General features: G+C 37.9%; 1 protein-coding gene across 1 annotated transcript; it reads left to right on the top strand.

The window, feature by feature from the left end:
* The first annotated feature begins 13,705 nt into the window (after positions 1-13,705).
* LOC145998475 (uncharacterized) lies at positions 13,706-42,039 on the top strand. Its single transcript, XM_083134887.1, has 6 exons — positions 13,706-13,935; positions 25,090-25,266; positions 26,673-26,810; positions 29,526-29,650; positions 39,016-39,300; positions 41,288-42,039. Exons 1-6 carry the CDS (start codon positions 13,810-13,812, stop codon positions 41,511-41,513), a joined length of 1,077 nt encoding a protein of 358 aa, XP_082991013.1. The 5' UTR covers positions 13,706-13,809; the 3' UTR covers positions 41,514-42,039.
* The last annotated feature ends 22,488 nt before the right edge of the window (positions 42,040-64,527 follow it).

Here is a 64,527-nt window from a genome sequence, read left to right as displayed (position 1 = left end):
TACCAAAAGTTGACCCCCCGCTCTATGTGAACTATATATACGCCCATGCATCGAAGGATGGATTTCCTGCGCAAGCTGTCATAAGTGGGCCCACAACTCATGCGCAGGAATTGATAGTGAGGATGAAACAATCTTAGTTTGTGAAATTTGCTCACAATAAAAACTTACTTTGGACATGAGAAGGTTACGTAATTATCATGCAATATCATATCTAGATAAATGTTCAGCAATTATATAACATTTCAAGTACTGAGAAAAGAGGGTTCATTGTGCCCCAGTGGCAGGGCAGAATGGGCCGATTTACAATTTATTGCTCAGTCAGTTTATCTTTGTGTGTGTAACGTCTCCTTCTGTGCAAGTTATATTTTTATGTCTGCCAATGTTCAAAGGATATGCACCGTAATTTGTAGCAATTTTTGTCCAATATATGTTTTTTTACAGCCTTCTCAATATTAAGTGCTCCTTTCTTTCCCAGGTTCCCCTATATTTTTTCAATGTTCAAAATATGACAATGAAACAAAATATAACATGCACCAAATCTGGTAAGGGAATGAACATTTTACTTGATTCTCAAAATATACATTTTTCATGTGACCGACCTTCCAAAAGACACAGTGGCGGATCATGGCCTTATTTTAAAGGGTTATTTTTTTCTGGTTCACCATAGGCCCGTAGCTAGAATTGATGGAGGGGGGGGACGTCACGGGTTATCAGCGAGGGCTTTGTAGAGTCCATTTTTCAAAAGTTTAATAATATTAAATGAAGGTAAATTATGTGTGGATGTTGGAGGGGGGGGGGTGCATTAAGCTAATATAAAATATAAAATAGAAATATCATATATAGCTAAATACTACAGTTTTTTCTATTGAAAACATCTCTTGAAGTGTTAATTGACTGCTGCTGACATCATCCTTTATATTTATATTATACAAGACAAAATGAACAATATATTCAATCATAGTGCCTACCGTACAGTGGCGTGCCCAGGATTTTCGAAAGGGAGGGTTTATGTACACTTTTTCTGGTAGTCAGTCCTCATTTTGCCATATTTTCCTACCTTTGATTTTTTTTTTAAGAATACTGGTCCAAAGGGGCGGGGGTTATAACCCTCACCCCCTTGGAAACGCCACTGCTACCATACATTCCACCCCTGGCCGAAGCAATAAAACTCCCCTTCGTTCACAAAACTTTGACGCAGATGTGCAAGGAATGTGGATGATGACGTCAAAGTCACAGATTTCTGTCAAAACGGTAGATCGCAACAGGGATGAACGTAATAGATGTTGTTCATGTTCTGTGAATTTATTCTTCACCAAGTTGTGAGCAAAATAATATCTGCCGTCTCAGTGGCGGCAATTGGGTTCCAAATCTAGGGAGGCAAGGTGCAAAAAGTGGGTGGGGCAAGGACCAGGGCTGTATTAAGGTGGATGCTATTGATGCTGCAGCATTAGGCCTATTCCTGAAATAGGCCCAGATGAAGACGAGAATTTTCCGAAAACTGAACAGTTTTCTTTTGCTATATTAACCTGAAAATACATCTTAGAATGAAATTTGGAGCCCCAATTTCGGACGCCTAGACACAGCGTTACTTATTATATAAGTACTATTATTCTTTGGGCTGTGACGTAATTATAACGTCGTTGTGTCTATTGTTCACCGAAGATTTCAAGCATCACGCCCAATTTCGTCTTCATCCGGCCCTGGCAAGGACAGTTTACTTTCCCTTGGTGCATAAGGTTTAGCATAGTGAAGGGGCAAAAGCAGGGTTGTTAAAGGTCCAGGAATTGTAAATAAGTTCAATTCCGGTCCAGGGGAGAAAATCAGCAAGTGAAAATGGGTTCTGGACCGTAAAGAACCTTTTTATCTGTAAGGTATTTCAATTCGGTCCAGGAACCTTTTTTCCGGATCAATTTAAATACGGTCCAGGAACATTTTTTTCCTAATCAGTTTAAATAGGGTCCAAGTTCCGTATTGAAATGAAACAATACGCAACTTGGATCGAATACGGACCTGACGATAAACAATTATCCACTTGTGAGCATGAAAGACTAATCCAGGTGCTGGCTGTCTCGAGAATGTAAGGTACAGCGTCTCTCAAAACTTTTAGGACAACGACATTGTAAACTAGGGAACCCAAATTACATAAGACGCTGGAGGGTTGCGTGTAGAGTTAGGCTCAATTTAAGGGTTGCCATATACACAATAGATATTTATGAAATACGCGAAAGGAATAGAACCAAGTATTATTGTATAGAACTCTAAAAGATATATCAGTTTACATTTGTCGCAAATAAGAAATACTTTCTGAAAGAAAGAAAATCGATTTTCTAGTATTTCATTGCTGATGAGTCTTCATAAAGGAAAAGAGGAGAGAGGAAACGAAAAGGGACAAAAATGAGAGGAGAAAAGAGAGCACAAAAGGGGAAGAGGAAAAGTAAAGAAGGAAAGAAAATATAGGACAGATGAGGATAGGAGAAGTAATGAGGAGAAAGGGAAAAGATGCGAGGAGATATGACGAAAATGGAGCAAAGCGGAGAAGAGAGGAGGGAAAGAGATGAGAGGAGAGGAGAAGAGAAGGTTTGAGAGGAGAGGAGGGGACGAGAAGAGGGGAGTTGAGAGTAGAGTAAAAGAGAGAACATGAGAAGAACGAAAAAAAGAGGAGAAGAATGCAGTGGAGTCCGAAATCTAAGACAGTAGAGGACATAGGAGGAGTGGAGAAGAATCGGATGGAGACAAAAGGCGAGAACAGGAGGGAAGGCGATATGACATATAAGCAGAGGAGAAGAAGGGGAAGGAGAGTAGAAGGATTGATGCATTGATCAAAATATCGACATGAAACATCCAATAATATTTTAAAATGAATTAGAGAATGTATTAGATCGGTGCGAAATGTCTTTTGGCTGAGTACAGAGCGAGATAAAATCTGCCACGTAAGATCTTGAATCTACCTGCGATTATACCACTAAAAACATGAATGTAATTTTAATATTTATAAGAATTATCCAATGTTTCTCCACTTCTCGGTTCGTTGAAATGGAGGTTTTGTTATTTAACATTTCTCCTTCCCCATCGTTAATTCCAAACAGAATCATTCCGTTTCACACTGCGTGGACAATGAACACAATGGGATATGTCTAAAACTTACGAAAATTTTCTGCCATCGGAGAGGTTTGACCACCAGGTTGACAATCTACAACGGTAACCACTACCCTACAAACTTTCGTTCTTGAGAATAGCTAGGAGGAGCTGACCAATGTGAAATGTAGATGCAACTCTCCTCCTACATGTAATGTGTAAAGAATACTTGTTTGTAACAAAGAAAACGAAGATAGTACGAATCGGTGCAAAAATTTAATGGAGAATTGCACATGATGAAAACTTTTCATTCGATATTTGCGGAGGTATCCTTTCATTGAACTGGAGTGGGTAAATGGGTAAAATTAGTATGTCCTGAATTACCACAAATATAAATAGTTATTTCATTAATATTTGCCAATGTCTTTCAAGCAGTACACAATTATCGTTATTAAAATATATCTTTGCACATGTGTCAATTAATTTATTTGTTTAATTTTTTTAGTAAATTCCAGATGCAGAACAATGTAGTCACTCTACACTGTTATTAAAAATAATGTTACAATGCTCTTGTTTAATAAAAGAAAAATTAAAAGAAGAAAGAACACTTTGTAAGGAGACTCGAACCCGAGACAGCCAGATATCTAGTCATGAACTCTAAGCACTACACCATGCCTTTACTTCCCGTTCAAATAACAATTTTTATATATTCAGTCACTCCAGTGACGTGCACTGAGGAGTAGCTAGTCTAGCAGAGATAGATCAATCAATCTCACATCTCGAATTATATTCAAATCACAATATTTATTGTCTTGTTAAAGCCACCACAGCTCATATGCAACACCTTCTTTTCCACGCGCTTCTCGTCCATCGGTGTTCTCCGCGGGCAAAGCCGGCTGGATACCCTAGCTCGCTCTTCTTCAGCCAGGCCAGTTTTCAGGTAGAAACGGCCGGCCCAAGGAAAAGGAAGATTTCTCTCTACCCCCCTTGTCCCCTCGCTCCCCGCTGCAACGGTTGAAAGCCCGTGCTTTCAGGTCCCCCAGTCTATCTCCTATAGGACAGATAGGGGATTGGTTTCTCATAATTTTTTTGTAAATCCTCTAAAGAACACAGGGTAAAATTTTCTGCAGTACTTATGTTCTCTGTATTTACACAACCTTTTACACATTGTACAATTTGTGCGTATGTATAATATGGGATGTAGTTTTATTATTTATGAAATGGGAACGTGTTACGTGCAGACAATAATGTTATGCTTTCTTTCTTTTTTTCTTTTTCAAATATGGAATATATAATGATTACATTACAAATATGTGCTCAGGCTCTCTCTCACTCTCGTTTTAGTAGTGTTTTATTTAAATATACTACTCTTGGTCTCTAACAGTCATAAATACGGATGTATTTATTTGGGCAAGAGAACGCGTTTTCATATTGTTGTTGGTTTGGTTTATTTTACTTCGCTTTTCTGCCACATTTGGTTATCGCGAAAATGAGGATTGAGTGATAATATGATGAAATTGGTTAAGGGACCTCATATGAACAATCCAGGCCAGGATTCGAACCCGTGATGAGTGCGCATTATTGTCCTATGTGTTGCAGTGAATAATGAAATAATTTGGAATGAAAAATGTATCTCAGAACTCAAAAAGTCAAATGAATATCATTGAAGAAACTACAAAAAAGTATGTTGTGTTTTGTTACCTGTCACCAAATCAACCAAGCGTGGGGGAGTGGTTATCACAGCGCGCTACGACACCAGGATTTCCGGGTTCGAACCCCGACCCAGGCATGGGCGTTCCCTGTGCTCGTCCCTTCATCAATTTCATCGTATCTTCGCAATTAACCAAATGTGACAAAAAAGCGACGCTAAGTAACAAAAATGAAATCAAATCATTGATTGATTGCTCAATTTGGTTTATTTTACATCGCTTTTCCGCCACTTTTGGTACGACAAAATTGATGAAGGGACACACACAAAGAACACAAATGGCCAATCCGAGATTCGAACCCAGGATCTCTGGCTTAGTCAAATCAAATAGTTTTTTATTTTCGAATGTGGGTGGGGTTACGTGTACTTTTTTCTAGTACTCATTCATAATTTTTCAATCTTTTCCTGTTATTGACATTCTTCTTTTTTGTAGGAATACTGGCACTAAAGGGAGGAGGGGTGTGACCCAGTGGCGTACGCAAGGGAGGTTACCGGGTTTAACCCCCCCCCCCCTTGAGCTTTTGAAAAATTATGGAAAAATGCTGTAGAAAAAAAATGACTTATTTATCACAGTTAAACATCTCCGACAGTAATAATAATAATACCAATAATAATAATTTGAATTATTATTCCCATGCAGCATGAAAAAAACAACATTCCAAACACAATCTATGCGGCCGCAAAGTTCAATTTTTCAATTTTTTTTTTGCACAAAGTCACACAGTGACTCCCGCGAGAATTGTGAAAATTCCTTCCTTCGTCGTAGTATGCCGACCTTAGCGCGAACGTTCTTCCCGGTACTGATTTCACATCCCGTTCTGAACTCTCAAGTGATGCTAAGTCTACATCCACATCATTAAATAATGTTGAAGAAGTGCTTTGTGAATCACCTAGAAGTGATAAATGTGTTGGAATGTCTATAAAGTTACCAATCCATAAACCAATCCATATCGGTTCAGTCATGGAGAGTATAAAACCCATATCTAACCTATGTTAATTTCTATCGCCATTCCTTTAAATGTAACCTCTTGCATTTATCACTTTTAGGCCAAGCGAGTGGTAACCATCCGAGAGATGAATGAGAAATAACTACATCACCCCATTCAATCTAGAGGTTCTTGGTTCGATCCCAAACGCAGCATGGGAGTTGCGTTACGTTATGAACGAAAACATAGACTCAGTGGAATTTAGCAACATGTATTCTCGAGCTTCATCATCATCCTCCTGGGTGAGTTCCGTAGGTAAAGGTAATATAAATTCCCCCGTGCATATAGCACCGTGCCATGAAGGCACACGTAGTGGTGTGGTGGACTCCACACATTCTCGGTCTCGAACATTTTGCAGGTGATGTGATCAGCACCATGCTCCGGCAGCCTTTATCCCCCAGGGTTGCTCTCAGGTACCACCCATTGATATGAGGCTGGGTGCGGAGACAAGGCTGGACAAATTCTAAATATTCCGGGAATCGAACCCGGATCTTCCACGAGGTTGTCAGACTAGACCACCGCGGCACCATGAATGAGTTTCATATTTTGATTATTTCAATAAATTTAATATATTTGCTTGTTTTTATGGATTTTCTTCACACTTAAATGTCTCACCTATCATATACAAATAACCATTGACTAGACAATTATTTCGTAACAAAGAAACAAAAAAAATGTAATTTTGTTCTATTGCTTTCATAAATATATTTATGTACATCTTTACTACTTAATAGTAGTAGTGATATAAGTAGTAACAGCAGCTGCATTAGTAGTATTACTAGTAGTAATTAAACTAATTAATTAATTAATTATAAGTATTATTAATTAATTATGATGGTTATTAATTAATTAAAGTATAATAAAACAATGGTAATGTGAATTTGTAGAGAGTTTTCGAAATAACACCCCCCTTGATGAAATCCTGCGTACGCTACTGGGTGACCCACACCAACCCCCCCCCCCCTTGAGCACGCCACTGACTGCTACCCCAAGTGTCGACGTCACCGCACGTCACTGAGTCACTCCAATATTGTAAATGTCGTTGGATATTCATGTAGTTGAACTTTACTTTAATTATGAATTGCTTTTCTTGTATTAGCAGCTATTTTCGACAAAAAAATCGAAGTGATGAAGAAAAACGAGAATATTGGTAGCTGTTGTGAAAATGCGAGTTATTTCTTCTAACTTATTATTGTGATTAGACATTATTAATGGAAAATACTAGAGGTACATTGCAAGCCGCATTAAGTACGCTTTATGCATAGTAAGGTTAATCGGCTCTCGACCTACAGTTTAAAGTGGCCACATTGTGTCTCCACCAGGTATCGAATCCGGGGACTCCTTGATCACAAGGCGGCGACGTTACAGCTACGCCATCGGTGAGGCTACGAAGTATTTGAATGTTTGTAAATAATGTAAACTTTATTTCAACCTGCGAATCCTCAAACTACGTGCACAGCATGTGTGGAAGTGCCTGCTTTTCTCGTTTTCGTGAAATTCAAAATCAATTGGCATATGTATGTTTTTTGATTAATTGGAATGATAATTATGAAGAATGATAAATAGCCAAACAGAAATTAGAACATACAGGTTTATGGAGAAATTGTTCTGTGGTTTTATTAATGAGAAATGAAATGAGCACTTTATAACTATTATGTAGAATATCTTTGTTTTGCGTTTCCTTACGCAACAGCAAATACATTTCATAATACTCTTCTGAACACGAGACTTTCGTCAGTGCACAAGGCATTTCGTCTGTTTCAGTATCACAGGAAGAGAACATCGTCCTGCAAACGCGAACAGTGTATAACCTTTTCATATTTAAATCATTTCAATTCGATCCAGGAACATTTTTCTGTATCAATTTAAATACGGTCCGGGAACCTTTTTTCCAGATAAATTTAAATTCGGTCCAGGAATATTTTTTCCGGAATGAATTTAAATTCGGTCCAGGAACCTTTTTTACGGAAGAATTTCAATTCGGTCCAAGAACCTTTTTTCCCCGCATCAATTTAAATACGGTCCAGGAACCTTTTTTCAGGAACAATTAAAATACGGTCCAGGAATTATTTTTCAATGTAACAATACGCAACTTGGACCGAATTTAAATTGTGCGAGAAAAAAAGGTTCCGGTCCTGCAGTTGAACCCAATAGAACCCATTAGAATTTATGTGTTCCTGGACCTTCAACAACCCTGGGCAAAAGTGGCAAAAAGTAAGGGGGCAGCTGCCCTCCCTCACCCCATAATCGCCGCTACTGTGCCGTCTACATTCTCACTCTTCACTGCAAACAAATTGGGGACTAAAAGTGGTAAACGTTGTAAGTGCAAAAAGCGAAAGTGTTGGGAAATCGCATCGTTCAGCACATCAGCCCGTAAGAACGTGCACACTAGTGACCTCTTTACACGCTCTTTGAACTACTTAGAGGGCTACCAGCCACATTTCACGTTTACCACATTATAAAGCATGGCACATTTCACAGTTTAACGTGGAAAACGGGGTTTGAATTATTGTGGCACGTACAGCGTTTACCAATTTTAGTCTTCAATTATACAAAATAGTTTTATCTAATATCAAGGGAGCTGACAGGAGTGAGAGCCCCCCTGCCCCCTGCCCTGTTTCACGCCCCACCCACGAAACTTCTGAAATAGATATTGAATTAATGGAAGTCAGAAACAAATTCGATAACTCATTTACGAAAATATTTTCGAAGCATCATAAAAATACAGCAGGCAGACAGTGCTGAAAAGATCGAGCTAGAATTTTTGAGTGATTGATTTGGTCAAGTTTTCATCGCTTTTCTGTCACTTTTGGCTAATCATGAAGATGAGGGATGAGTTAAAATATGATGAAATTGATGAATGGACACTCACAAACACCAATGCCCAGGACGCGATTCAAACCCGGGACCCCTGGCGTCGTAGTGCGATGTGCTAACCACTCCGACACGGAGGCCAGCTAGCTAGAATTTTCAAACATTTCTAATTCCTGAAACTTTAGCGAACCAGGTTTTATTCTTGGAATCGCACCCCATTCATGACTCCTTCATTTTCACTTCTGTCCTCTTTTCAGTGTTGTTCCTGGTTCCGACTGAAAAAAATCTTTTATGACTGTCCCAAAATTCCTCTTTGGACTTTTTAATTCACTGTTGGATAATGATTTAATCCCCCCTGTCAGTTCAAGCCAGGGTTGTTAAAGTTCCAGGAATTTTAAATAAATTCAATTCCGGTCCAGGAGAGAAAATCAGCAAGTGCAAATAGGTTTCTGGACCGTAAAGAACCATTTTATCTGTAAAGTATTTCAATTCGGTCCAAGAACATTTTTTCCCGATCAATTTAAATACGGTCCAGGAAATTTTTCTGAATGAATTTAAGTTTGGTCCAGGAACCTTTTCTCAGGATGAATTTAAATACGATCCGGGAACCTTTTTTCCGAACCTATTTAAAATTCGGTCCAGAAACCTTTATTCCAGGATCAATTTAAATAAGGTCCAGGAACCTTTTTCCCGAATCAGTTTAAATAGGGTCCAAGTTCCTTATTGAAATGAAACAATACGCAACTTGGATCGAATATGGACCTGACGATAAACAATTATCCACTTGTGAGCATGAAAGACTAATCCAGGTGCTGGCTGTCTCGAGAATTTAAGGTACAAGGTAGAAATGGGTGAAACGCAAACGTTGCAGTCACGTTACCACTCTCCATATAGCCCCATTCTCTCGCGTGCGTTCCTTCACTGCCCGTCCCTGTTGTGATATCTGCTGGGAACAAACAGCCTCACCTTATCTCATCGACGGCTCCTATTGGCTGCGGTTCCTGGATCGGATGCCGGAGCAACACGTGACGGGTTTGAACTCAATGTGACGCCACACTGATATAGTCCATTGCGGTATGTACAGTAACTCTTCGACAAGGGAGTTTTTGAACCTGACCCACGAGAGAACAACAACGTTTTGATTTATTCCCTGCGCTACGTTTTCTACAACCGCAGTGTGACATTCCAATAGTAGCGTACGCAGGAATTCATCAAGGGGGGGGGGTTCGAAAACTTTCTACAAATTCACATTGCCATTGTTTTATTATACTTTAATTAATTAATAATAATCATAATTAATTAATTAATAATACTTACAATTAATTAATTAGTTTAATTACTACTAATAATACTACTAATGCAGCTGCTGTTACTACTTATACCGGGTGGTCCATTTATAATGATAGTATGGAATAATGCATGCAGAATGCATCCAATCGAAAAATTGCACAGAAAAAAAGTTTGATACTATTCAGGGGGTAAGTCAATGCCGCAAAAATTTCGTCGCCGCCACCCACCCCTTAGGGGGGTGGGGGGTAAATGTGAAATTTCAAATGGAACACCCCCATTCGTTTTACATATTTGGATTCTGTGTTGAAAAAGAAGTATATTTTGTTCGAAAAATTTTGTAAAAAAATTGCAACCTTCGAACATTTATAAACATTTGGTAGTTTCAGTTTAATTTTGTTCCCTTTATGTAATAACAGTTTTGGTTTCCGTTGAGAACATTGCAAAAACGAATTTTATTCAAAAAATGTGTGCAAAGAATTCGGCAAAAGAAAATTGTTTGCAATTTATGTTTTTGTGTAACAATAAATAATATTAATTTGTTCCAACTCTTTGGTTCCAAGGAACAATTTCATATGAACAACAAAATTAAGTATGTTACTACAAATTAGTTATCATTTGAGGTACACAAATAAATGTCAGGAGTGGTAGAGGCACAAGCATCAATAATTCGTTAAGAGAAGAGGTAAAACAAAAGAAGACAATGACTGAAGTAGTAGATGAACGCCAGCTGAAGTGGTATGGACATGTAAATAGAATGAATGAAGAGAGGAAAGTCAAGCAAGTGATGGAGATGAGGGTTGAGGGTAGAGTAGGAAGAGGCAGGCCAAGAAATACATGGGAAGATAGAATAGAAAAGATAGGATTAAAATATGGAAAAACTAAGAACGAAATTAGAAGAATGAGTCGAGACCGGACGGAGTGGATGAGATGGACAGAACGAGGTATCCGGAAGAAAGATCTACATAAATATATTTATGAAAGCAATGGAACAAAATTATATATTTTTTTTGTTTCTTTGTTACGAAATAATTGTCTAGTCAACGGTTATTTGCATATGATATGTGAGACATTTTAAGTGTCAAGAAAATCCATAAAAACAAGCAAATATATTAAATTTATTGAAATAATCAAAATATGAAACTCATTCACGGAGCCGCGGTGGTCTAGCCTGACAACCTCGTGGGAGATCCGGGTTCGATTCCCGGAATTGGTTGGAATTTATCCAGCCTTGTCTCCGCACCCAGCCTCTTATCAATGGGTACCCGAGAGCAATCCTGGGGGATAAAGGCTGCCGGAGCATGGTGCTGATCACATCACCTGCAAAATGACCGAGTTCGAGAATGTGTCGGGCCCACCACACTACTACGTGTACCTTCATATATGCACGGGGAAATTTACATTACCTTTACCTATGGACAGGGGCGGCGCCAGGGGGAGGGGTTGGCGCGAGAGGGTGCTTGTGCACACCTTAATTTTCTTCCGCACCCCCTTCAGCACCCCCTACGTTCAACTGAAAACACTAACCCTTAGAGTGTCATATTATGTCACGTCGTCATATTGACCGCCGAATGTTGGATACTGAAGTAAGACCGTTATTATCGTATGCAACAGACAAGCACTTTTAAGAGAGTGCATATAATTATATATGCTTTTCTGTACTGGCAGCAGCCTCTATGAAGATCAGCGGCAGTTTTTTTTCCTCTCGTCAGCTTGTTGTTAGGAATATTCTCTTCTTTTTGTTTCTTCAAGTGGTATGTTTGTGGGTTTCGATAATTGCCTATAACTTAATGTGAGTTATGTTTTTGTTCCTTATTCTTTATTGCATTGTTGATAAACGGTTTATTTTCAGCCTACTTGTTCTTCCTCACACTGGAGCAAAACTTTCAGCTGATTTCAATTTAATTTCAATCAGTAATTGATGTTAATCAGTGGCGGTGATTAGGGTTGCAGTACCGCTCCGCTTTTTGCTACTTTAGTCCCGCACTATACTAAACTTTATCCACCAAAGGAATGTAAACTGTCCTCGCCCCCACCCTCCAGTTTCGAAATGTTACATGCGTGTCTAATGTTTTTCTTATTTTCAACATCGCACCCCCTAAATTTCTTTCCGCACTCCCTCAGCTCCCCTAGATGATTAATCCTGGCGCCGCCACTGCCTATGAAACTAACCCAGGATGATGATGAACCGCGAGAATACATGTTGCTAAATTACACTGAGTCTATGCTTTCGTTCAAAAGTAAGTTTATAGATATTCCAACACATTTATCACTTCTAGGTTATTCACAAAGCACTTCTTCAACACTATTTAATGATGTGGATGTAGACTCAGCATCACTTGAGAGTTCACAAGGGGATGTGAAATCAGTACCGGGAAGAACGTTTGCAATAAGGTCGGCACACTGCGACGAAGCAAGGAATTTTCACAATTCTCGCGAGAGTCACTGCGCGACTTTTTGCAAAAAAATTGTAAAATTGAACTTTGCGGCCGCTTAGATTGTATTTGGAATGTTGTGTTTTTCTCCATGCTGCGTGGGTATAATAATTCAAATTATTATTATTAGTAGACTATTATTATTATTATTACTGTCGCTGATCTTTGACTATGATAAATTAGCCATTTTCTACAGCATTTTCCATAATATTTCAAAAGCTCAAGTGGGGGGGGGGGGTTAAAATCGGTAACCCCCTTGCGTACGCCACTGCATTCCAATGTAAAACGTACTCGCGGACATTTTTAGAGATCAACTTTTAGTCGGTCAACCCTGGTCCAGGAATTGTAAATAAATTCAATCCCGGGCTGGGAGAGAAAATCAGCAAACGTAAATGAGTTCTAGACAGTGTATAGATAACCTTTTCATATTTCAATAATTTCAATTCAGATGAATTTAAATACGGTCCAGGAACCTTTTTTTCGAGAATGAATTTCAATTCGGTCCAGGAACCTTTTTTACGGAAGAATTTCAATTCGGTCCACGAACCTTTTTTCAGGAACAATTACAATACGGTCGAGGGACCTTTTCTTAATGTAACAATACGTACCTTGGACCGAATTTAAATTGTGCGAGAGAAAAGGTTCCGGTCCTGCAGCGGAACCCATTAGAATTTATGGTTTCCTGGACCTTAAACAACCCTGGTTCAAGCCTAGGACGTCCAGCTTCGTAGCGCGTTACGTTCACATCACTAACCACACATCGAGTAGAAAAGCCTCTCCAAGGGCATAATAACAGCAATGATGATGATAATAATAATAATAATAATAATAATAATAATAATAATAATGTGCATCTATTTCTCGATAAACGAGTTGATTTCTTTCCAAATATACTTTTCCTGTGTACACCTAAATCCAGCACCAAATTACATCCCCCAAAACAAAACATTTAATTCACACACTACTCATGCACACTATATCTCTCCGCTACAAAGAAGAAAAAATATAGTTCGACAAGTTTCGATTATTGTTTTGGAAATTACATGAGCTTAGTCACTTTATTTTCACTCATAATTGTTAGCAATTACTCGTACTTGCAAAATAAATGTTAATGAAGAATCACTGTTTAATTTTATGTGAATGTGATTATGTATATATGATCCTATGATCAGACGATACAGTTCTAAAAAACTTGAAAATCTCGACACCAATGCCACTTTTACTTATTAATACATTGAAGTTACATACTTTTCTTAATTTAAGCTCAATATAATAACATTCGTTGGACGTTTAAAATTGAAAATAGTAAACTGTTAACATTTAATACCGTTACAAAATATCAGATTCTACGAAGTCAAATAATATTTAAACCCTGCAACCTTGTACGAGTGTTCGCTTAATGGTAAAGAGAAGACGATCCTTGCCAATTGATTAACAAGGGGATTTTGTGATATTTTGTATACGGATCGTACTCTTTACCTTCTTAGAAGAATATTTGTGTACTATGACCACTTTGTCATCTATTGAGTACAGAAAGGACATTATGCATCCATCAAATATACCTGTAAGACCTCGAAGTCTGTATACAGCACATTCCTACCATGGACAATCGGAAGACACCAGTTTTCAGGTGAGACGAATGGTATAACTGATGCTTTTTTCTTCTTCACATGAACGTCTCAATGTCTTTATTAAATTTGAATCCCAAATTAAATTAAGCACTCTACAATGCTCATAGTCGTAATGTGTTCCAAATATATAAACCGGGAAGATTTGGAAGTTGTACTGCTACATGCATTATATTCTGCCACAGATCTCGGTTTATACTACTCTTAAAGTGATTATTAAATTGCCTTACGGAATTAAACCACATTAAACTTCATATAAAGCTGGCCGAGAAAATGCTTGGCTTTTTATAACCCGCAAAATTCACCTACAGGATTATTTATGGATGAAATTTGGCTAAGTGTCTCTGCTGAGGAAATTAGGTTTTCTACTTTAGAGATGATTAGCTAATTGAAGGATAGAGGGAATATAATAAACAACCTAACCACCTCTATGTATGCTTAAATTGCACTGTTTTGCAAGCTAACGGAAGAACAATTACAATACTTTTGAAGAACACCAAATTATTACATACATAATTGATGTTCCTTGAATGAGTCCATAATAACCATTTACATTTTGTGTAAGCTATTTTCATCCTTGCACTAGGTAAGTATCAATTTTTTCTAGCTGTGTAGAAAAATACGAAAGTAAGTAATTATTAAAGATACTAGTAACAATTCCTTTCAGGTATCTTTAGATACATTCGTACAAAACTAGAATACATAGACGCAAACAAATAATTGAAATGTGGAATTATGTTATATGTGTTCAACATCGTATTTAACAATCGTACATTTATAACCTACAACTTCTTGAAATGCAAATTTATAGAAATACAAGTCTTATCAAGGTTCTATCAGGGTATCAGAAAAAAGGTTGTTTCTTTATGTTCATAAACAGATAATACGATTTGATTGAATTGTTGTTTTAAGTTCACTTTATTCACAGAAAGGCTAATCGGGACAGATAATACGTTTATCCAAGGAAAACATTCTCTTGAAGCAGGAAAAGTATTCGAGATTTTTTCATATCAGACAAGATTTCAAGGAACCTTGTACATTGTAGATGCTTTTGTATGTAATATCAATATTGCGTGTTCATGTTGTCAAGTTAATAACAATGAATATATTGAAAATTGCTCGTAGTAAATGAAAGTAAGCATAATCTGTTATTTCATAAATATTAGTTTACGTATATCAGGTGATACAAAATTAGTGACTAAGAAATATAATTGTTTTCTACTTTGATAGGTTTTTCAAGAGAAAAAATAGTATGTTGATTATATTAATACGAGAACAATATTCCTAGGTCCTAAGCAATCTAGGGATACACTTTATGAAGTAAGATATTAAACCACTATTATAACTTATATATTACCATACATATATTTCTATTGTTTATATTGTATGCAAGGTTAGAATTGGGTTATGGAAGAAATGTTCAATGCTCTCATGCACAATGGTTTAGTAGATATATATATATACGTATATTAATTTTACAATATAAACCTACTTATTGGTGATCAAATGTAAATTGTTCAATCATGAGAGTGTGGTAACTTGTGCTTGGCTCTTATTCGTTAAAATTGAATCACACATAAAGATTTACAAGATTTCATTCAACTCATGATAGTGAGTTTGCATGTATAACAATACAATTTCTAGGAGAGCGTTGGCTTCTGACAGCTTATATACCTAGGCAGATGAACCTAACGAACAGAACGAAAGTATTGTTAATATCAACACTTCAGGGCGATTAACACAACAACTAGAAATAATTGTGTAATTAATCTATCTCAAGACTTCAAGTTAGCCTTGCACAACGGAACACAAGTCTAGAATACAAATTAAGTGCAAGGGGAATGAACTAAACATATTTTACTTGCATGAAAAATGTCATTAAGACCATATTTATGAAAGTTTTTCATCGTCAAAGCCTTTGTGTTAAAATTGAGGAGAGGACAGATGAATGTGTAAATTATTTTTATAGTCGAACTCTCCGGCAACAATGATCATAAATCTTTGTTCACAAACATACATCAGTGTATATTTATTGATAATTTGGTTTCGAAGCTTCTCTGATATTTCGAGTAAATGTCCAAATAAAGCTCATTCAGTTTTCTTTCTGGTTCTACGAAATGAGGGTTGACAGCTAGCATAAATAAGACAATATTCTTGTGTATTTTATGTCCATGTACCTTCAATCTGTCTACATGTTGACTCTGCTCCTTGTACCGAATGTATCAGGTCTTGTGTTTAAAAACAACGTGAAATGGATACCGAAGTTTACGTAAGTTTTTCCAAAATATAAAACATTACAGCATTACTGGGCGATGGATTTCTTACAGCAGAAGTACTGCACTAGCTCTAATAATTTGATATTATCCTTGCACTTAACGTACTGTACTTAGCTGCTACAAAATGTTAGAAATGTGGATAGCACTACGGCATTTGTTTGAATTGCATTCACAACGAGCCTTGAAATGAGTCTATGTCTGTTTGAACTCAATGAAACATTCATTTGACAGCAGCTCATCGTGTGTGAGATGGCTGTGTTTAGAATACACCAGATCCAATTCAAAGTTTTTTAAAAATGAATTTTCTGCTATGACTGGAGTTATTTTGGCCAATGAAGATGTATTCGTGATAATACATAAGATCGTATATTTCTATTTTTGTTATTTTACACCTCTTTTCTGTCTCTTGGATTAATCGCGACAAAGGGGATGAACTGATAAAATGGAACACAACGACATATCCAGGATTCAAATCTGGTACCTCTGATATTATAGTACAGAAACTGATTCGACGCGAAAAGCATCCAATTTTGTTCACTTGGTTTCTAAGGAAAGTTACCTTTTGAAATCGAGGACAATCAATTAATTCGCCACTTTTCTTTTCCAAAAATACTTTTCGAAGCCACGGCTATTAGGTTCAAATTATGGGCATTGTTGATGGATGCTTTGTTGACTTGTTGACTTGTTGACTTGTCCGATCCTCTATTCCAGTGTTTCTCAAACTGTGGTACGCGTACCTCCAGGGGTACATGAACTACTTGAAGGGGGTACGCGATCATGTAGGAGAGTGGTTTGTCATCCATAGTGTACCTAAAAATAAAAAAATAAAAATAGAAAAAAGAAAGTAAATCTGGAGCCAAATCTCCACTTGAAAGTTTCAAGTGCACAACCAGACATCAAGTAACTGTTCATCCTTCTCACTTGATACTCTGAGGATTTACAATAAAAATATCAAAATTGTGTTTGACAGTTTGTTTACAAACTTATTTCTGTTCTTTACTTTTTGCAATAACTATGGAAAAATATATGAAAATTAACTTTTTTTGTATACTTCAAAGCACACATGTGTTCCACATTTTTATTTTTGTAATTAATCATATAAGATTATAAACGTAGGAACACCCAATAAAATAATAAACGTGCGTGTCTAATGTTTATTTGCTTGCCATCATTCCACACACAGCCCGAATACCATTTTTCTCTACTGCAGATCCATGCCTTCAACATATCAAGAATGCCTCAAAACCCACTATTCGGAGAGAGCCTATTGTGGAAGTACATTGGAATTGTAGTTGCGACTAAAGGGTACAATGAGGAAAACGTTTGAGAACCACTGGTCTGTTCCATCAATTTAACATCCATTCCCATCTTCGCAATGAAATACAGGGGACAAATGTGAATTTCATAAAAGTCAATACTGGATTTTTCTCACGAGTGCAACGAAACTAACTTAAAGTTTAAGATAAGTTAATGACGAGAGAAAAAGAGTGATAACACTAGTCAACAAATTTAAACTTTTTTTCTGCAACACGGGAAAAAAAGGGTCAGTTTAACTAAATCGAACCTCCTGAACACGAAAATGATAGTAAAAATGTCGTAACACGTAACGTTTTTGTGTTACACTGGTAAAGAGGATTGTAGTGAGGGCGACGAAAATATATTACGTGAATTGTGTTTTTAACTAGGTTACGAATGCAGTTATTACACTTGTATGAGTAAATATCATCAATAAGATGTAAAAAAGATCAAGGTACAAACACGCACACATGTGTGTGTGTATATATGTAATATACACAATATACAGCTATCACAATGGATGCAATTACCCTTATTTCCTCCTCTCGTAATGTTTATCACTATCTCTAACTAGGAACAAGCAGTAATCGCCCATCATGTGAGGATCCCATCTACCCTGATATCTCTGCTCCATTGTGCGAATGTCTTGATGGAATCGTTCTCCTTGTTCATCACTGAAGGCTCCTTAGTTCTTTGGGAAAAAATCCAGGTGGGAGTGGAGAAAGTGGATTTTGAGCGACATTCGACATCCAAGCTTTGCATAAGAATCAAGGAGTTCCAGAACTAATTGAGTATAGTTTGGTGCTTTAGTATTGCCCAGAAATCCATTCACCACTGCACTAAAACCCTTCCAGGCAGCTAATTCTTTGACACTTAACTTCCTATCAAAGTTGTGATCTCTCAACAGTTTCCGAATTTGGGGGCCAACGAATATTCCCTCTTTCACTTTAGCATCACTTAGTTTTGGGAAGAAGCTCCTCAGGTATGCAAAACCATCTCCATCTTTGTCCATGGCCTTTACAAAATTCTTCATGAGGCCTAATTTGATATGCAAAGGAGGAAGCAATATGTTGTTAGAATGAACTAATGGAGCATACTTCACATTTTGTTGCCCTGGTATATAGGTTTCTCTCGGAGGCCAGTTTTTCACAGTGTAGTGCGATTCTGTAGCCCTACTGTCCCACAAGCAAAGGAAACAACAATACTTTGTAAACCCACCTTGGAGTCCCATTAATATGGCAATGACCTTTAAATCGCCACAAATCTGCCAGCAGTACTTATTATATTGAATCATATTTAACAAGACAGACATACTGTCATATGTTTCCTTCATTTCAACAGAATGTGCGACTGGTATGGATGGTTTTTGGTTGCCATTGTGTAACAACACTGCTTTCAGGCTACTTTTGGACGAGTCTATAAACAGTCTCCATTCCTCAGGAATGTGCTCCAACCCAATCTTATCCATTAAACCGCCTATATTTGTACATACACAGAAGGAATTTTTCATTTCAAAGTAGCCTGAAAACTGTTCATGTCTCTTTCTGAAATGGGTAATTCTAGTTCCGGAAGCCAGCAGATTCCACTGTTGGAGTCGAGATCCAAGCACCTCAGCCTGCTGCTTAGTTAGATACATATCTCTAACCAAGTCATTCAGTCTGGACTGTTCGACAAGGAGTGGTTCCCTCTCTGGTTGTGGAAAATAGCTTGGATCATTGGGAGTGGACGGGATGGGTGGCTCTTCTTCTTCTGCAAAAGATTCCTCTAAATGTGAGGGTGGGCTAGGGATTGGGAGTTCAGGTTCATGTGGTATGGGTCTCATAACGGAAGGAATATTGGGGTGCACAATACTGGATTTTGTTCGTTGAATGTCCCGCTATGCTTGTTAGGCAGAAGTAACAGTCCTCAGCATGGCTACTCGGTTCACGCCAAACCATTGTCACCGCAAATGCCATAGCACGGGTTTTGTCTCCACGAAACCACCTCACAAGAGTTGAATAACAAGTCACACAGCACACATGGGGAGCCCACACTTTGTCTTGATCACCAACATTGCACCCGAAGTAGCTATAATACGCTTGTTACAACGTTTCTGTCAACATTCGGCGTTGACTTTTTAAAGTGTACTGCCCGCACACATAGCAGAAATTGTTTGGTAAATTTACACAACCACGTCGGTTTTTCTTCATTGCAGTATCACCCAAGTAACTTCAAAACAACTTCTCTACCTCAAAGCACGTAATACTGAACTCATTAAATCACAATCCCTCTGTAGACCATTCTGCCTTATCTTAACTTATCAGTAACTCATTCTGTGGGAGGGAGAAGCAGCCTTTTTGAATGTTCAACAATGGAAACATAGCCAGAAAAAGAAACAAATCTTTTTATAAGTGTATTTGTTTATACATTGTTGCAAAATTTATTTTTATTGTTGCCCAAAATCATATAAATTGGAATCCAAATGTAAATATCCACGTTATGCCGGATATGACGTCGTCACGTGTATCTCTGAAATGTTACGTGATACAAAAATTTCAGTTGCAGATCTGAAATCAGCACATCCGAATTAGTTAAGAACACATGTTACCTTTGATGTTGCAAAATGGTTGTTGACTAGTGTAATTAGCCAAATTAAAACACACAAATTGACTCCAGGAGGAAATATGAGAAATTGCCATACTGTACACCACTGTTGCCATCTGCAGCAGACGTAAATGTAGATACCGATGTACGGAATTCGATATTTGGCCAGAAGTAATGAACATAAAAGTTTTAATGGTCGTTTGCGGGTACAGCAACTGGTGTTGGGATATTAAAAGGACTTATTTTGTTCTATAGCTAACGAGCTGTAAAACGTTCAGGAACCACGCAGATGAAATGTTATCGTCTCAATGGTGAGAAAGAATTGAAGGAAAAAACGGGGGGGGGGGGGTGTTCAACTGCGGCACAGTTGCCAGTTCTTCCAATGTCTTTCACCTGATTTTTCCGGTCGCCTTGCTGTCGTCGAACCATCAGGAAGTGCAAGCAAGCTTGGGAAACTCTAGCAATATTGTGGTCACGTATTTATCAAAACTGGAACTGTACCATCTGCTACTTAATTTTATGACTTCCAAATTTCTCTCCTTTTTGACCAACCAAACTTTCTGCCTTATGTAATACACGTTGTTACAAAATGCACAATACATTTTTCTGAACAATTTGCGGACGTGTCCTCAATGTGTGTGTGTACGCAAAACCGAATATTTGATCTATATACATATTTTGTTTCTGGACAGTAAAGACAACTTTAGAATAATGGATTCTCATTTGGGAGACGGGAGTTTAAAATCTCACTGCTATATGCCATGTTTTTATCCACAGTTATTTCAGGCGATTGAGGTAACTTCATATGTTGAAGTTTTCATTTAGCATATCTAGCTTCCTTGTCATATCAAATCTAACCCTCTTTCAGTGCAAAAGATTGATTGATTTAGTATATTTTACTTCGCTTTTCTGCCACTTTTAATCGCGAAGGTGAGGATGAGTAATGATATGATGAAATGGATGAAAGGACAGTCACAAAGAACATCCACGCCAAGGCCAGGATACTAACCCGGGACCCCTGAAATTCAAAGCTCAAAGTTACAGAGAATTTTGACGCTAGTGTGAAACATTAGAGCATTTCCCAAAAAAGGGCTCAAAATAATACAAATTCTTTAAGAAGAAAATCATGGTTGAATTTTTTAACCTTAGCCACACTATAATTTGTCAATAGAATTTAACATTTAATGTAAAATGAACAAGCAATAGCCAGAGTGAAGACTATTTTAATAGTTGGTCTAAACATTTCTAAATATTGCATACTATGCGTTGTTTATATCAAGACAATAAAATTAACTGTAACGAGAATAAATCACATGGAGAATGGATGATTTTGAATTAAATCTATATTCAAATGGGGGTATTTTCTCTCGATAATTATTTTTGTAGAAGGGATGCTATATTATTGTAATTAGGTTAATCAACATAACAATTAATGATGCTCTATCGACGGTGCTCAATCTTCATTATGCAAATTTGTTCACACTGAATTAGTTATCTGGATTTTAAAACAGAACATGAATGTGCAGAAATACTGAACAGGGTATAAACACAGTCATGTTTAGTTCATGAGCAGAAATCCACAACAACAAGAGTTTACAATGGTGGTAACGTTTTTGGAAGTTTGGAGCAGCAGCCCTTAACCCAGTAATTTACCCTTTGATTTGACATTTGTTGTTGGAGATTTAGATCAATATTAAAAATTCTAAATGCATCAAATTTTGCTCAAAGCTATTCATCAAGCGCTACAACACTCACACTTCATAATAATAACTATAATACTGAGCAGTGATTGGTGTTTTACTATTACTTTAGTGAGGAGAATGTACTGGATTTCATTCACAGTGTCCTCATATGCATTCTGTTAGGTTGTTTATTTGTTATCTCTACTAGTGATAGCCAAACGGATCCGGATCCGGATCCAAATGTTCCGGATCCGGATATAGATGTGTTATATAATTACAAAGTGTAAGACTAACAAGGGAGGTTATCTAAGTGTCCCCCTCCGATTTCCATGAAATGTCTTTTGTTTCGGCTAAAAAACTGTTCTAGGAGGCACCCCCGCTCAAATGTTAAGATGAAGACAAATTGAAGTGGGATCTGACCCCTGTGCCCCCCTCCGATTTCCATGAAACTTGGCAGGTGTATAGAGGGGCCCCAAAGGAAGAAATACGTGTTTTTTTTTGTTTCGGCTAAAAAAAACTGTTCTAGGGGCCAACCCCCCCTCAAATGTTAAGATGAGGACAAATTGAAGTGGGCATTTGACCCCTCTGTCCCCATCCGATTTTCATGAAACTTAGCAGGTGTGTAGAGGGGCCCAAAGGAAGAAATACGTGTTTTTTTTGTTTCAGCTAAAAAAAACTGTTCTAGGGGGCAACCCCCCCTCAAATGTTAAGATGAGGACAAATTGAAGTGGGCATTTGACCCCTCTGTCCCCATCCGATTTTCATGAAACTTAGCAGGTGTGTAGAGGGGCCCAAAGGAAGAAATACGTGTTTTTTTTGCTTCGGCTAAGAACGGTTTAGGGGCAAAACCCGCCTCAAATGACAAGATGAGGAGGACAAATTGACGTGGGGATCTGACCCCTGTGCCCCCCTCCGATTTTCATGAAATTTGGCAGGTGTATAGAGGAACCAAATGCCTCCTGTTTCTTCCTATGCTATATTTACGTGGTTTCGGGGTCAGATCCCCACTTCAATTTCTCCTCATCTTGACATTTGAGCGGGGGAGGGGGGTTGCCTCCTAAAACAGTTTTTTTTAGCTGAAACACAAAAACATGTACTTCTTCCTTTGGGCCCCTCTATACACCTGCCAAGTTTCATTCATGGAAATCGGAGAGGGACACTTAGATAACCTCCCCTGTAAGTGTATTAATTACAAATCGCGCACGCGCACTATATATATATATATATATATATATATATATATATATATGTCCTCCTCCGTAGACGAGCGGGTTAAGGCGTTCACTCGTCTTGAGATCGTTCGCTGCGGGACGGAGTAGGTACGAATCCGGCTCTGGTCGGAATTTATTCGGCCTACGTATAGGGCCGGTGGCAACCCACCATCGTGAGGAAATTGGGGAGCTCCGAATGAGTGAGCGGTAATCCGGTCGAGAAGACTTACAACGGCTGGGGGTTCGTCGGGCTGACCACCCGTCACCCCAATACTGGTCTAAGATCTCCACGCTATAACAGGTGACGGAGGAACAGTGTGGGAGGGAGACCAGCAGTCGGTAGGTAAGTCAAGGCCCTCAAGGGCTGTCGCGCTGTGGGTTATTATTATTATTATTATTATATATTATATATTATATTATTATATATGTCTATTAGCAGGTAACAATATGTTATAAACACATTCTTACTTTCCAAAGAAGCGCTCATGTTGGATGACGGATCCGGATCCGTCAAACGGATCCGGATCCGAAAAATTTTTGGATCCGGATCCCAGGATCCGGAACCAACCGCATCCGGATCTGGCCATCCCTAATCTCTACTGGCTTTGTGTTTGCATCGAAAGCTGTGACAAACGAAGATTGACTACGCTTGGCTTATTGTCAATTTGGATATGTGGATTTTATACTAAATAAGTTTTGTATTGTTAACGAGGCAACAGGTGCTGCCGCCAAGTCTGCTGAAGCATACGGCGAGTCCATCTTTCGCCAGACAGGGACATAAAGAATGTGTTTCCTTGTTTCCTTCTTGACAATTGGCTGGAAGGGTAGGCTGAGGTAACGGGAACAAGCTTCGCGCTATCGAACACACCACTGGCGATCCTCGTACCGTCCATCCCGTCGAGAAGAGGTTATTTAAACTCGGCTTCGTATTGGGCACAGTCATCTCACCCATGCTCACTTGCACCTTCTAGTGTGTCGTGTCATTATAAGTAGGGGGCGGATTTTTGCATATTTGCATGTTTTTTTCCATTAAATTCATATGCTCTCAACGGATTTATCCATTTCACTTGATGTGGATTAATCTGGTAAAGTTTTATAGTGCATATAAATGCATATTTGGGACGTTAGTGCATATTTTAGCTTAACGTGCATATCATTTGCATATATTGGTAATTTGGGAGCAATTTTCATGTAATTGTTCGTTTCAAGTTTGTCTGCTTCATTTTTCCCGTTCTTTGTGTCAGCATTAAAAAATAGACCACTTCGTCTGGTCTTGGGCACTAGTTGGATCAAGGACATTCCGAAACTCATCTCATAGCGTTGTAGGTGGTATGGTTCCCAAGATAGAAAAAAAATCTTCATCTTTGGCCTTTTTAGTGCATATTTGCATGTATAATTTGGCTATTTTTAGTGCATATGAATCCGACCCTTAATTATAAGTGTTCCTGTGCCGATTTCATTTTCCTCAGACAAACTTTTAATCTTCCCAACTGCTTATCATGTTGAGAAATGATGGCAGTGTTTTAACAAATGTTTGTAGCTTTGTAAGAAGAGCGGGTTTCTGAGGAATTTTTAAACCAACCTTACCTTTTTTAATGTGTTGTGTTTGTCATGTGCAGGCCCCTTTACAATTTTGCACTCTTAACCGTTCTCAAGAGGCTCTTTACATATCTCTAACTTTAAGGTAGGCAAAGGTTTTAGATAATATAATTTTTCCTCGTACGCTTTGAAGGGTGCAAGATGGCCACAAGTGTCGACGAACCCAAAAGTTTCAACTCATTCATTCAGTAATATCATTAAAAAGAACGGAAAATATTGACACCATTTTGGCTCTAGCAAACTCTGAAGCTTACTTAATTTGTTAATATATTTAGTTTCATCCAAATTTCGCGATACGCGTAAACGTTCGTAACATTTACCAAAGCCCTCGAGGACCTTCAGCGAGAACACGGCCACCCACTGGTGATCCGTGGACCTCAGGTCAAAAACCAGTGGTGTAGGACATTCTAGGGAATTAAGCACCATTTTCCAGATTCACGGAAGGGAGAATTACGACACCCTTACAAAGATCACGATCTTCTACATCAATTTTTTCTCCCACTCTGCAGAGATTCGGCGATTTCGCTAAGTTGTTTGAAGCACCGCCAGCCGACCAATGGCCTGGAATGATGCCACCCCAATCGGGCGTACCCTTCACCACTCCCCTCTGGAGGCAGCCACGACCAACAAAACCTATGCAAGCAGCATTCTATGGCCCTGATGACGGCGCAACCGCTTATCCGACAGTAAGTATATTTAAAGGCCATTTCAGTTAAGTGTGGTATAATTTATGGAATTGAAACTTTTCCCCCACAAAGCATTGAAAGAAATTAGCCTTCTCTAAATTTTCAAATTAAATTTAAAAGATTATGTTACTCTGAGCATTCTAGAGACTGCCAGGTTTGAAGCAGTTTTATTTATATTTTACTTCTTTGTATGTGATTCATGAAACCTATAATGGAAATACAGGGTGACAATTAATGAACTATATGAAATAAAACGGAAATTAGTGACAAACCACGTAGTACACATACTGTATTGCACATGTAAACGGCACTACAGGCATTCGGATTTAGGATATGTCTGCTATCTCTGGCGATGATGTGGGGCAGACGAACAGCAAAATTGTGCATGACCCGCTGAAGTGTTGATGCTGTCGATGACCTCCTGAATGGCAGTTTTCAGCTCGGCAATGGTTTTGGGGTTATTTCTGTACACCTTGTCCTTAACATAGCTCCCTTCCAGTGGCCTATGGGTACCCCAGAGTCAGAATGCGGTCCCCAAAATACTCCTCCAGGACATTTTCACTTGGAAATGGCCGACATCAACACGTTGCGTGCGCATACGCATACGAATTCCCATCATGCCCTGTGGCCAGCCACGCAGTTTGGACGTCATCACGCGAACCGTTCAGAAATTATGACGGTTTTATTTCATATAGTTCATTAATTGTCACCCTGTATATAACCTATGGAATTTTGTAGTAGTCTTTCTTCTTGTACAGCAAAATTTCTTCAAATTTCTTCTTCCAGCACTACATAAAAATAAATTTAACAGTAATAGACTGACACAATTGGAAACCTATGAATCTGGATTTTCTGAATCAAAGTTAGTGGAATAGTACTTGATGACGTAATTTTTTACAGACAAATTTAATTTAGAGTTTAGAAAACATGCATTGTATATATTCACAATCTAAAGATGTTCTCCTTTAAAACAATGCAGAACACATTGCTCTTCACAGATGTAATTTTCACCAAGAGTCTTGGATTCGAATCCCGTTCTGGGCATGTGTGTTCTTGGTGGGTGTCGCTTCATCAATTTCATCATAACATCACTCATCCTCATCTTTGCCATTAGCCAAAAGTGGCAGAAAAGCGAAGTAAAATAAGTCAATAAAAGACAATATTCCAAATTTGTATTCAACGATTTCATCTGCATGCTACATAAATCTGAATCCTAACAATGAGCATACATTTCTAACAAAATGCATTGGGATATTTTGAAAGTAGACATGGTGCATAATAAAGTGTACTGCATGGGTTTCAAATGATTACTGAATAAACTATTGTGTAAATACATAGTATGGCATTAAAAAATAACGGTGATATAACAACTTTTGCCATTTGTTCTCATATGGTTTATTTTGCAGGACAACTGGCGGGATATTGAGGATAGTACTGGATTTGGAGTCGTGGCGACGCCGTTCGGAACAATCTCTCTCCGCTTGCACGAAAGGGTTAAGATTGATATGACACTTGATCGTTCGCTCAGGATCATCAATATGAAGGTACTGAAAAAGTCTTAAGTTTGGGCATATGTGTAAAAGTATGTACCTTATGAATCTAAGTTTTCTGTTTTTTGTTACGTTTTTACAAGCTGAAAAAAAATCTTGGTTAGAATGTAGGAGACCTTATTCTCCGTTCTTCACACCTTCATTTTTTCAAATGCTTGCAATAACGTAATGAAACAGAAAAGTTATTTTCTTGTAGTTTACGGTTATAACAAGCATAAGAAAACAGTTTTTCTTTGTGACGTTTCAGGAGAACACACGCTCCTTTCATCAGACATTTATTTTCATTTTGACTAAAGATACAGTTATAACAATGGTTAGTAATTTTTAAACAAAAAGAATCAGTTATATAATGGACGTTGTCAATGTTACATTGTTGTAATATAGCAACTTAACTGTGAAAAAAAGCAGTCTGTTGTATTTTTATTTGAGATTTTTTAAATTATGAATCCCAAATATCATCAGGTAATTCAAATTCATCATTGTTTTCACACAGTCTCTTGATGTTTTCTGTTACAATAAATTTCAAAGATGGTGGCTTACTCCATTTGTGAAAAAGAAAACTCCATACTGGATCTACATTACCATTTTCATTATTTAATTTATTCCAGTGTTCTTCTGCAATGAACGAAGCTTCCCAGACATTCAACTCTGTGTTTCCCGTTAATCTTTTTAAAACCCTTCTCTTTTTAATCAAATGTTTCTCTTCGATGATATGAGTTGACAAACCTGTTCTTGGGTTTAGAATTATAATGTCCAAATCGTGTTCGTGCCATCTTATTGCCATTTTCCTTGCTGTTTGTCCCACATAATCCTTTGAACATGAACAACTTATATTATATATTCCTGTGGTTTCCGCATCTGGTAGAGAGTTTCTCATTTTGAATTCATTAAATGTACATTCCAAACTTCTTGGTGATTTAAAAACAATTTTGAAATCAAAACTTCTGAAAATTTTTGCAATTTTATGTGAGAATCCCTTGTGGAATGGAATGCACACAAATTTCTTTTCAACAGATTTTTCATCTTTGTCTGTATTTCTCTTTTCCTTTAGTTTTCTTGCTACTTGTTTTTTGATTTGGTTTATTCTGTTAGTGTGAAGAAGTTTGGAATGTACATTTAATGAATTCAAAATGAGAAACTCTCTACCAGATGCGGAAACCACAGGAATATATAATATAAGTTGTTCATGTTCAAAGGATTATGTGGGACAAACAGCAAGGAAAATGGCAATAAGATGGCACGAACACGATTTGGACATTATAAATCTAAACCCAAGAACAGGTTTGTCAACTCATATCATCGAAGAGAAACATTTGATTAAAAAGAGAAGGGTTTTAAAAAGATTAACGGGAAACACAGAGTTGAATGTCTGGGAAGCTTCGTTCATTGCAGAAGAACACTGGAATAAATTAAATAATGAAAATGGTAATGTAGATCCAGTATGGAGTTTTCTTTTTCACAAATGGAGTAAGCCACCATCTTTGAAATTTAATGTAACAGAAAACATCAAGAGACTGTGTGAAAACAATGATGAATTTGAATTACCTGATGATATTTGGGATTCATAATTTAAAAAATCTCAAATAAAAATACAACAGACTGCTTTTTTTCACAGTTAAGTTGCTATATTACAACAATGTAACATTGACAACGTCCATTATATAACTGATTCTTTTTGTTTAAAAATTACTAACCATTGTTATAACTGTATCTTTAGTCAAAATGAAAATAAATGTCTGATGAAAGGAGCGTGTGTTCTCCTGAAACGTCACAAAGAAAAACTGTTTTCTTATGCTTGTTATAACCGTAAACTACAAGAAAATAATTCTATAATGCAAGCAATGCGTACATACAAGAAAAACAACAGAAAAGTTGTACAGTATAATGCAAGCAAAACACATAGCCTTAGCTATTGACTAACTCTCTAGTATTACTAAATAATTAGGTGAATTGATGCTGCAACTTCCATCTGTCCCCATCCAGGGCAAGATCATTTCACTCCTGACCATCCTTAACAATTGCTTTCTTTTTTAATATTGTCATTCCATTTTCTTCTTCGCCTTCCTACAGGTCACTTACCACCAGGCTTCCCGACAAGGATCCTATACATTTTTCTATCATCTCACATCAAGGGCACCCGCAGAGGGGTCAGTGGGGGCGCTTGTTCAGCTGAGATATCAGCAAAAATTAATATAACAATTTGATTGGCGGAATTGTAACTTGTAAACATGATGAAAGGAAGAAGTGCCATGAAAAGAAAGACAGCACATTAAGTGGTCTGTGTTTGATATCTGTGCATCATGAAAAAAGTATACCAAAAGACAAAAACTGTTTGCTAACAAAGTGACAGATGTTTATGGAAAGGAAGCAAGACGAATCCAGTTTCTATTTAAGTACTGGACTCAAGTCTGAAGTTGACAACAACGTTGAAGTCAATCAAATTTTGATTTTATGATTTTGAAAAAGTAATAATAATAAAAAAGGTAAAATGTGAGTTTTTGCCCAATTTTGGGGAAAGGTGGGGTGAAGCTTGTGTGGATCAACATGGAGAAAATGCGGTGGATGTGGATGCCTCTGCAAATTATTCTAGTGGGGGATGCATGATGAGAAATTTGAATCAAGTGTAAAATATTCATAATTGACTGTATTAATTGAATATAAGGAATGCAGTCGAAACAAGTGATAACTTGGGACTACTTTCTTCCGCAGAACAACATCGTGATGGCGCTTGGTGCAACGGGGTCTGCAGCAGCCCTTCTTCATCCAAACGGACGGATCTACCAGTATGGAAGCCGAGTAGAGATACTAGCACACGACTCTCAAGGAAACCACAAGTGAGTTCAGAAACAACAACAGTGGCTTATTCTGAAAATTTGATCTGGTTTACCGCAGCAATTCATATGTATTGTACAGTGTCTCTCAAACGTTTTAGGACAACGACATTTTAAACTAGGCAACCCAATTTACACAAGGCGTTGGTGGGTTGCGTGTAGAGTTAGGCTCAATTTCAGTGTTGCCACATGCACAATAGATATTTATAAAATACGCGAAAGAAATAAAAACAAAGAGGTGAGAGAAAACGAAGGGTGACAAAGGAGGAGGAAAAAGAGAAAGCGAAAGGAGAAGAGGAAAAGTAGAGGAGAGAAGAAAGAGAGGATAGACGAGGAGAGGAGAAGAGGAGAGTGGAGAGTAAAGTAAAGGAGAGAAAAAGAGAAGAACGAAAAGAAGAGGAGAAGAGTGCGGTGGAGTCGGAAATCTAAGACAGGAGAGGAGATACGAGGTGGAGATGAGTGGGATGGAGATAAGATGCGAGAAAAGTAGGGAAGGCGATATGAGATAAAAGCAGAGCGAGAAGAAGGAGGGGAGAGGAGAAGGAGAAGAGAAGAACAGAAGGGACTGAAGAGAAGAGGTAGTTGCAGAAAATATCGTCTCAGCGTAAAAAAATTGATGTATTGGTCAAATTATCGACATGAAACATTCAATAACATTTTGAAATGTATTGGAGAATGTATTAGATCAGTTCGAAATGCCTTTTGGCTTAGTTCAGAGCAAGATAAAATTTTCCATGTAAGATCTTTGATTTTACCTGCGATTATATCACTAAAAACATGAATGTAATTTGTATATTTATAAGAATTATCCAGTTTTTCTCCACTTCTCGGTTCGTTGAAATGGAGATTTTGCAATTTAATATCCCCCCCCCCATCGTTAATTCCAAACTGAATCAATCCGTTTCACACGGCGTGGACAATGAACACAATGGGATAGGTCTACTAAATCTTACGAAAATTTTCTGCCACCGGAAGGGTTTGAACCTACGACCATCAGATTGACAGTCCTGAACGGTAAACACTACCCTACAAGCTATCGCTCCTGAAAGTAAGTAGAAGGAGCTGACCAATGTGAAATGTAGATGCAACTCTCCTCCTACATATAATGTGCAAAGAATACTTGTTTGTAACAAAGAAAACGAAGGTAGAACGAATCGGCGCAAACATTTAATGGAGAATTGCACATGATGAAAACTTTTCATTAGATATTTGCGGAGGTACGAGTATCCTTGCATTGAACTCGAGTGGGAAAAGGGGTAAAATTAGTATGTCCTGAATTGCCACAAATATAAATAGTTATTTCATTAATATTTGTCAATGTCTTTGAAGCAGTACACAATTATCGTTAGAACATCATAATTCACGATCTTATACATGAAAATATCCCTTTGAATGTGTGTCAATTCATTTATTTGTTTATTTTATTTTTTATAAATTCCATATGCAGAACAATGTAGCCACTATACACTGCTATTACAAATAATGTTACCATGCTCTTGTTTATAATAAAAGGAGAATTAAAAAAAGAACATCTAGTGTGGATGATCGAACCTGGGACCGCAATCAATGCTTTCAAGAACTCTAACCAATACACTACGCCCTTTGTTTCCCTTGGAGTTCTTAATTATTCTGTTGCGTGAATATTGTAAACGTTATCCTGCAAAAAGAAGTTCAATACTCTGATATAGCTCTGTGCTTCTAGAATTTCTCTATACACATGCATTTGAAATTTAACTCTGAATTTATTTCTTCGTTGTTAGTATATCTAAGCTTGTGAATATACTTTATTTGTAATTTTATAATTGTTACATGAACATCTACGAAATAGTTCCTTATAATAACCTCCGGTTGACAAATTGGCCAATATAAACAAATGGAATACAGATTGTCTTCGAGCTTACTTTGTTAAAAAGGAGCGGATACACGTATTACTATCCCAATACTTATTCAATAAGATTTCTTGTTTGTCAGAAATTATGACTTAAACTATTGCATGTTGAGCTAGCCGCCTCTGATGAAATCTATCATTCTTCAGACTCTCTTTCAAATTCGACTCTGGTCACTTGTAACTTGCTGGGTGCAGACACTGTGCATCGACGCACACTGTTTTGCGATAAGAAGCGGCCTTGAATAGCGTGAGTGAGTCACTTTGAACGCGAGAAAGCTACGTTACCAAGCTTGTCTGCCTTTGAAAACCAACATACTAATTTTACCCCTTTCCCACACGAGTTCAAGGCAAGGATATTATATTAAATTGCAAAATCTCCATTTCAACGAACCGAGAAGTGGAGAAAAACTGGATAATTCTTATAAATATACAAATTACATTCATGTTTTTAGTGATATAATCGCAGGTAATATCAAATATCTTACATGGAAGATTTTATCTTGCTCTGAACTAAGCCAAAAGGCATTTCGAACCGATCTAATACATTCTCCAATACATTTCAAAATGTTATTGAATGTTTCATGTCGATAATTTGACCAAAACATCAATTTATTTATTTATTTATTTACTGCCCTCAACAGAGGTAAACCTCCAATTACAGACGGCAGGAAAAAAATACAAAGAAAACAATACAATTAGCAAATATATAAACATACATCCACCGATAATACAATTAATCAATAACATAATCAATAATTAAATTAAACAATCTGACGCTTTCTCTTGTCTTTCACCATACAAGAACAAAGACTTGTGCAATAATTACATACATAAAATACCTTTAGATATATAATTGTAGAATACAATGGAAAATAATGGGAGAATAGTGATACCGGAATGATTACAGTGTATTTTTGTCATAATTCTGATTCAATCATTTTTTTATATAGTGTGAATGGCAATGATAAATCTAAGGCCTGGTTATTCATTGAAAGCGTATTATACAACTCACACATTCTACTTAATGGGCTGCTTTTATATTTCTCAGTTTTGGGAATTTTCGGAATCAGTAAGTTTCGCCCACGTAATTTACTTTCTTTTTCTGGTATTGAATTGTAGTTGACTGAGGAAATAACTATTGTCTAACATACCGTTTACAGTTTTATGTAAGTATAAGTGATACAGAATATTCCGCCTATTACAAAGGCTTTTAAAATTAAATTCATGCAGCAAATTTTGATATGGCACATTATATTGTACTGGCTTTTTATATTTTATATAATATAAATACCTCAAAAATTTATTCTGTGTTCTCTCCACGGTATTTTCATGTGATTTGTAGATTGGTGACCAGATAATAGAAGCATATTCCAGTCTACTTTTTACAATACTGTTGTATATGGTTGTTATACAGTTTATACTTCTGAAATTCTTAGTATTTCTAATAACAAAGCCTAGTATTTTGTATGCGTTATTATTCTTGACGCTGAGACGATATTTTCTGCAACTACCTCTTCTCTTCAGTCCCTTCTGTTCTTTTCTTCTCCTTCTCCTCTCCCCTCCTTCTTCTCGCTCTGCTTTTATCTCATATCGCCTTCCCTACTTTTCTCGCATCTTATCTCCATCCCACTCATCTCCACCTCGTATCTCCTCTCCTGTCTTAGATTTCCGACTCCACCGCACTCTTCTCCTCTTCTTTTCGTTCTTCTCTTTTTCTCTCCTTTACTTTACTCTCCACTCTCCTCTTCTCGTCTCCTCACTACATCTCCTCTCCTCGTCTATCCTCTCTTTCTTCTCTCCTCTACTTTTCCTCTTCTCCTTTCGCTTTCTCTTTTTCCTCTCCTTTGTCACCCTTCGTTTTCTCTCACCTCTTTGTTTTTATTTCTTTCGCGTATTTTATAAATATCTATTGTGCCTGTGGCAACACTGAAATTGAGCCTAACTCTACACGCAACCCACCAACGCCTTGTGTAAATTGGGTTGCCTTGTTTAAAATGTCGTTGTCCTAAAACTTTTGAGAGACACTGTACATATTTACTATACATGCCTAAAACACCAATGTAGGCTTCAATTTTCGGGCAATTTCGATATTTCTCATAAAATTTCCCTTTTTGCCGAAAATTGGAGCTGGAAAATTTCCCTTTATGTAACAACACTGCCTGTGCCAAGCGCGGCACAGAAACGGTGTTTCCAGTGGTGGTACTCGCCACTCAGGCCATGTGTTCTTAAATAGTCACTGGCCCACTTCTTATTCGGCTCCCTCGCCCCCTCCCCACGTGCAGTTGAGGAGGAGACCCGGCCGTCAGAAGGGTGCCATGGAGAACGATCAGTGGCATACGTAAAACAGTCTAAGTTCTTTAAATAATTCACTTAAATTCTGGTTTAGAAACTTGTTTTAATAGTTTGCATAATATGCAATGAGCAATTGCCTATATATTAATGTTAAAAGTAAAAAAAGAAAAAAATATGAAAAAAGTTGGTAACACGGATAATACGCCACTGAACAACACCTGAGTGCAACCAGTCACACTAGGAATTTGCTTTGACATATGTAAAATCTACTTTTTACGAAGCTACATTTCAGTTTAGATGTCTCAAGGAACACATATACGATAGGTCACACTAAAAGTTTTTAGACACGCGCAAGTAAAACACTGGAGACCAAAAGTATGAATGCTATAATTTTTCAAAGTATTCTCCATGACAGTTGATACACTTGTTCATCCGCTCAAACCAAGTGTGAAAGCACTGGGACCACACATCTGCAGGCACCTCTTGAATGCACTGAACGAAGGCGGTGACTGCCTCCTCGGGAGTAGGAAATGAAAAACCTCGTAATGTATCCTTGATTTTAGGGAACAGGAAGAAATCACAAGGGGCGAGGTCGGGACTGTAAGGAGGATGAGTCATTTCTTCGATGTTGGAGGCTTTGAAGAATTCAATTGTTCGTACTGCTGTATGGCTGCGCGCATTGTCTTGATGCACAGTAATGCGAATTCGTGGGCGTTTTTCACGAACTTTCCGTACGATCTCTGGTAAACAAACCGTAGTGTACCATTCAGCATTGACGGTCCGACGTCCCTGTAGCGACACTGTTGCAATATGGCCCGTCCGACTGAAGAAAGTGGCAACTATTTGTTTGCCAACACTTCGTCCCTTCCTGACTTTTGTTGGTGGGTCTTCATCCGGGAAGATCCACTGCGTCGACTGTCGTTTGCTCTCGGGTTCATAAGAGTACACCCAAGTTTCGTCAGCTGTTACGATGTCATACACTGCATTTGATTGTCCTTGGTTAAATTTGTCCAGCATTTTCATGTACCATGTGACCCGTGCCTGCTTTTGCTCCTGAGTAAGATGGTGTGGGATCCATCTGGCACAGAGCTTCCTGACACCAAGGCGGTCATGCAGGATCGTTTGAACCTGACTCATACCAATACCCAGTGTTGCACTAATAACTGCATATGTCACCCGGTTATCCTCCTCTATCGTGCGACGCACTCTGTCGACGTTTTCTTGAGAAGTTGCTGTCACAGGACGACCATCACGTAATTCATTACTGAGTTTCTGACGTCCACGTCGAAATTCTAAAAACCAATTAAACACAGTCGCACGGCATGGGGCTTCCTCATGAAATGCATTTCGGAGCCTTTCATAACATTGCTGCTGCGTTAAACCTGCTCGAAAATCGTAAAAAATCATTGCTCTGAAGTGCTCCCGTGTTAAATCCATTTTACTGAACACACACGACAATAATTGACTAATTTCTGGCACACAACAATTAATAACTATAAATTCTGCAGCATTATCACACTTCACAGACTACTAACTTCAACATATCCTAGAGACAATGTATTGCTGCAATCAGTGTTGCCGCATCTAAAAACTTTTAGTGTCACCCACGTACTATATAAGAATTTTCTTCAGCTTTATGGTTAGTTCAAAATAATTAAAACGCATATTACTAGCTTCAATCAATGTTTTTTAAGCTACGTTCCAGAACTTATCGCGTTGTTATTGCCAAAACGCATGTCCTGATTGAATATTTATTACAATGTTAAATATTGAATATCAATGTTAGGATGATTTGGACAAAAACACAGGCATCGAACAAGTTGTAACGAAGTTTCAACGTTGTTTGAGAGTACTATTGTTACGATTAAAGTGTTTGAGAGAAAATTCACTCTCCTGTACAATGACACTCTAAAGTTATTTTTAGTTAATACTTTTTCCTGCTGTAATCATTCTTTTATTATTTGTAACTAGATAATTCTCCGAAATTTTCATTATATATTTTCTACATTCTGTGTATAGATATACCTCGCTGTGTAATCCACTAGAAGGCTGAATAAACCTCAGAGTCGTACAGTCATGAACATTTCTGGGTAGTAAGAACTTCAATAAAAGTCAATGGGGTCGTTATAACCCGAATATGTACGTGACTGTACAAGTAACAACAATATAACACGTATATCATAAGAAAATAACCTGATTTGATTTCTATCGTCACTTTGATTCCACTTTTGGCTAATTGCGGCGATGAAGGATAAGTGATGACATGACGAAATTCCGAACCACTATGTGCCTCCACCGAGTATCGAACCCGGGACCCCTTGACTACAAGGCAACGACGAGAGAGAGAGAGAGAGAGAGAGAGAGAGAGAGAGAGAGAGAGAGAGAGAGAGAGAAAGAAAGAAAGAAATGCATTTAACAGAAATAGAGACAAGAGGAGAAAGCACGTATCTCTGTCCCTCCACATAGTATTCACCTTTCAACATTAATAGTGATGAACTTTTCTCATTGCCACAATGTTCCATCAATATTTCATCCGAATTAAGCTCCTCATTTTTCAATTTATTAATGAGATGAGCTTCTTCCCTACTGAGCGTATTTATCACATAATCCGGAGGCAGATTCTCTCCATCTTTTAATTAGCAGACTAATTAATTAGCGGCGTTTGTATTTTCCTCTGAATAAGCGTAAAAGAAAAGCGCGCTGCACCATTCATGGCTTTCTGTCTTTACAAAACAAAATCAATGAAGGACCGTATCATCTGCATCTATCCTGGCCTGAATTTCGAGACGAGACCGACACTTAGCGCTCGAAAATCTCGCTTTCCTTCGAAGATTTGATATGATTACTGAAAAATTTACCGAAACCAAATTTACCACGTCCCAGGAGTTGTGGGGCAAGGCCGCGTACAACGGCAAGAAAGGAGAGAAAGCGAGTGCGCGTTGCTGCATACGGACGGTATCTGCAGCCGTGTTTACCCCTCTCACGTGTTCATAGGTCGAGCCATCTCGCGTCACTTCTTGCGCAGAGGAATTGTTTTCGTTCGCTTGCTCCAGAGATTACCGAGACATGGTGTAGGTGACTTCTTCAGAGCTACCAAGCGAATATCTGTCTGCTTATTTATATATAAGTCATAATTTTCGTTTATAGTTAATTGCAACGTCAATGCAATAATACACTGAGTGGTTTGGGATAAATGCCGTTCTTGGAGGGTCCGTAGCGTCGAAACCAGGCGTCAAACAGAAACAAGAGCTGTAAGGAATTTGTTTGCCTGAGCCTCAGTGACATCTTTACGTTGTGGAGGTTTGTTCTGTGACACTGTAAATGTTGATTATACTCAGGGGAGACGGGAGAAAGGGGGGGGGGTCGAACTAGTCCGCCGATCCCCCTCCGGAATCTGGCATCATTCATTTCAAATTACAAAAGAAATATGAGAAAGCGTTTTATTATTTACTGTTAACAACATAAATAAATTTATTTCGCTAGTAATTCGAACAGAATAACGAAGCCAGAAATGCGTAAAGCCAAAACAATCTAGTGTAAAGTACAGGAACCAGTATACATTTTCATATTCTACTATATAAACACACAGAAAAAATGGTTTCAAAAATCCAAAACTTAGAGTACATTGTAATTAAAATCCTTCCCTAAATTTTCAAGTTTTTCTTGAACGAGTTGTGTAAAAGTTAACCATATAGAATAACTATGCATTTCAGTATTCTAACTGTATGAAATTTCAATTAATAATAACAAAACAAAATAGTTGTGCTGAATATCACTCATGTGGTGGATCTGCTAGAATAGTCACTCCAAGGTTATAATAATAATAATAATAATAATAATAATAATAATAATAATAATAATAAATTGGAATACATTTGTTTATTTTTATAGTTTGTAACAATTATTATTTTATAATAATGACCATTAATATGACCCTTATTATTGTTTTATCAGTGGCTTGACTCTCCTCCTTTGGTGACGCTAATGATTAAACTATAAATTTAATAACTCGAGACGAAAACGAGACGGATATTTAAGTCAAGACGAGACTGACAACGAGACGTACGAGACATGTTTCCGTTCAAACTATATTCCAACACCACATGAATGCAGCATGACAAGGCACAAACATTAAACCACAATAATAATAATAATAATAATAATAATAATAATAATAATAATAGTCCCGGGTTGGATACCTGGTAGAGGCCCATTGTACAGTGATTCGGAACCCATTATAAACTGTAGGTCCAGTCCCGATTTGCCTATACATGTATAAAGTGAACTTAAACAACAATTCAAAAAGCTCCTATTACTACTACTACTACTACTACTACTACTACTAATAATAATATAACAACGTTTTTTGAAACTCGATGTGTGCCCCTTGAGTTGCCCTGAAGTAAACGGTCCACATTCTTACCGTTTCGTCGCGTGTCTGTTGTTCTACTGAATAGTGCCAGATTTGATTCAGTATTATACGAGCCACAGGTCCTTGGGACTGTCAACACTGATGTTTTAATCACCTACCATACAGTTTGATTTGATTTGATTTGTTGTTTTAAGTCCACTTTATGCACAGTAAGGCTAATCGGGACTGGACCTAAAGTTTAAAGTGGGATCCGAACCACTTGTGCCTCCACCAGGTATCGAACCCGGGACCCCTTGATTACAAGGCGAAGACGCTACCACTGCGCCATCGGACCTACCATACAGTCCCGATCTTGCCCCAAGTGATTACTTTCTGCTCCTTCATCTCAAAAAGTGGCTTGCTTCTCAACGTTTCGATGATAGTTAAGTCCTCAAGACATCAGTTCTCGACTGGCTGAGATCCCAGGCGGCAGATTTCTACGCAGAGGGTCTACGTAAACTTGTTCCACGGTACCAAAAATGCTTGAAGTGTCATGGTGAATATGTAGAAAAATAGCCAGGGGATGCACTTGTATAGCATCAAAATAAAAATTTTCTCGCTAGATTTTATTTTCTGTAATAACCAATCGGCCTTTTTTTTTTACATGCCCCTCGTACATTGACGCGCATGCGCAAGTATGTTTATTCGCTATTGGTGTATACGTTCGGAGAGTTTCTGTATCCTGCAAAATGAAAATTCTCTTTGTAAACGTTGAGCATTTATTTCACGATCCCTCTAAGCGGAACACCCTGTATATCCGGAATTCTCCTTTTCCAGATATGCCAAAATGTGGTACAAAGGCGTGAGCTTCACGTCAGAGCAGTGCGCTCTCGTCTACTTGGTGGATGCCGCCGGGACCAGAACGACCACGGACAACTTCTCCGACATGAGCACGGACTTCTCGCTCTCCGTATTCTACAACGACACCCGCCACGGGGCGAGCTACATCCAGGACTGCATGTCCATCCTGCAGGCGGCTCAATACTGGATCACGGATGAGGGAATACAGAACTGGATCATAAACAACGTCAGAATTTCCCAAACTCCGGACGGACTTGTGAGGTATGAACTGTTTAATTTAACCCTAGTAATTTTTAATACTCTTTTTATGTGGCCATGCCTCATAATATTACACCTTCTTAAATGTATTGATGGTGTTTAGTTAAATTGCGGTACAGTATATGATATTCCTAGAGGCGAATTGTCATCAATCGTTTTGCAGTAATAACCTTGGGAAAGTGCACCAAACTCCATTCTCCATTCAGGGAGAGAGAGAGAGAGAGAGAGAGAGAGAGAGAGAGAGAGAGAGAGAGAGAGAGAGAGAGAGAGAGATCATCCATCGTAATATCATTTTACACGGTATTAAATACGTGCGTTTAACCGAATCAGTAAAAGTGAGGCTCTTCGAAAATGCGGGGGAAGTATAAATAATTAATCGTTGATTAAACAGTTGTGATCACAGTTTCATTAGAACGAATAATTTTCATATTTTCCCTCCCGAAAATTGTTCACATTCTTAGGATCGTGCAATTAATTCCCAGAGAGAAATTCATAATTAGTTCTCACTTCCAACACCCTATTTATATTTTCTTTAATTTTGAATTTATTTTATACATCGATCAATGTACAGGGTGTTGCAAGAAGAGCCACTCGAATTTAATTTGATGCAAACATTTCCATGACCTTCTTGCTTACAATAGCATTCTGAATTTTCGACTTAGAAACATTTCTGCATAAAAATAACAATTTTCAATAGGAAGCTACGTAAAGGCATAAAATAGGGCAGATCAAAACACATTTAGTAAACAACAACCCAATTTACGAAACAAAGGAAGGGGTTGATTGGTATATACTATAAATCACCCATCGACTCATGTTTTTTTTTTCAAAGCCAGTTGGATATTTGAAAATATGTAAAAATATAGCACTCGTAATCTAAACACGGAGGCAGGTTCTCCACTGGAACTGTACTGTGACGATATCTCTCCTGGTACGATAGATAATGTTTTCCGTAGGTTGACTATTGCTTGCTTGTAGTGTGCTGTTCCACCGAAAAATAGTGAGCAAGATGAGTGAGTTTGAGAGATGAAGAAAGAGATAGAGGGAGAGATGGGAAGAACGAGAAAGAAATTAAAGAAAGAAGAAGAAATTAAAGAAAGAAAAAGAAGTAAACAGAGGGAGACAGAGAGATGGAAGGAAACAAAAGGGGAGAGAGAGAGATAAAATATAAAAAGAATTAGACAGAAGTTAGAAGTAAATAAAGAGAGGAAGACGAAGGGAGGGATAGAAATAAGGACAGAGAAGGAAATAGAGATTGTGTGTGATAGAGAAATAAAAGATGAAGAGAAATAGAGAGATATAAGCAGTATATAAATAGAGGGATACGAAGGGAGGAGAGAGAGGATAAGGAATAAGGGAAAAGAGAGAGAGAGAGAGAGAGAGAGAGAGAGAGAGAGAGAGAGAGAGAAATAAAAGATAGAAAGAAATGGCTCAGTCGGTAACGCGTCTGACTACGCCACCCAGCATCGAATGACATGGGTACCTGGGGGAAACCCTGGGGGGTAAAGGCGGTCAAGGGCATGATGCTGATCACATCACCCCCCACTCACGACCGAATCAAGAAAGTATGGGGCGTTATCCCCTATACGCCTTCATGGCGTGGTGCTAAACACAGGGGAGCACTTTACCTTTTTTTTTATTTACCTTTTTAACACATTCTGGTATAAGATTTATTATTATCCTTACAAGAATCATCACTGAGGCTCACGTGGTAGCCACGTGCCTCACCAACATTGTAAAATGAGGTCCAAGTTTCTTTAGGTACATTATAAAAACATACAATTATTACCAGTGGCGGCGATTGGGTTCCAAAACTTCAAGACGGGTGGGGGACAGCTTACTTTCGCTTGGTAGATAAGATTTAGCATAGTGCGGGGGCAAAAAGTGGAAGGTAACTGACCCCCCCTCACCCCCTAATCACCGCCACTGATTATTACTAAAAAGAAATCGCGCTCGAGCAACTAACGATTTTTCAACCATCCACTTCCAGAATCGCCCGCAACAGCAACAAGTACCAACTTCGCACCTCCCCATCCAACGGGACAGCCTCCATCACCAGCCCCTTCCTCCACTGCACGGCCTCGCTGGGGCAGACGTCGCACCTGTTCGTGCGACGCGGAGAGAGACGCATGCATTACGACGGCACCAGCTTCATCGTGCGGAACGCGGGCCACTCCGCCGGCTTCGACGAAAAGAACCAGCTCAAGGTATACTAGGTAGCATTGTCTCGGTGGCGATATATATATATATTTTTATTAAGTGAGACACCTTATTATTATTATTTTTTGTTGTACAGGCACGGCTGGCAGTTAACAACTTTGTGATTTGCAGTAAGGCAGTTATGAAACCGAGTTGGGTACGATATATAATGCTAATATATTTTTTTTATTTATATGCACATATATTTGTGTACAATGACGTATTTTATTCAGTTACTGTCCATCTTAATATTTTGCGATTGTCTAGTACAATAAGCAACTTATTCTAAAAAGAAATTGGAAGATATGCTCAAATCGCGATTTAAAATTCGGATCATGGTTAAATTTCAATATTTATCAGTTAGTTTTAAAGGAATATGTTGATTTTCACTTGTTCTTTTGTTTAAAACACTAAAAAAAATAATGATTGCAACTTCTTATTGCACGTGTAAATTGTTGGATCGAAACATTTTCATTAAACGTGAATGCATAATTATGTTATTGAGTCAGTTAACGCAAATGAAATAAATGGATTTAATTTGTACTGTGTTTTGTTTCTCCAAGGTAGCATTAGATGTGAATTTGTTTAGTGAGTGTTTGTAGTATGTTTTCGTTATTTTGTGTTTGAGTTTGTTCGCAACGATGGAGATCAGCGATGAGTGCCTGAAATGACACGGTCTAGTGTTGGAAGTCTGACTGTCACGCGGAAGACTCGGGTTCGATTCCCGGAGCGGGTGAGCTAATGGTGAATTTTTTTCGGCCTTGCCCACGCTTAAAGAGGCTCTGGGGCTCACCCAGACTCAAATAAATGGGTACCTGGGGGCAACCCTGCGGGCTAAATGAAGCCGGAGCGTGGTGATGATCACATCACCTCCAAAATGGCCGACCGACTCCCACATCTCCCTATATATGCCTCATGGCATGGTGAAAAGGGCACGGGGAACTTTCAGAAACGCCCAAAGAGGGTTCGAACCCAGAACATCTGGTTCTGCAGCAGAACACTAACGCCAGCCGACCTCCGTGGCGGAGTGGTTAGCACTGCGCGCTACAACGCCAAGGATCCCGAGTTCGAATGCCGTCTGTGGCATGGGTGTTATTTGGGAGTGTCCCTTCATCAATTTCATCATCCTCATAGCCGCAGCGGCAGAAGGGCGACGCTAAATAACTGAAATTAAAAATCAAATTATAACCCCTGTTGTGATCTTGATTTGATTTGCCTTATTTTACTTCGCCTTTTGTGCCACTTTTGGCTAATTTGCGAAGATGGGGATGAGTGATGATGATGTATGATGAAATTGATGAATGGACACTCACAAACATTCATGCCCAGGCCAGGATTCGAACCCGGGACCCCTGGCGTCGTAGCGCGATGTGCTAACCACTTCGCCACGGGGGCCGGCCCCTGTTGTGATCTGACACATTACGAGCCTGAAAACAATTCCTTAATATTCACTGAGTTACAGCTGTGGGTGAAAGAATTCTGCCGGCACGAAGAGAGAAGGACGAGCGAAAATACAAGATGAAGCATCGCAGTAGAGGACATACTCTGTTTCCGGAATTTTTGGAGCAAGACCGAGCATAACGGGAGAGAAGGGGAGAAAGTGAGTGGACGGAGCAAAGCAGTGCGCGCTACTGCAAACGGCTAGTAGCTGCAGCCGCGTTTTCCCCCTCTCGCGCGCTGAGCCGTCTCGAGTCACTACTTGTGGAGTGTGGCTGAAGGCGCGTTTCCCCCTCCATGCACTCACTTCCCCTCTCACGCATTCATTGGCCGAACTCTGTCGAGTCACTACTTGAGCAGAGAATTTGTTTCCGTTCGCTTGTTCCAGAGATTTCCAGAGCGCAGTTGTTATCCAAGAAAACCTTCACCTTACTCATTAAACTGAGTGTTCCACCTTTCAACAGATGAGCCATAAATTACTTTGCTCTGTCATTTACGCCAAAATTATTACTGCGGCCAGATGTATAGCAATATTTATTTCGAATTCTCAGTCAGAGACATCAATGTAAAAGTCTACGTCTAAAAACCAAGCTATTAACATTAGTCTAGACACATCAACCAACAAGTTAGAGTAACGATCCAGTTTCATCGCTCGGTGCTTATGGGACTTGTAATTGGAAGCGTTAATTCTCTTCGGGAGGGAAAAGTTATCGAAATAACTGCCCTTGAAAAGGTTCGACGTTCCTGATAAATGCATTACCCAGTGACCTTTATTCGCGAGGAAATGGTCAAAGCACGCCATTAAGTAACTAATTGTGCAAGATTGTTTAATCAACAGTGAAAGCAAAGCGGTTTGCAATATCGTCGCGACCTTTCCGCCCGAATTGCTGAAAGTTTAGATTTTGCAGCATCGATCCTTGGAGAATTGGGAGGGTGAGGATGATTCTGCTGTAGATGAGACCAATTCGCAGATGCAAACCGACGAGTTTGAAAAGTCGTTCGATTTTACCCGTTAAAAGTTATGATCCTTTTTTCTTTCATTTAATAAGCGCGTTTCATAGATGGAAAATTAATGCTACCGTAACCCTTGTAATACTGCTGGTTGGTTTAATTTTCGTTGTATAGGGGCATGAGCCTCTGAGGTCCCGTCTGTAGGTCGTCTGACTGCCACGCGGGAGATCCCGGTTCGATACTTGGTTTGATTGATTGATTTGGTTTATTTTACTTCGCTTCTCTGCCACTTTTGGCTAATCGTGAAGATGAGGACGAGTGATGATATGATGAAGACACTCACAAAGACACCCATGCCGAGGCCGAGATTCGAACCCGGGACCTCCGGCGTCATAGCGCGCTGTGACAACCATTCCGACACAGAGGTCGGCCGGTTCGATATTTGAAGAGGTGACTCTGGGGCTTACCCAGCTTCTAATCAATTGATACCGGGGGATAGGAGTAACGGCGGCCAGAGCGTGGTGCTGATCAGGCCACCTCAATTGAAGACCCGGGTGCAAGTACCAGACAGCTCCAAATTATAAAAGTTTTCAGGAGACACGAAAAACTGAATAACAGAATGAAATGCCGAAGAAGTTAGGGGTATTTACGTGCAATAGCTAGAAGCAACAATAACATACATATTGAAGTGTGCGGTCTCGATAGCAACTGCTGCACGCCGCCGAGTGGCCGAACACTGAACTATAGTTGCTGCAAGAACCATACTGCTCCAGGAGCTGTCTGCGATGATGCGCCGGGAGAAACACACCAGACAACTCCTTTTCTATTCCTACTACGCAACAAATCTGTGGAGCTGTCTGATTCTTGCACCAGCAGATAGAGCATTTTTTCATGATAGATTACAGCAAAGAAAACAATTTTGACCAAGAAGTGGAGCTGTCTGGTTCCTTGCACCGGGGTCTTCAATTGTGATCTATCTCGAGAATGTGCTCTCATGGCACGGTGAAATGCACAGAGGTTAGCATTACCTTTTTACGTTTAATTTTTATAGAGAAGCGAAGTGAGGATTGAAAGAAATGCACAAGGAAGTAGAAGAGAGGCAGTCGTGATCTTCGACAAAGATACCATTCCAGAATTCACCTTTAGTGACTGAGAAAATCCACGGAGTAGGAGGCCGAATGATTTGAACCCTCCATCTTCAGAATACGAGTCCGTAACTTTACCCAGTCACTCCACCCCTCCGATAACAGCATCATGTATGCAGCAGTGGTGTTTCTAGGGCCGCTCAAGCGCAGAATTATAAATTTTAATGCAATATTTAGTCTCCAATAGAATCGGTTTTGCTTTATTTGAAAATTTACCCTTCTACACAACAAAATCCACCACTGATTATTATATATAAAAAAAAATGTTGATATTCTTAGGGATTACATAGGGTGGCCTACAGTGGCGGCGATTGGGGTTCCAAAACAGGTGGGGCAAGGACAGTTTACTTCCCTTGATACATATGGTTTAGCACAGTGAGGGGGGGGGGGCAAAAGTGGCAAAAAGTGGGGGATGCCCCTCTCGCCCCCACTAATCGCCGCCACTGGGTGGCCATAAAAGTCTGGAACCAATGACTAGCACACGTGACTGGCTGGATGACATGTTCCCCGGATACTGGAGGAGAAGGCTCCCTGTGGAATGTACACCACTGCCACCTGACCTCAACCCCCATGGACTTGTCACATGTGGAATTTGGAAATCTGATGTTTATGTTGTGAAAACCCGGGAAATGATTCTTGGTTCTGGGTCCTCACATTTTGAAGAGAATTCAAGAAAACAGGCTGAAACGTTTGAGGAAGTACGTCGACGAAAGTGGCAAATTATTGAAATTAATTTCTCACCAGTTCTCGAATTTGTTCTAGAATTTATGGTCACCCTGTAGATAGGATTTTGCACAGTGGAAATTCTGAACTACATTGGACTTATTTACTGATCAATACTAAATGCTCACAACTATGTCAAATTATGCTACACAAAAAAAGAAAAACTCAATCAAATCTTTATGCAGGGCCATTCCACGTCAATTCAACCAGGCCATGTCACCCACCATCCCCGATTTTAATGAAATTCGGTATGCTTATAGAACTTTTGATGCTGATTACAAAAATGACAACTTTTTTAAAATTTGGTCAAGGGGTTCAGAAGTTACGAGCTTTTTAAGATCTCCGTGTTTGCCACAAGCGGCTCCACTTTGAATGACACGCATTAGGTTATAAACGATCGTATCTTCCCTCGGGTTTGCCATAGAAACTTCAAGTTTGTTTTCTTTTGTTCAGAATAGTATAAGCTTTCAATTAAATAACGTTTCAGATGAATGCATCAATAAACATGTATTTTTATATATAGTTTTATGTATTTTTTTTAGAAAAATAGATGACTAACTTCAAGAGCGAATTTCATGCAATGCCCCCCTTCAATTTTCCTCCAATTTTATATGTAGGTAGCTCAGAGTGTGTACTAATGCCTGATGGAAAAATTGGGATGGGCGGTTCAGAGACAGGGTGATAAAAAAATCATTTGCATAAAATGACATTAAAAGTAAATCTTATTAAAAATGCTTATGTATTTAGCACAAAGCCTGAAGTACAATATGTTTCAAGTTACAATATTCAAATTTATGTTCACTATGTGTGAATGTAAGCATAAGCGTAATCTGGCGGGGGCAAAGGGAAGCTCTTGCCCTCTCCCAAATTTATATATTAATTTAAAATTTGCAAGTAATAATTACAGTGGAACCCCGATTTAAGTTCCTCGATTTTACATTTTCCTTCATTTTGCATTCAATCTTGATGGTCTGGTTAGAAATTTTTCAAGATTTTACATTGTCCCGCATATTAAGTTTTTTCAGCTTGGTCTCCTGGATAACGTAAAATTGAGGTTCCACTGTATCTAAGTTAGTTTCAACAGTCTTAATTTTTTAAAATTTTATATATTATATAATTATATATATAATTATTATTAACATTCCCAAGTTTAGCTAATTTATCTTCGAGAACATTCTTTTTGTGCATTTTATCTCAATATGGAAGTTCTTTTTTGGCTACTCTTCATGGGGATACGTAACATGAAGTAAGAATTAATACTACACATTTGTGCTGATTGAAGTTTTTTTCAAATGGATCTTTTTCTCCACATACCACAGAAAATATCCTTCTGACGGGATGGTTGGAACAGTAAAAATATTTGTATAGACTTCTATAGTATAAAGCAACAAGTACGGCAATTATGTAGAAATAGTATTCAAGGCATAAATTTCTTAGTAATCATCTAGGGCGAAATGACAACAACCCACAGTACAATGTATCAGCGATTGCAAAGTATTACAACAGTACCAGGATGTATGCACTATTTTGAACTTACAGGTTCCGTAAGTTACTTTTTACAAGTTACTGAGTTACAGTCAATCATTAAAAACGTTACTCAGTTACTGTTAGTGGTACTTTGAAAGTAACTGAGTTTCTTTTACAGTTACTGTAACAGTAACGTACTGTTAATGATCATTGATTTGTGTAAACGTTACACAAAATCAATGATCATGAAGACTTCCGTGTTTTACTTATGTTTCTAGTACATAATATGTATTCATATATTTACATTATTACTGCTAATAAATTATGGAAAACACAGTCAGCTTTGCTTGAGCGATTATAATTAAAAATCATTTGTATGCTGACCACGGTATTTTGAATATGGTGTCATTGATTCCACTTGCACCTATTTCTTTCTCCTCCATTCCAAGTTCAACAAGATCCAAAGATCCACTCCCTCGACAATGACTTTTTCCTAGCTGGACAATAACATTCCAAACGAACGCAGCAGTCTACCAAAAACAATGGAGTTTTCACATGCAATTAGAAATTAATTACATTAAAGCGTGGATGTTCTAAATTTAGCATGCAACAAAGTATATCTTCCTTGCCAGCAATTCCAAGAAAATCCTTTTACATAGCATCCGGAGAAGGTACATATTTTATTTTTATAGTCTGGAACAGAACTGTCCAATTTAGCTATTTCCCTACTGCAAAAAGTAACTCTGTTACCGTTGTTAACGTTACAGGTACTTATTTTTAAAAGTAGCTAGTTACAGTTAGAATTCCTAAATAAAAAGTAACTGCACTTGTAACTTTGTAACTATTTACTTCGAAACATTAGTTGTTTAACAGTCAGAGGAAAAATAGTAAGTGCTGATATTGGCGGAGCGAGGCGCACATGTTGTTTTTTATTTTGCGCAGCAAAATAAAAACAAGTAATATGTATTGTATAATTGTATGGTTTGACTTTTGTGAAGAAGTGGCTTTCCGAATTCCAACAGTAAACAGTTATGTAGTAGCATGTGTGTGCGTGACTCAAACATGTTTGTAGGATTGCTTCAAAAGTCCAACTGAAAATGGAGATGCAACTATTAAATACTTGCATCCACTTGGTCCATCAACTTCCCACTACTGGCCAAAAAGTATGCTGTGTCCAGTGGACATAACAACACAAATGGATGGACATATGTACTTAGTGATAAGTCAAATACTTTAGTGTGTTTCAAATGGTCAAAATATCCATCTAAAATGTGAACGGCACAATTTATAGTACATGAAATTTTGGCAATGCATAGAGTACAATTTTTAGGTACTATCTTAATGGGTCACTTGGAAACTATCTTCGGGTTGAGATAATCACAAAGTTCTCCATCGCATAAAAATAGTGTCCAGGAATATTTGATAAATACATTTGGACAATCACAATTATTACTCTTTATTCGTTTGTTCCTCAAGTGCCAGGAGGATCGCAAAATATATTTAACTTATAAATTTTGGAGGGGGCAAGAGCTTCCCTTTGCCCCCGCCAGGTTACGCTTATGCTTACATTCACACATAGTGAACATAAATTTCGAATATTGTAACTTGAAACATATTGTACTTCAGGCTTTGTGCTAAATACATAAGCATTTTTAATAAGATTTACTTTTAATGTCATTTTATGCAAATGATTTTTTTATCACCCTGTCTCTGAACCGCCCATCCCAATTTTTCCATCAGGCATTAGTACACACTCTGAGCTACCTACATATAAAATTGGAGGAAAATTGAAGGGGGGCATTGCATGAAATTCGCTCTTGAAGTTAGTCATCTATTTTTCTAAAAAAATACATAAAACTATATATAAAAATACATGTTTATTGATGCATTCATCTGAAACGTTATTTAAATGAAAGCTTATACTATTCTGAACAAAAGAAAACAAACTTGAAGTTTCTATGGCAAACCCGAGGGAAGATACGATCGTTTATAACCTAATGCGTGTCATTCAAAGTGGCGCCGCTTGTGGCGTACACGAAGATCTTAACAAGCGCGTAACTTCTGAACCCCTTGACCAATTTAAAAAAAGTTGTCATTTTTGTAATCAGCATCAAAAGTTCTATAAGCATACCGAATTTCATCAAAATCGGGGATGGTGGGTGACATTTTCACAAAATTCTGGATGATTTGACATGGAATGACCCTGCAGTAATATGTATTGTCAGCATTAAAGATGGCTAAATGTTTCAGTAAACGAGGCCAGATTGGAACTAACAGGTTTATATTCTGTGACTTCGTTGATATGATTTTTTTTGAAGCAGTGGAGTACATGTTGCACAGTTGTAAGAAATGATTATTTTAAAAACGAAGTATGAAAAGGATCAATTGCGATAATATATATGCACATATGTACTTACCGTGTTATTTGGTTTATTAAAGCACATCTAGTTAAATTTTACAATTGGTGACGAGAATTAAGAACTAAAGATTGAGATTATGGCGAAAGTTTCCAGGTCAATGATTATAAAAGGGTAAACATTGATAATGAATGAAACAATATACAATATTTAAAACACACAGGTAGCGAGCGAGCGTATCCTTTAAAAAAACATAAAATGGATAATATTTTTGGTATCTAAATTGAGGACAGGGTCGATCGTCGATCGAATGATGACGTCAAAACGCAAGAAGATAGAAATTATGAGGATTGAGTGAAAGATGCTTTTGGTCATATATAAAAAGAAGTGGATTTCTAGACGTGATTTATTACCGCCGAATGCTGAGGCGATATTTTTCAGTTTCTTTTCTATCGGCAATGATGTTCGAAAACCATTCATCTTCCGTGGATTGAATTATGGCTCATCTACATTATGGATGTTCTCAAGAAGTTCGAAGCTCTTTGCAATCAATGATACTCTAAAATGTTGTGATCCTACATCTGGCCAGTGCATACGAACATATTCATGTTTGAAGCGGGTAGTCTGCATGATACTATTTGGTGTGAAGGGTAAACTCGAAAGAAACAAAAGATCGAACAGAGAGAGAGAAGGAGATAACTAATCTTACACAGACACTTGTCTCAGCATACACAGCCAATCTGCTCACTGTTAAAACACAGGGTGAGTCAAAAGTATTAGTGACCCTATAAAAATAATGAGTTAATTAACATTTGCACCCTTCAATCTATACGGAGAAATATCCCCTTATCCAAAATCCTTACCTAAGAGTTAAGAAAGGGTTTTGAAATCCAATTGAGCAAGTTAAAAGTGCAACGTTGTGAAGGGACCTGCACATTAAAGGTAATTTCAAATAGCTAAAACATTGTTAAAACACTGTCGTTATCTCCCAACAAGGATTGGGAAGATTAAAATCTAAGGAAAGTCGAATTGACACAAACTGGTCATAATACAAACAGGTTAAACAGGTTAGACAGAGTACCAAAACATGATGCATTAATTCTACTGGGGGATTTTAATGCAAGAATAGGTAATGAATCCAGCAGCAGTGGAGTATCAGGAAGATTTTCCCTACACAAAGAAACAAGTGACAATGGAGAAAGGCTGATACAACTAGCACAATTACAAAACCTTGATATCAGTAGCACCAGATTTAAGCATAAAAAAATCCACAAAGGGACTTGGTAAATACCCGGTGAACAACGATGTAATCAAATTGATCATGTACTGATCAATAAGAGGAGAGCTACATTAATAATTGATGTCAAAACATATAGAGGACCTAGTTGTGATACGGATCACTATCTTGTTAGAACTAAAATAAGACAAAGGATTAGCATGGTTAATGATGGAATATACAAGAAAACTAAGAAATGGAACATAGAAAAATTGAAGAAATCTTCTATACAAAATACATACAGACAAGAAATACAAACAAAACTCCTTGAAGCAGGAGAAGAAGATGATGTAGAAGTCGAGTGGGATAATTTAAGAAACATCATAGATAGTACTGCTGATCAGGTTTTAGGAACCAAAGCATATGAAAAAAATGAAGATTGGTATGATGAAGAATGTAAAAAGGCGGTTAAAGCAAAAAATGAAGCTAGAAATAGTTGTCTTAATAGAACTACAAGATCAAATAGAGAAAAATATGAAAATCTGAAAAAGCGTGCCAAGAAAATGTGTAGAGAAAAGAAACGCCAAGCAGTAAAAACACAAATAGAAATGTTACAAGAACTAAACACCAAAAAAGAATATAGAAAATTCTATCGAACCCAGAAAGTTATAACACAACAGTATAAACCAAGAACTAGAAACTTAAAATCCAAAGATGGTCAAATCCTAACTGAACAAGCAGAAATAATGAATAGATGGAAAGAACACTTCCAGGGAGTTCAGCACAACCAGGATTTAGAAGTGCCCTACTGGAATACGACGAATCAGCAGGATAATGAAAACATATTAGTTGATGCACCAACATACGAAGAAGTGGAGACAGTAATTAAAAACTTTAAAAAAACGAAAGCACCAGGAAATGACAATATGAACAGTGAACTTATACAAGCAGCTGGAAAAGAAATGTATCGTAAAATACATAAACTTATAATTAATATATGGAATCGAGAACAAATGCCAAATGATTGGAACATAGCACTAGTGTGCCCTATACTTAAAAAAGGAGATAAAACAGTCTGTGAAAATTATAGAGGCATTTCACTACTAAATAACCTATATAAAATACTTGCAGCAATAATTAACATCAGACTAACTGATTATGCCGAAGATATTATAGGAGAGTATCAAAGTGGATTTAGGAATAACAGAAGTACAACAGATAACATCCTGATGATGCGTTTGATATTCGAGAAATGCTATGAATATGATATAGATTTGCATGTTTTGTTTATTGATTTCAAACAAGCCTTCGACTCAATATATAGACCAACAATATTACAAAGGTTACAAGAAATTGGAATACCAAATAAATTAGTAAGATTAATCCGAATGACAATTCAAAACACTAGAGCCTCAGTTAAAATTGAAAATTCAAGATCGGACTTTTTCGATGTCATGACAGGAGTCCGCCAAGGAGATCCTCTTTCAGCAACATTATTTAATTTAGTTTTGGACTCAGTGATTAAAAAATTAGATGTGAGAGGAGACATCAGTACTAGACTAAAACAAGTCACAGCATATGCTGACGATGCAGCTATTGTAGCAAGAACTAAGAAAGCTCTTCCAGAAACGTTTATAAGTCTAGTAGAGGAAGCTGCAAGAGTAGGACTCCAAGTCAATGAAAAGAAAACTAAATACATGAATATTAATAGAACAAACATGAATAATAACAGATCAATATTAATAAATAATTACTCTTTTGAATGTGTTAGTAACTTTACATACCTTGGATCTACACTTAACGAAAACAATAAAATAGAATCTGAAATAGATGAAAGAATAAAGAAAGGTAATAAGGCCTATTATGCAAATGTATCCCTGCTAAAATCGAAACTTCTGAAACGAAATACAAAAATGAAGATATATCTTACTATGATAAGACCAGTGGTTACATATGCTGCTGAAACCTGGACCCTAACACAGAAGGATAGAAACAAATTAAGTATATTTGAGAGACAAATTTTAAGGAAGATCTTTGGCCCGGTACAGATAGAAAATGATATATGGAGAATAAGAAATAATGTGGAACTAGAAAAATTAATCAATGGTGCAGACATTATAAGATATATTAAAAGTCAAAGAATTAAGTGGTTAGGCCACATACAAAGAATGGATAACATGAGAACTATAAAACGTATACTAGAATGGAAACCTATGGGAAGGCGACCAATTGGAAGACCTAGGATGAGATGGATTGAAGATGTATGCGAAGATTTAAAGATTCTCAAAGTTAGAAATTGGAAAGAAATGGCAAAGAAGAGGAAAGATTGGAATGATTTGTCTGAGAAAGCTAAAACCCACAAAGGGTTGTGATGCTAATGGAAGAAGAAGAAGTCATTTTTGTAATCAGCATCAAAAGTTCTATAAGCATACCGAATTTCATCAAAATCGGGGATGGTGGGTGACATTTTCACAAAATTCTGGATGATTTGACATGGAATGACCCTGCAGTAATATGTATTGTCAGCATTAAAGATGGCTAAATGTTTCAGTAAACGAGGCCAGATTGGAACTAACAGGTTTATATTCTGTGACTTCGTTGATATGATTTTTTTTGAAGCAGTGGAGTACATGTTGCACAGTTGTAAGAAATGATTATTTTAAAAACGAAGTATGAAAAGGATCAATTGCGATAATATATATGCACATATGTACTTACCGTGTTATTTGGTTTATTAAAGCACATCTAGTTAAATTTTACAATTGGTGACGAGAATTAAGAACTAAAGATTGAGATTATGGCGAAAGTTTCCAGGTCAATGATTATAAAAGGGTAAACATTGATAATGAATGAAACAATATACAATATTTAAAACACACAGGTAGCGAGCGAGCGTATCCTTTAAAAAAACATAAAATGGATAATATTTTTGGTATCTAAATTGAGGACAGGGTCGATCGTCGATCGAATGATGACGTCAAAACGCAAGAAGATAGAAATTATGAGGATTGAGTGAAAGATGCTTTTGGTCATATATAAAAAGAAGTGGATTTCTAGACGTGATTTATTACCGCCGAATGCTGAGGCGATATTTTTCAGTTTCTTTTCTATCGGCAATGATGTTCGAAAACCATTCATCTTCCGTGGATTGAATTATGGCTCATCTACATTATGGATGTTCTCAAGAAGTTCGAAGCTCTTTGCAATCAATGATACTCTAAAATGTTGTGATCCTACATCTGGCCAGTGCATACGAACATATTCATGTTTGAAGCGGGTAGTCTGCATGATACTATTTTGTGAAGGGTAAACTCGAAAGAAACAAAAGATCGAACAGAGAGAGAGAAGGAGATAACTAATCTTACACAGACACTTGTCTCAGCATACACAGCCAATCTGCTCACTGTTAAAACACAGGGTGAGTCAAAAGTATTAGTGACCCTATAAAAATAATGAGTTAATTAACATTTGCACCCTTCAATCTATACGGAGAAATATCCCCTTATCCAAAATCCTTACCTAAGAGTTAAGAAAGGGTTTTGAAATCCAATTGAGCAAGTTAAAAGTGCAACGTTGTGAAGGGACCTGCACATTAAAGGTAATTTCAAATAGCTAAAACATTGTTAAAACACTGTCGTTATCTCCCAACAAGGATTGGGAAGTTTAAAATCTAAGGAAAGTCGAATTGACACAAACTGGTCATAATACAAACAGGTTAAACTCGGGAAGAACCATATTTGCGTGCTCGACCCCGTGCCAGAGTGGTTAGCACATCGCACTACGACGCCAGAGGTCCGGCCTGGGCATGGATGTTTGTGAGTGTCCATTCATCAATTTCATCATACTCATCCCCATCTTCGCAAATTAGCCAAAAGTGGCACAAAAAGCGAAGTAAAATAAAGCAAATCAATCAACCATATTTGCGTACGTCCGCCATATTGTTGGCCGCCATATTGAATTCAATTCAAAATTTTTAAATGGAAAGGGGGTTATGCGATATAACAAACCAGGCTAGAATTTAACGAGAAATGCAGTGACGAAGGTTTGATGTATCACATCACCCACTTTCCATTTAAAATTTCAATTTTCAGTTCAATATGGTGGACGTCCGCTTGACACAAAGATATGATTCTCCCTGGGCCAAACTCGTTTCTATCGTGAGCAAATTTACCCCGCAAGAGTCCTTTACATTTTAAGGGTGTTAATGGACTTTTGACTCACCCTGTAGTTTCTCCTTAGCAGAGAAAATACCTAGGTACTATATTTGAAATAGTCGACTCGTGAGTTCACGCTTCTTTGTTCAGATGTCGCCCATTTGTTCATATTGAAGAAAACTTTGCCGACCTCCGTGGCGGAGTGGTTAGCACAGCGGTGCCAGGGGTCCCGGAGTCGAATATCGGCCCGGACATGAATGTTCCTTGTGATTGTCCCTTCATCAATTTCATCATATTATTGCTCATCGTCGCGATTAGCCAAAAGTGGAAGAAAAGCGACTCTAAATAACAAAAATCAAACTTAGGGAAACTTTGGCCAATGAAGATTTAGTCCTCCATTGCTGGTAAATATAGATACACTGTATCCCGGGAATCTATGGAGCAAGACTGCGCATAACGGTAGAGAAGGGGGTTAGCGAGTGGGCGGAGCGAATCAGTACACGCTGCTGCAAATGCTGGTAAATGCAGTCGCCTTCTCCCCTCCACGCAATCCCGTTCCCTCACTTGCGCAGAGACTTGCTTTCGAATTCGCTCGCTCCAGAAATTCTCGGGACAGAGCACAGAAAAAAACTTTGGCTAAATTCTACACGTGTGAATGTGACAGGGTTGACAAGATATAGTGGTCTATTTGTGGGATACGTGCGCGATTATCAAGTCCGTCGAAGTGACACGCCCAAATCCCGCAGCAGATAAACTACGCAGAACCTCTCCCTCATAGGATAAGATTCATCACTTTTTCCCGTCGCCTGGCATATCCAGATGCTCGCCGTAAATCATGACATGATTAATTACTTACTAACGAGCCACGACACGCGTCAACTTGCGACTAACCTGGATTGCGTAACGAACCGTCAATTTAGCCCCGCTACTCGGGAAGCATCCTGTAACCAGATAAGAGAAGCGACGGTTCAACCAATCTGCAACCCCGAGTTCCGTATCTTCAATTTGTAATTTAATAGCAAGTTTGAGGAATGGAGTTGTGCAAGTTTTAGGGATAGAAAAATAATGTTTCCAGGTAGTATGACGCACGCACAAATTATATATATATATATTACACACACAATAATGTATGTGTGTGTGTATTTCTTGATCTCATGTTGACAGAGAACTCACCTCCTAGAGAGTGATTCGAAAGTCTCTTAAACACACCCTATAAAAGTAAAGGAGTTAGGCTGGGTCATGTTCCAACATGAGGCTGGGTACATTGGTCATGATAGAAACAGGTTAGGCTTAGGGGGAACCATATTGGTGTGTTCCAAGTGGGCGTCCGCCATATTGAATTCAACTCAAAATTTTTGAATATGAAGGGGGTGATGTGATATATGTATATAAATATGTATGTGTGTGTGTGTGTGTGTGTGTGTGTGTGTGTGTGTGTGTGTGTGTGAGAGAGAGAGAGAGAGAGAGAGAGGGTCATACGAGGGTCACTATTTATATTTTGAGCCTTGGCAACACTGATTGAAGTTAGGCGCGATTTGACGTTTGCACGGAATCGTCTGGCATTATTGACCCTAACGTATTTCAAATGTTTTGTCAATAGCTTGATTTGTGTTGTTTATGTTGCCTTGGAGATTGCGCAACAACAATAAAATGGAGTTAACTCGTGAACATTTTCATGAAATGATTTTGTACGATTTTCGACGTGGATTATCAAAACAAGAGTGCATCGATCAACTTACTTCCACATTTGGCGATGAAGCCCCATCCTTTGCCACTGTGAAACGCTGGTATAACGAATTTAATCGTGGCCGCCATTCGCTCACCCAAGAGATTCGCGAAGGTCGTCCAAAATCAGTTGTTGTTCAAGAAAACATTGATGCTGTGCAAAACCTAATACTGCAACATCGTCATGTGACATACTGTGAGATTGAGGCAACCATAGGCATTAGTTCCACCAGCATATATAAAATATTACATGATCGTTTAGCTGTGAGAAAGGTATGTTCCCGTTGGATCCCACACAATTTGACAAAAACTCAAAAAGACGCTCGCGTCAATTGGTGCAAACAAATGGTCAATAAATACAATCGTGGTGCTTCAAAAGACGTATATAAGATTGTAACAGGTGACGAATCATGGATATATGCATATGAGCCGGAACGTAAACAGCAGTCGACTGTATGGGTGTTTCAAGATGAACCCAATCCAACAAAAGTTGTTCGCGCTCGAAGCACATCGAAACAAATGGTCGCCTGTTTTTTCGGCAAAACTGGTCATGTGGCAACTGTGCCTTTAGAGGAACGTAGAACGGTCAACTCTGAATGGTACACAACAATTTGTTTGCCAGAGGTCTTCGGTCAAATACGGAAAACAAACAAACGCCGTCGGATCATTCTTCATCAAGACAATGCCAGCTGTCACACATCTCGTCTAACAACCGACTTTATGAACAGTCAAAAAATCGAATTGATGGGTCATCCGCCGTACAGTCCTGATTTGGCCCCCAATGACTTTTTCTTCTTTCCGAATGTCAAGAATAAATTGCGTGGACAACGATTTTCGTCGGCGAAAGACGCAGTTGATGCGTTCAAAAACCATATTATGGAGGTGTCTCAAGAAGATTGGAAAAACTGCTTTGACAAATGGTTCGAACGAATGCAAGAGTGTATTGACCATAAAGGAGAATACTTCGAAAAACAATAAAGCAGTTTTCAATGCCAAATTCCTGTTTTTCATTGTTAGGCTCAAAATATAAATAGTGACCCTCGTATGACACTGTTTTCTCACACCTGAAAAATGATACATTTGTTGCAATCATGCAGTCATAGCTTTGTCCTGAATTAGGATAGGTTGAATAAACCACCACTGCATTCCTCGTGAATCCGGGAGTGGGTGATCTAAGGTCGGAATTTTTCCGACTTTGTCCTAGCATGGAGCGGCTCTAGGGCACACCCAGCCTCAATTCAAATGGTACCGTGTGTGTGTGGGGGGGGGGGCAGGGGGCTGATCACATCGTCTTCAAGATGGCCGACATCGAAAATATGTGGAGCCTTTGTAGATCCGGCATAGCTAAAAGTACTCTCTCGTTAGAACTTATTCTCGAGTCAAGCCAGGATCCGGTGTGCGATCACAGCGCAGGACGGTTATTTTCACAAAATCCTGTTTCCCTACTGGCTGCATTGGGGAGGGGGAATTTTAACCTTGTCACATCTTGCCGACCGCGAGTTCCTTGCTAGGGAAATACTGCAACAGAGGGTCACTGCCATAATAGCGGTTACCGTGCCGGATAGAAGGACGCCGGAACTGTAGATCCGTTCGTTCTATTGGCGTACGCAGAGGGGATCTGATGGGGCTACCAAATCTTCAAATAAAAACTCGGGTAAACTCCCTTTAAATGACCTCCGCTTATCATTTTTGAGAGTGGAAAGTTCTCAATATACGAAATATTTTGTATGTCGCCTCCGTAAAAAGCAGCTATGTACTACCCATCTTCACAATTCCAGCTTCTCCGGAAAAAAAAATCCTGCGTTCTCCAGTGATTTTTATCCAGCGGAGTAAAGTTGTACGTGGAATGTGGCATCAATGTCTGTTGAGCCGTGAAAACTGAAGCTGTCTCCGTTGAATAAAAATCTCTATAAAATGGGTTTCGCAATGTGAATTGAGAATGATAATGGTTTGTAAAAACAGATTCAAAGAGCTTTAAAACAACCAATATTGTATGTGTAGGGTACCAATACTAAGTTTTTTTTGGTCGATTAAAAAATTCTGAAACTTAAGGATTGTCTATAACACTTTTCTACTTGAACCGTATTAAAATTTAATTACGATCAGACCACCCGTTTTCAATTTATAGAATTTCAAAGAGTTTGCATAACTAAAAAAACAGCACTTTTTGTTCTCACGAGGATAAGAAATAGAAGGCATATTTGAAGAACAAAAAAGTTAGCATAGATTAACGCAGACTTGAATAAGCTAAATTTTGATGTAACTCGTTTTTATGTATGTCTACTGGTTAATTTTGAATTGGAGCCCAAACTCTAGTATCCATAATTTTTAATCCGATATTGGTGTAGTGGTTCTCAACCTTCGTGAGCTCGCGGGCAGGTAAATTCGTTCTTTAACAGTAGATGCCCGGATTCCAACAATTATACTCCTAAAGATCTTTCTATTTTTTTAAACTTTATAATATTAATAAACAAATTAAGGAATAATCATAGAAGGTATTAGTTTGATTATAAAGGCTTGTTGAGAAATACAAAATTTTAGTTTAAATTAATGTTAGTTGACAATGACTGCATCCAATGGATCTTGAAGTTTCCTCTGGCCAATATCATTAAATAATTTAGTAAGTGTTGATTTTCATTGGCATGTTCAAATTCGGACACCAAAAATTTAATAAAATCAGAATATTTCCACTTCAATATATTTGTTAATGAATAACTAATTTGACCAGATGCCAGTCCGTCTACGTCCAAATTTGGAGGCGGGAAGCAACGCGCCCCCAGTTAGATCCATTGATCGCTCACCGCCACTGTCGTGAATGCACATTTTCTGTTATCTCGGTCGAACTCGAAACCCGAATCTTTCCAGCTTGCGAGGCTACAATTCTCAAACTTCGGAAGCAGTTCTCTCGGTGCGGTACTGTGTAATCTAAACATGTATTTATTTTTATTGTTTTGTAATATATTTCACTATGAAGAATTTAAAGTCTAATTATAAGAAGCAGCATAAAACTCTATTTAATAACAATCGAATAATGTCGGTCGAACTGCACTTTGGACAAAAATGGCCTGTAAAGAAGTGAATTGGGGCACTATTAAATGAGTACACACAATACACACACACGCACACACAAATTGGAGAAGGAAGGGTAAAGTAGCCACTCTAAGGTTTGATGAATTCTTCTTATCATACCTTTTTAATCAGCAAATAGAAACATAGACCAATAGTAAGTATAATAACTTTACTTCCAATTTCTATTTGTTTTTTAATTCTTGTTGTTTAGAAATGTACACGTTACTTTTTTTTTTAAAAAAAAGGACGAAGTGGTCACTTTGCCCGCCTAGGTTGGGTAAAGTGGCCAGCCCCTTCCCATTTTACATGAATAGGTAAATGAACAAATCACATTGATTCAGAGTGTGTATTTAATCAACACAAGCTGAAGTAATACACATTAAGAATAAGTATTATGTTTTTAAAGTATTATCTTAAGTATGAAATCTTTGCAAGATAAAATAAATATTAATTCGTAATGAATAGTCTATCAATAAAGGATTAGGCGTGGGCCTATTTGCAAAATTCGCACTCAAACTCATCATCTTCTTCGTCACAGCCGGCGCACTCTTCATGTGCCCACTTCTTACATTTTAAACATCCAATCCATCCTTCATTGCCTTTCCAGTCTGTCTGTTTCGTGGCCACTTTGCCCGGAATGACGTCATTACAAAAACTGTGGTCTAACGTCTAACTTACATGACTTAGCGTTTTCAAACACACATAATTTAAAAGGTTATTTCACGTTGATCAAGCAGCACAAGAGCATATAATTATAACACTTACTATTATTTAGCTATAATCAACAATTTGTACTACTTAGCTAAAATCGGACTTGCGAAAAAACAATAAAATGAGTTCCCATCGAGAAAAGTGCAGCCTCCCGCTTCAAAGTCACAGACAACACTGACAGTCAAGGTAACTTAATATACTATAAGGTAGCGCCATCCGAAAATTGCCGATCATGCACGAACACGTGACGTCATGTGGGAGGATCGGTTATGCTCGGTGCCCCTTCGGTTATGTTCGTTCGGGGCTGGGCAGAAGCAAACGGCCGCTATAATTTCTATGCGAGTTTCAGAGAGGGAAAGTGTTTCATTACTTTGAGGGGTAAATATTAATTATCATACCTCGGGATGGTATTGAGGTATTCCTTTAATGATTAGTAACATAATTAAAACATGATACTTTTAAAAGAGGGGAAAATTGCACATGCAAAAGTATTGTAAAAATTCATTTTTCTGAAACATGATCGATATATTACAAAGAAGGTTGTCCGTGTTCTAATTAGAATTTCAGAATTCATCATTTCATAAATCGTATTATGATTTTAATAAGAAACGTTGCATGCTAAAGAAGAATTGCATAGTGAAAAAGTTGCAAAGAAAGAATTGATTGACAGATTTGGTTTATTTTTGCTTTTCTGTCTTTTTTTAAATATGAAAGGAAAACCCATAAGAGGTACTCCCCCCCCCCCTTCGATCTCTTTCTTTGTTTCCACAAGCCGGCTTCCTTGGCGTAGTGGTTAACACAACGCACTTCAACGCCAGAGATTTGGGTTCGAATCCTGGCTTGGGCATGGATGCTTGTGAGTGTTCATTCATCATTTCATCACTCATCCCTATCTTCGCAAATTAGCCAAAAGTGGCACAAGAAGCGAAGTAAAATGAAGCAAATCAATCAATCAATATTTGTTTTCACATATACTATCACATTTACTAAATTCTCAATTTTCTCATTAAGGACAAATCAATATCTTGCCCGATTGGATTCGAATCCGGGACCCCTGGCGTCGAAGCGCGATGTGCTAACCACTACGCCAAGGAGATCGACAGAGGCCTCCGAGGTACTACGGGCTCATAGAACGTCACAGGAGTACTATCGGATTATAAATTATGGATATTAGAGTTTGGATAATAAATAAATAAATTATATAATATATAATCTATAAATAAAAAAAACACCCGTTCTTTATTTATAGAATCTAAAAGAGAGCGATAGTTTGCCAAACTAAAAAATAATCCTATCTTGTTCTCACGATAATAAAAATAGAAGGCATAATAAAAAAAAATAATTGGTAACTATAGATTGACACAGAATTGAATAAGCTGAATTTTGATGTAACTCGTTTTTATGTGGTTCTACTGATTAACTTTTAATTGGAGTCCAAACTTGAATATCCGTAATTTCTAATCCGATAGTAGTCCGATATAATCTATTTACAACATTTAACAAAACGCAGTACAAATGCCTAATATTTAGTTTTCTGACTAAATAGTTCTTTCTTATTCATTCAGAACGTTGCAATCATTTCCAGGAACATTTCAAATTTTACATAACATCAGAAAGTATTAAAATTATACTGATATACTTAAAATCCAATCTTTACCATTCACCATAATGTAACTTTATTTTTGAAGTTATCAAATGAAAGAAGCAATATACAATCTAGATAAAATTTTACTCTGCATTTGATTCCCAACCTTCTTCATATATTTATTTACTGTACAATAATTTTCGTACGGATCAAATTTCCACAAGGAAAAATTTTTTGAAAAGTTTTATGTGGAGGAAGAATGATGAAATAGTGTGTAAGATAGTAGTTTCAGACTTTGAAAACGCAATTCCAGTTTGTAATTTGCAGATATTTTTAATTTCTCTGGTTCAAATTTGGCTGCAAGTTATCGTTGTCATAGTTCTAAAAAGTATTTTTTCGTATTAAGAACTTTACATACAAACGCGTGCAGAAGATGAGTCGAAGTGTACAAGTACTAATTTAACTAAGTTAACCTACTCGAAATACTTGATGAGTACTAGGAACATCAAACTTGAATGTCTTAACCTACTAATTCAAGCCTATAGAAATAGATTTTTGATCACACGGTAAATGAAACGCTTTGAGAATATCGATGAAAATATCTTAGTTTAATTAAACAATAAAGGAGAAAAGTTCAATGAACTCACAATGATTGACCGTGCACCTGTACGAATCATTATTCGTTAAAGGACTTTGTCCGCAGATTTTCCATTTCCATTTCCATGTGTGTCTGAGTTGTAAAACCGGAAAATATACTCCAAGGCTGATATGCGACACACATTTGTACATTAACGAAGTAACTTGCATTACACTAATCTTAGATCTTGCTCTTTTCGGCAGAAATGTACTACAAAGAAATAATGTAACATCCATTGGTTTATATTGAGTACAAGGGTACAAAATTATTCACAATATATTTGTGAAATACCAAAATTGAACGAAGTTGCAAACATTTTAATGATGGGTGTAATATTCACTTATGCAATATTTACCATCGTGCATACAACGCTATGTAACTCGAATTGAAGATGTACTAAGTGAAGTTAATTTCGAATAGCGTGAAAGTTAGTACACGATCTTCGAAATGCCCATTTCCGACAACGTTTTTCACAATAATGTGAACATACAAATCACAACCAACATCGGTCTGTGTTAAATGAAATTGTTAATAATTATAAATCCGACTTACATAAAATGTACTTAACAAATCAGTTAGGCTCACTACGTACTTCGCACTAGTTGAACACATTTTCAAAATATTGATGACTTCTCTTGTAGTACTGTCGGTTAGGTTACGTTCTACATTTTGAACTTTTTTATTTGGTTAAAGCGGTTGAAAGAGGTTGTTTATAATCTTTAATTTATTTGCTTCATTATGCAGACGTGTATTTCTCCTTTGTAAACGATCGAGTATGTTTTCCAACAAGGAAACATTGCTTGCAGTTTGTGTATATACCAACGTCTATATATTTTTCACTTTTTTGGCAGCATAGTCTTTAGCCTGTTTAGGGCACGTTTCCTTATTGAGTGTCTTTCGTAGCGTACAGATCTGCAAACCTTATCAGCACGTCCTACAAGCGAAGCATATTGTGAAGATAAGTGTTTAGGAGAACTACACCATTTCCTCAATTATTTGGTACTAAAGTAATTGGATGTAATTTTAGCGATGGCACTGCAGTTGGCTTCATCACGTTCTTTGGTGGAAAATACAGAAATTCTGCTTTTAGATCTCGCACATTGTCTTCTTCACAATAATTGGCACTGCACACTTGCATTTTTTACATTTCGTCTACAAGCATGAATCCTGGAAATTTATGATATTTTATGTCATTTCCTTTAGTTTTCTGGTTATAGTTTTCATAGCTTGCTACAGCACAATTAGACATGATTGCAGTCTACAAGTACAAAAATACAATAAAAATAAATCGAACGCTACAAAATCAACAACCTGCTTGTTCCGATTTTTGCGACGTGTTAGTAGCTAAATGTACCCCGCACCAAACTTACAGCACATAGCAACGAGCACCGTCAAACCCGATCCTCCCAGATGACGTAATGCATACGTACTTCACATAGCAACGAGCACCCCCTGACTGACAGTATCCGTGGCGACTGTTTCGCTCGGCTCCCGCGTGGCGGAAGCACTATACAGCAAAACTCACATGGCCACTTTACCCTTCCTTCCCCTATCTACGGAGAAAGCCAGTTTCGTGAGCTAAATGTATAATGCAATGTTTTCTGTGTGATGTTCAATATATAGACTTTTATGATATTCTATATTACCAATTGTTGCAATTCACAATTTTAGTTGAACTTTCGGGGGTTAGATTCACTTGATCCCACGATTCGTCATCAGATCGCATGCATCTTGAGTAAACAAGCTTAATTCTAACCTTATATAATTCTAATAACCTTCATTTTAGTCTTACTTGTTGTATCTTGTTCCATATGAAAGTATTCGTATGTAACTTGAACAATGATCTTATTTCAT

Source organism: Lepisma saccharinum, chromosome 14 (assembly GCF_977018435.1).
Source record: "Lepisma saccharinum chromosome 14, izLepSacc3.1, whole genome shotgun sequence".
Taxonomy (NCBI): Eukaryota; Metazoa; Arthropoda; class Insecta; order Zygentoma; family Lepismatidae; genus Lepisma; species Lepisma saccharinum.
This window is presented reverse-complemented; position numbering and strand designations above follow the sequence as displayed.

Coding starts and splice junctions, on each gene's coding strand:
- LOC145998475 (XM_083134887.1), top strand. CDS start 13,810: ATGACCACTTTGTCATCTATTGAGTACAGAAAGGACATTATGCATCCA. Junction 25,267..26,672: donor GCGCAACCGCTTATCCGACA/GTAAGTATATTT, acceptor TTTATTTTGCAG/GACAACTGGCGGGATATTGA. Junction 39,301..41,287: donor ACTCCGGACGGACTTGTGAG/GTATGAACTGTT, acceptor ATCCACTTCCAG/AATCGCCCGCAACAGCAACA.